At 43.5% G+C, this 57,269-nt stretch overlaps 3 protein-coding genes across 8 annotated transcripts in view; 2 read left to right on the top strand and 1 right to left on the bottom strand.

The window, feature by feature from the left end:
• The first annotated feature begins 4,320 nt into the window (after positions 1–4,320).
• On the top strand, positions 4,321–13,122 carry MMGT1 (membrane magnesium transporter 1). Its single transcript, XM_077308299.1, has 4 exons — positions 4,321–4,473; positions 8,019–8,071; positions 9,072–9,175; positions 10,156–13,122. The coding sequence occupies exons 1-4, from the start codon at positions 4,389–4,391 to the stop codon at positions 10,316–10,318; spliced, it is 405 nt and encodes a 134-aa protein (XP_077164414.1). The 5' UTR covers positions 4,321–4,388; the 3' UTR covers positions 10,319–13,122.
• A 3,949-nt stretch (positions 13,123–17,071) lies between these two features.
• LOC143822753 (integrator complex subunit 6-like) lies at positions 17,072–50,427 on the bottom strand. Of its 4 annotated transcripts, XR_013226250.1 has the most exons (19): positions 50,014–50,423; positions 49,826–49,903; positions 37,476–37,625; positions 36,945–37,034; positions 35,715–35,898; positions 33,530–33,658; positions 33,272–33,435; positions 32,632–32,784; positions 31,439–31,571; positions 28,369–28,463; positions 27,572–27,682; positions 23,945–24,160; positions 22,917–23,040; positions 22,044–22,186; positions 21,632–21,863; positions 20,858–21,238; positions 18,597–18,690; positions 17,813–18,209; positions 17,072–17,431 (listed from the first exon to the last, which is right to left on the bottom strand). XR_013226250.1 is itself a non-coding variant. In XM_077308298.1 (18 exons), the coding sequence occupies exons 1-18, from the start codon at positions 50,122–50,124 to the stop codon at positions 18,110–18,112; spliced, it is 2,688 nt and encodes an 895-aa protein (XP_077164413.1). In that variant the 5' UTR covers positions 50,125–50,423; the 3' UTR covers positions 17,072–18,109. The 4 variants fall into 4 exon arrangements, 1 of the variants encoding a protein (XP_077164413.1); XR_013226251.1 differs by lacking the exon at positions 27,572–27,682; XM_077308298.1 differs by having other exon boundaries at positions 17,072–18,209.
• A 2,736-nt stretch (positions 50,428–53,163) lies between these two features.
• MOSPD1 (motile sperm domain containing 1) overlaps positions 53,164–57,269 on the top strand; it is an 18,228-nt gene continuing 14,122 nt past the window's right edge. The window contains exon 1 of one of the 3 annotated variants that reach the window (XM_077308633.1): positions 53,164–53,291. The gene's annotated coding sequence lies outside the window, so the exon portion shown is untranslated. Of the gene's footprint in view, positions 53,292–56,748; positions 56,916–56,995 lie in introns of those variants that run through there. The other 2 variants (XM_077308632.1, XM_077308631.1) reach the window with 2 other exon arrangements.

Here is a 57,269-nt window from a genome sequence, read left to right as displayed (position 1 = left end):
GCAAAAGGAGGATGGGGTAGACGTATTTTGGGAAATGCAGCTGTTGATTGCTATGATTCTTATATGGCAGGAAGTGCTGCACAAGCCTAATAAATCAGTTAACATCCACCTTGATTGAACATTGCAGTCCTATACAGAGTTACTACCGTTTAAGCTCACTGACTTCTATTGATTTAGAAGGCAGTTATCCTTGTTTGGGATTTAAGAGATCTAAAGTTAATACACTGATTTGTGACAGAGTCATCTGTTGGAGCAAAAAAAGAATCCTGTGGTACTGTAAAGATAAAACAATTTTATTATAGTACAAGCCTTTCTTGGTCTTCATTAATGCATGTTAAATTACTCACTAAATCTAGTGAGGTTTTTTGGCAAATGTGCATGATTGCAACCTTAAATGCAAGCCTATTTAAATCAACAGTATTTAATCCCAGGAAAGCTTGATGGATCAGCCTGAAAGTATAGCCAAGTTAGTCTGCTGCAAAAACAAAAGCTGTACAGTACCATAAAGATGTTCATGACACATTTATTGAGGTAATCATGATAATGATCGTGGATTATTGTTAAGGTAAAGGTAAAGGTATCCCCTGTGCAAGCACCAAGTCATGTCTGACCCTGACGTCCTCTAGCATTTTCTTGGCAGACTCAATACGGGGTGGTTAGCCATTCCCTTCCCCAGTCATTACCGTTTTACCCCCCAGCAAGTTGGGTACTCATTTTACCAACCTCGGAAGGATGGAAGGCTGAGTCAACCTTGAGCCGGCTACTGGGACTGAACTCCCAGCCTCATGGTCAGAGCTTCAGACAGCATGTCAGCTGCCTTACCACCCTGCACCACAAGAGGCTCTGGATTATTGTTACTACGCCATTAAAGGGTTTTTTTTAATTTGAAATTTGATTATGATCATCACTTTACACCCCAATCCTATTTATTTGAAGTAGTCAAATACATTGAAACTGTAAGGCAGGAGACCAGTAGCATCTTAGAGACCAAGAGGAGTTTTGGGCTATAATTTTTCAGGAGTAAGAATTTAGATTTTATAAAGCAGGGGTTCCCAAACCTTTTCAGGCTATCACCCCTTTGGCTCCCATGCCACATCCGTAGTGCCTCCAAACTTAACTGAACACACCCTTTTTCTGGTGTTAGGTCTGCAAATTCAAAACGTACTATATTGCCTACACTTGTTGTTGTTGTGCAGCGGCCATATTTTAGTCTGGAAGTAAATATATGGGTTATTTGTAAAAGTTGTTTGTAAAAGCCATTTTGGGTCCTCATTGGGAGAAAGACAGATGGGGAAAGAAGAGAGAAGCAAGTGACTGAAAATCCCATAACCACAAGCAAGCAAGAGAAGGTTTTTCCACTCTTTCAAAGATGGAGACTTTTGGGGAAAGGTTGCCAACACTGGGTTAAGGAAATATTGGAGATCTGGGATGGAGCTTGGGAAGGACAGAGTCTGAGGAGGAATATGATCCCATCCAGCCCACCTCTGAAGCTATTGTTTTCTTCAGGAAGCTAAACAGGCATGGTCCTGATCAGTACTGGGATGGGAGACCAGAATCACTACCACTCAGAGGCCAGCAATGGCAAACCACCTTGGAATAACTCTTGTTAGGGAAATGCAGCTGTAGCAGGAAGAGTCACACTTCTACCCCTCTATTACCCCAGAATTCCTCACCGCTCCCCTAGATCCTTCTACTACCCCCAGGAAGGGCCTACCACCCACTTTGGGAACTCCCATTGTAAAGAATGCAAAAATACAATGCATATTGTAATCAGATATTTTATCTTTTGGATACATGGGAAAGAAGCCCTAGAGAACCCATGCAGACTTTTCATAAAGAAGAATCTCACATTCCAACCACACTGGATAAAGATGTTTTTGCTGAAACCACTGCCCACAGCATGAGAGAGGTCTGTGGCCTAACTCACCACCATGACCCAAAGCATGCCTCGAGGCCATCTACCAGGAAGAAGTTGAGGCCAGCGTCAGGCATTGATCCAGCGTCAGACATTGCCACACCCTCCTCCAGGGACCTGTTCCTCTCCTGTGTCCTCAACTGGGTGTGGAGGGGTAGTCCAGAAGTAAGCTGGACCTGGACTTTGGGCCCTTCAGCACCCAGCAGTTGGGGCTATCGGTACACAAGGCTGCCATCGTGTGGTGGTCTCCCCTTAAATTGCACCAGCAGGTTCTGGAAACCTTTCATGACAGCATTGTCCACATGAAGGCCCTGGCCTGGAGCTATGTGTGGTGGCCAGGCATTGATAAGGAGGTTGAGGCTTGGGTACATCAATGCCAGGCCTTTCAAGAGAGCTACCCAGAAATGTCCTAAATGCCTGTGCAGCCATGGGAGTCTGCCAAGAATCTATGGTCCTGGCTGCATATGGACTTTGCCAGCCCCTTCCAAGGCCACACATTCCAGATAATGGTGCACTCTTTATCCAAATGGCTGGAGTTGATTCACATGTCTGCCATGACTTCAGCCATGGTAATCTGAGCTCTGCAGCAGTTCCTTGCAATACATGGGCTGCCAGACATCATTGGATAATAGCACATAGTTAATTTCAGCAGAGTTCAAGAAGCTCCTGGTGGTCCACCTAATCAGGCACATCACATTGACGCCTTTTCACCTGTCCACCAATGGGCAAGTGGAGCACTAAGGTCACCTTCCCCCAGGTAACCCAAGGTAACTGCCATCACCTAGCAAACTTCCTTGCCCGGCAACACATCACCCTGACATCCACCTCCAGGAAGAGCCCTGCTGAACTGCTAATGAATCCACACTTGAACACATTGCTGGATGGGCTGCATCTCAATCATGATGCCACCCAACTTCTCAGCCAGGAAGAAACAACCACACCCTGTTCCTTCACACCGGATAACACGAGCTACATAAGGAACTACACAGATGGCCCTAACTGGATTCCAGCAATGGTCACCTAGGCTACCAAACCCATCCCCTACCAGGTCCAGTCACTGGGCAGCTGTATACCTTGTCACCATGTGTACCAGGTGTGGCAGTGCAACCCTTGACCGGTCAACTCAGAAGAACCAGTTAGCCTGGCTCAAGCATCTATTACCATCCCAGGGGATCTGCTGACTCCAGTGCCAGTACCAGCCCCACAGGAGCATCAGGTCACGGAGCTAGTGCTAAGCACATTGGCAGCTCAACTAGCATCCCAGGAAACTGCTGCACCTGCCCCCGTTCCAGAACTTCAGAGGTCAGGACTTGATCCACACACCTGTACCTCCAGGACTTTGTGGAGGTACTTGCTTAGTGAGTATCTTGGGGGGGGGGGTTGTGTATGGAGACCTGCCAAGGTCCTGAAGCTGACGTCTGAGGCAAGGTTGTAATCCTGCTATTGTGATTGGCCAATGTGTGGCTCAACCCCGACTGCCAGATCCAATTAGTTTGAACTGGAAATGACCAATAGCATGCACTTCTGGGAATCTGCTATAGTTCTAACCTGTATATAGTTGGCCTTTGGGGGCAGTTTCCTCAATTAAGTTTTGATTCTCTGTAACTTAGAGCTGGGAACAATAAAGAGCTGAAATTAACTCCTTTTGTCCTCTCTCTGAACCCACAGATTTAACAGACTCAGCCTATGGCCTTATTCCCTGAAATCCATCCCCTGCCCAAGTTCCATACTCCCGTCTCCACCCAAAACCTAGATATTTCCCAACCCACAGCTAGCTACCCTAATGTCCAGTGAAGACTCTGTTAATGTACCTATGCTGTTGTTGCCCCAATGTAATCAATCTGCATCCACTTAACAATGAATCTCACTTGCCATTTGTTATCCAACTTGCCTTTCACATTGCTCATCAGATCAGTTTTGAATAAAGTAGTTAAAGAGCACTAGTCTCAGTAAAGACCACCCTTGGAAATCCCACTGCATCTTCCCCTTATTTAAAACAATCGCACTTTTTGTTAAAAACTAAAATGAGACATCATAAAGACTCAGAGCTTTATTATGGCAGGCGTTTTGTATACGACCGATGGTGTCTGACTAAAAGTTTCCGTCAGAGTTACAGTGTGTGTCATTTAAGACAGGGGTAGTCAACCTGTGGTCCTCCAGATGTCCATGGACTACAATTCCCATGAGCCCCTGCCAGCTGGCAGGGGCTCATGGGAATTGTAGTCCATGGACATCTGGAGGACCACAGGTTGACTACCCCTGAAAGCTGTCACAAAAACGAGTTGGTTTTGTTGTAACCGCAATACCTCACTGTACAAGTCCGCATCGCCCCGCCCTCCCGCCCTCTCACCTTTATAGGGGGGAGGAGCCCTTCTGAAACGTCATCGCCGTGCGCCGGAAAAAAGGAGTGCGTGCGCGGCCTCACTTAGCCCGCCCGCGCGCGCCCCCGGCGGTGGCTGAGGGCGGAGGCTGGATGATGGCGGTGTCCTCGTTGTGGAAGGGGCTGGTTGGGGTCGGGCTCTTCGCCCTGGCGCACGCGGCCTTCTCCGCAGCGCAGCGTAAGTGATGCCCGCGTCCCGCTTGGGGGGAGGGGAGTCGGGGGGTCTCGGGCCTGGCGCCCTAACTGTCGCGGTGTGCGGGAGGAGGGCCGAGAGCGGGAAGTTGAGGCCGGGGAAGGGCTGAGGACCCAGATTGTTCACTGCTCAGGGAAGGCTCGGCTTGACCCGCTCCTTGGAGCAGCTGCCTGAGTTGCGGGCGACGCTTTAACCCGGGCGTGGAGCTCGACCTGACCCTTCCTAGGGTCTGTATGCCCACTGGTGTCTGAGGATTGTCAGCCCTTCGAGGAAGTGATTTTTGAAGGCGTAAGGAAAGGCGTGACCAGTGTTGGGTTTTGCGCAGAGATTGGGGTTCCTTGGGTGGTGGAGCCATTATGGATGAGGAGCACAGGCAACACTGGAAAGGAGGGGAAGGGTTAGGAAGTGCTACTGTAATCAAGGAGGGCGTGCATATTGTCAGGATTCTGGGGCCAGGATAATAAGCAGGGTATGCCCTTGCCACAGTGTCCTCAAGAACAACATTTTGCTTCTTTCTGTTTCTCATTTTTAATGCATTCTTCCTCAGGAGCTCAGAGTGAAATGATGGAGATCCAGTTATTTCTGTGCGTGCACCCAGGAGTGGAAACTCAACCTGCTTCTTGTCCCCTTGAATTCTTGCCCTTTGAGAATTGAGCCAGCCTATCTATCCAAATAAGAGGCTTGCGACACTTTAGACCAGGGGTAGTCAAACTGTGGCCCTCCAGATGTCCATGGACCACATTGTAGTCCATGGACATCTGGAGGGCCGCAGTTTGACTACCCCTGCTTTAGACTAACAAATGGATTGTGACAACTTACATAGTTGGCTCCTTGATCCTTAAGGAGCTGACTATACATAGTGATCTTTAGGTGATATCTAGAAAAAGGCATGGTGGTCCCAAGAGTTGTATAAAAGAGGCCAACCTTCAATACAATTCTTAGAAGCCTGGACCTGATGAATGATAGGATTGGTATCTATGGTTGGACTGAGGGTTGAGGTATTGGGAGTGTGAGGCCCCCAAAAGATGAAATGAAGGTTTTTTTACAGTACGATTGTACCTAGCCAGCAACTGGCATTTGATGGCACCTTGCCTCTGAACATGGATGTTCCCTTTAACTGGTAGGACAATTAGCTGTTGATTGATCCATCCTAAATTAATTAATCCAGTCCCCTTTCAAAGCCAGCTATCCAGACTTCTATAAATGCTGATTTAGTAGAATCGTGCTACTTTATGTAAAGCCTAGAAGCATTACCTAAGTTTGCAACAGTACTGAGCAACAATTACTAGCATAACATTGTGCTTGAACCATTTCCACATCTCTGATTTTCTTCTCAGATAAAGTGATAGAAGAAATGCAAAAGCAGTCTGGATTTCAGTATAGTTGAACTGATAATTTCATAGGATTGTCCTAGAGTAAGGTGACCAGATTGTCCCACTTTTGGAGGGACATCTGGGGGTACCTGGCAAATTGTACTTAGGTTGAAATTATAAAATATATATTACAATCCTATTTTTGTGTTCTATGCATTCTATGAAACTTTTTGTTGCTCCATATAGACCAAATTTTTAATCAGCCCCCCCCCCCCCCCGGTCAATGGTGTCCCGCTTTACCAATGTTAAAATCTTGTCACCTTATCCTAGAGGTCTCTTTCACAGTATGTTAGCATGTTAATGTGGCTTAAAAGGCAAGCACTTTCCCAAAAAATCTGTCCCTTGTAGTCTGTCCCCCCCATCCAGCAGCTTGTATTCGGTTTACTACCTGTAAACGGTGAATTTTGATGCTGTTACAGCTACTCACACATTTGTTAGCAGTAAAGTGTTTTATGATGATAAATACTTGTTTTGAATACTTGTATAAGCAACTTGGTTTATTAGGTAAGAAATAATTATCAATACACGTCTTCCCAACTCTGCCACCTTAACCTTGGAACTATGCTGCAAATTTGCATAAATTTACGTAAATATGTTTTTAGTGAGTTCTGAAAAGTATATATTAGGTTGTGTAGTGCTGAATCCCTGTTACCAAGACTGATTAGAAATTCAACAGAGTTGAATCTTTTGCAGCAAAATAGGCTACATGGTTGCAATTAGTAGTAAAGACTGCATGGTCTTGTCCTTATATTTGGAAATGAGTTAATCTCTTGCATTTTTTGGTCATACCTCCCAGACACGTTTCTCTTTCTGTTAAGGGGAACAAGGTAGATGCATTATTAATCAAAACAGATTTTGAATATTTGTTTATGCCATTTCAAGTCCACCTTTCTTCCTTGCACTCCAGGCAGATTACACAGATTGAGTCAATATAATTAACAAGATGGTATGTTCAGTAAAACAATTAAATAGGATTTGGGTTTGTAAAACCAACAAGTCTCAAACCCAGAACTGAAGCAAAGTATAAGGGTAGAGATGACCCATTAAATGATGCAAAAATACAATGAGATCCAACCCACAGCGAAGTAGTGACCCCAGCCTCCAGTAATTCATCCAAGTAACTTTGTGGAGCTTTTGTACAGTGCTACCCTATTGCCTGCCTCAAAAGGCCATCTTGAATAATTCAGTTTTGCATAGTTTGCAGGAAACCAGGAGAGTGGGTGCCTTTCTGTTTTCCTCAGGTAGGGCATTCCACAAGGGGGGGGGCACAGTGGTGAAGACATGTGTAGTTGTTTGTTTTGACTGTTTGCAAACTGACACCTGCAGAATGCCCTGCTTGGATGAGCGAAGCTGTTGAAGTGGGGGTCCAAGATCATGAAGGGTTTTGTATGTTGTAGCCAGTCCTTTAAATTGAGCCCAGTAACTGATGGGCAGCCAGTGAAGAGACTGGCGAATGGGAGTAATATGGATGCTCCATCTAATCTAGCTCCCAAGAATAGCTAAGTTGCAGTATTTTATATGAATTGGAGTTTCCAAGTTGATTTTGACAGGAAGCCAATGTACAGTGCCTTACTATAACATCTAGTCTCGATGTTACTCTGGCATGGATCCAGTTGGCCAGATCAGCTGTACCAAGATAAGGGGACCTTTTTTGAGCTGAGTTGGTAGATACCTTCTTTCTCCTGCAATAGTGCTGGGTTCAGTATAACCCTGAGGTTCTTAACTGGGTCAGCTAAACCCCATTAAAAGTGAGAATAGTGGCCTTCAAGACCTCTGCTTTCCCAAACAGCAGTAATTCTATCTTTCCAGGATTTAGTTTCAATTTGTTCACTCTTAGCCATTTAACCACAGAGGACCTCTGCTGCACCACCAGATTAATATAAGGATATGTGTACATAGTTGTGTATCATCTGCATATTATTATTACTATGAATTACTTTGCCAAATGGTTTTACCTAAAGATTGAAGAGCATTAGGGGATCAGATTGCACCATATGGGATGCCACAGGTTAGGTCCCACAAGGTCACATTAATACTGTCAGAGTGAGACTCTGCATTTCTGATGGAGCTGATAAGTCAGTAGTGGGGTCTTTTTGTATATGCTCTGCATATATTTGAATGACATCAGTCATTCACTGGTATGTCTTTGTGTTATAGATCGTTCTTATATGAGATTAACAGAGAAAGAAGATGAAACATTGCCGGTTGATGTAAGTTATGCTTTTTTTCTATTCTATTGATGAGATACAGCCTTGTAATTCTTAAATTGTGTTTCAGGAACACATTTTAAGTGGCTTGTGGAGAGTTCCCTGTATTGTTTGATGTATTACTTTTGTATACTTAGTTAACACAACTGAATTGGAATAATTTCTGATTCCGCTAGGTTAAAACTTCAAACTTCTGTTGTGGCTTCTGAACTGTGTCTTGAGCTTAAAACAGATTTTATTTTGGCACGTGTCTCCTCTCATACAAGCATCCCTTTAGGAATTCCCAGCTCTCTCCAGTCAGTAGAAAGCTACTCTACTCCCCATGCTCAACTGAGCAAACAAGTGGTCCCTCTGGCATTTAGTTGTTTGTTTGTGTAGAGTTGTATGTCCTCCCATTACCTGAATCTTCAACTAATCAACTCTTCCTCCTAATGTTAGTTCTGAGGGGGATGAATCTGTTTGCTTTGCCTTGTATGATCAAGCTGAATTCCAGGCGCTACTCTTGATGCTGGTGCTACAGAACTATAAGAATCAGCTTGGTGTAGTGGTTAGGAGCATGAACTTCTAATTTGGCGAGCCAGGTTTGATCCCGTGCTTCTTCCATAGTGGAGGACCTTGGGCTCACCACAGCACTGATCAAAGCTGTTCTGACCGAGCAGTAATGTCAGGGCTCTCTGAGCCTCACTTTCCTCACAGGGTGTCTGTTGTGGGGAGAGGAAAAGGAAGGTGATTGTAAGCTGCTTTAACTCCTGGTAGAGAAAAGCAGCAATCTGTTTATTCTCATGGTGTTCTCACGAGGATAGGTATGGCAGGAAAGTAGCTTTCAGCTGTTTTCATGGCTGAGCAGGGGTTAACCTGGAGGCCTCAGATTCCAAGCTGTGTTGTACTTCTCTGAAACTGCTGGTGACCCCTGCTTTAAAAGTGCCACACACTTGGCTACTGGAGACTAAACCAAATAGGTTAATTTCTGTAAGATATTGATGTGTTCTTAATTTCTTTACAGATAGTTCTTCAAACACTGCTGGCCTTTGCGGTTACCTGTTACGGAATAGTACATATTGCAGGGGAATTTAAAGACATGGATGCCACTTCAGAGCTAAAAAATAAGTATGGTTGATTGTTGCATATCTTTTACGTAGCTTGTTATTACAATTCTTTTACTGTTGACCCCCCCCCCCCTCCGTTGGTTTTGTTTGCCTGCCAGCCAGCCTTGAAGAACTTTCTAAATAGGAATCCACGCTCTTTGTAGCATACCTCTGGCTGTGGAGACCAGGGCACTATGGCAACTGCTCGTTGTTATTATGTAATGCCAGACGGATGATAAGCAGACACTCACAAGAGCTCCCACTTTTCCTTATCAAAAGTGCAAGATACCTGCCCCTGTTGCCCTGATTCACTGTGGGACCAACAGGGTGGCCGTGCTGAAGGTGGAGTTGAGATATTGCACCAATGGACAAGGCAGGACCTTGGGTTTGACTCTATCCTGCTTTTCTGCTGGCATAATCTTACTGGATTCCCTTCTTCACTGCAGACGTATCCTATGTAGCTATTTGGCTATATGAGTCCCATTAGCCCTGGCGCAGAGGCCAAAAGGAGCTCTTCCCTGTTGCAGTAGTGGAGAAGCTGGCAGAATCCAACCCCTGTTGTGAATGTTTCTGGCATCACCTGCACTTCCCCCCCTTCTGACCTCAGTTGTCTATCGTTATCTCTTTTTGGGGGGGGGGGGGAGTGGACACTATCTGTAAGCATTCAGATCTCATTCTGCATCACCTTTATGTGCCATTGCTGTGTGCTGCTGCTGCTGCTTACCTGAGGGTATCAGTTGAGTGGAGAGAATGAATCTCAAAATTCATTAAATAATGTACATCTGCTATGTTGATTAGGACAGTTTTTAAATATTTTGATTACAATTCTAAACATGCTATTACAGAAATAAGTTTCACAGAATTCAGTTAGACATGCTAATATGTGCCCAGGATTTCAGATTTGGCCCTCGTGTATTCCATTTTGATCTACACAGAACTATTGACAGTTAATTGTGGTGACTCAGCATTAATTTCAGTCTCTTTTTCTCTTTCTCTTTAAAGGACATTTGACACATTAAGGAACCATCCATCCTTTTATGTATTTAATCACCGGGGCAGAGTATTATTCCAGTCCCCAGATACTGTCCATTCTTCCTCCAATCAGGATGCTTTGTCCTCCAGTGCATCATTGAAGTTGCGAAAACTTGAACCTCTCCGCCGTTAAAAAGATTTTTACAGATGATTCTAAAAATAGAACAGGACACTGAGCTATAATATTGAAGTTGAGGATGTAAAACACTTTTTAAATTTCTGGAGCAGTATTTATATTGATCTTCCAGACTTTATAAAATATATATATTATAAATATATATAAATATTAAATAAGACCTCTCAACACTGTTAATGACTGAATTGTAAATTGGCAGAACAGTGTAAGCGGTTGCTAGAATTATGCTGTGAAAACATACCTTTTATCTTTCATCCATTAAATACTATTGTGACTAATTTCACCTAAAACAAATTCTGTTATTAAAAGACAGATGTTAGTTTTATGCAACAGAAAAGCACACAGAAGCCTTGTGGGTGGCTTGTTGTACGGTTATGTTGAATGCTGAGGAAAGGGATGTTCTGGGTTTAGTCTCTTCTCTTCTTTGCCCCCCCCCCCAAAAAAAAAGACAATGATTGTGTTACTTCCATGTCTTTGGTACTATGGGTTGTAATGTCCACAGCTTCACATGATCAATTTGGAAGGGAAGACCTGTTCAAATTGTCTGACATCAGGTGTAGTCATATAGCGGTGGCAGATTTTCTCACCCTGACTTGTTGCTAGTGATACGTTTCTTTTGTCTATTGGTCAGTGCCCTACAGCATCCTGGAAAGGCTTACAGCTTTTGAAATTGCAGTCATTCAGCAATTCTGGGGAGGTGTGTTAAATTATATTGCTTTGATCCTGTTTACCTCTTGTATCAAGTCTCACACCTACATGCTTTTATTGCCTATATATTGTGGGGACTGGAGCCAAAAGTATGGCGGAATTACACTGAATCCATCCTTGCTGTGAAAAGTAAGATGACAGCAGCTGTGTTTAGTTGAGGGAGTGATTGCTGAATGTTGTAGAATATGCATGGCACATTCAAATAGGTGGCTATGCTGAAGTTTCCCAAATTTGTGCTGCTAAGCAATGTATTTTGATTTGAGTGCATCCATTTACTTGCATACACCACTTAATGGAAAGGTATTAGGAAGTTTGGTTCATACTGTGGAGGAGGCACTGCATTCCTCATTGAATATGTTGAACTTGTTTTTTCACTGCTTTATTGCTCTTTTTTTACTTGCCGTGCTAAAGTTCTATAAGATTTTTTTTCTCATTCATCTGCCTTGGAGCAGAGTGGAATGTTCAGGTGGTGGCAATAGATTCCCTTCAACTTGTGCATGTGAATACCCACAGAATGTAACTGATTAGCATTGCTTACAGATTTTACCTGCCATTGAAGGCCAAGTCATGCGTATTCCCTGTTAAGATCCTGTTTACCTCTTGTATCAAGTCTCACACCTACATGCTTTTATTGCCTCTATTGTGTGCAATGGGGACTGGAGCCAAAAGTATGGCGGAATTACACTGAATCCATCCTTGCTGTGAAAAGTCAAAGGGCAGCAGCTAAGGACTGTATGTTTAGTATCTTATAGTAAGAATTCACCTACATTATCGCTTGAGAAGTGCAGTACCAGGACACAGGTTGCACATGTGTGCACATGAACTGCCTAGCTGGTGGCGAATGAACATCTATTTTGCTTTTAAGTCAATGCATATATCAATTTCTACATGGAAATAATCCTATTGCAGGAGAAAGTATGGGCAAGACTGCTGTACACTGAGAGCCATTTGTGGTTGGAGAAGGCTAGGAGTTAAGTGGGCTTTTTACCTTGACTGCTTTTTCACTTCCTACTGGTTACTGGTTATAAAAACTAGCATTGATGGTCATTTTTGATGCCGAGGTCTCGCCTAACCCAGATGATACTCTGCTCATCTCCCTTGAGGGGACAGACTAGCAGTGACTCTCCCAGTATATTGGAAAAATACCACCAGCTCCATTAAACTTTACCATCCAGTACTCAAAATCTAATTCATATTGGAGAACAGCTTCTGAGATTTTTTTCAGCCAGAGCTGTGAAGCTTGTGGCTTACTGATTTCATTTCAGTCGTCTCTTTAAAGCTCTTAATGGTCATCACTCTATCCTCTGAATACATGGTTGCTGTTTAAATTGGATAGTTTTGATTTTCTTATCCACCGTTTCAGAACTTCCACCCTGTAAGATCCAGTTGAATAGGCTGCATACAGGAGCCCCTCGTGGTCAAATTCTCCATAGATTTGAACAGGATCAGAGTAGTTGGGAGAAATATCTTAACCCATGTTTATAGCACAGTCAGGTTCATGCCTTGAAATAAATCCTCACCTCATCCAGTAGGATGAACTTCCTAGTGATTCTTTTCCAAATTACAACCACAGTAGCACGTAGGCTCTTTTATACAGAATGCTTTGGTGGGGTCCTCTGGAGGAAAATCACAGGTGTGACATGAACAGACTTTATAATTTCTAAATATGATGGTGATGGAAGAAATGGCCAGCTAGTGGTTGGGAAGAAATGCAAGAGTTCTAAAATGCCAAGTACTTTTTCTTGATGTTGAATTTATCCTTGGTAGCACTTTGTAGAAGTCTTATTAACCAGTTTATCTAATAACCTGGTGGGAACCTGTTCAGGCTGCATAAAAACTGTATCAGTGTTCCTGTTGCAGCAGGTATTAGTAGAAGATGGGAATCTTGCTTTAGGCCTGAAGGCTGTTCCCATTTCAACCCATTTGTGTTTACAAAGTTTGTAGGCTCTTCAAGCACCTTCTTGGCTGTCTAAAGTCACAAGAAGTAGTCACATTTACTCTTCCGCATTGATGGTTATATCACAAAGATGTGCAAGCTTTGTTTTCCCTTTTTGATCTTGCAATGTCCAATAAAGAACTAATATCATTACAAAGTATGTTGAGGTTGGTCTTTTTTTCAGGCTTCGCTTGTACAACAAACAGGTCTGGCTGTTTATCCTGAACAGAACAAGTGTGATATTTTAGTTCCAATATGAAGATAATTGATGTTATGTAACAGGTGAGGTGACAGAACTCTTTCTGTGGCATGCATTAGCCAGCTGGTAAAAGCTCATGATTCAGTTAAAACTGACAGGTCAGGCAGACTTTCCCTCTAAACTCCATGTCTTCTGAATAGAGGGCTTGGTTTTACATGGAATATTCAGTAAGTACCTACATCCCAGTCTGAGGAGGTACAGTTCAAAACGCATTTACTTCCTCAGCTGCTTGGGGTGGGTATTGAATATCTAACCAGGTATTGCATAAGACCAAAACATTCCAAAACCTCTCTGCAGTAAGGTTCAGTTGTGCTAACTGTTCCAATAGCAAGCCCCTCCTAGATTATACTGGGGTCTATGAGAACAAACGGGTGTGATATAAGAAGCTTGTTGAATTGGAAGTTGACAAATGCTGTAATCAGTTGAATCAGCCTTTCTCAACCTTTTTCCTGAGAGTGATGTCAGCAGACCACTCCTATAGTACAGAGACAGCACAAATACTTTCAGATGAACAGATCCATACCTGCACTGTGGGCTGGCTACCAGTTTATTCTTCATCACCAGAGGGAGCCTGCAGAAACAGGGCTGGGGCAGGCCTATGCCACGCACCCCTCCCAGAGTACTCACCTCTCTGGACCTGTCACTACCATGTGCAATGAGGCTCAGCGGGGTCCCTTCCCACCCCCTCGAGACCCATCATTGGCCATGGGGGAAGGGGGAGGTCGGCATGACTATATGGTCATATCACTGATAATTTTTTAAAACATACAAAACAATACCTCCCACCCATTTCACAAAACCAGAGTTAAATTAACAGAAGGCCTAGGAAGCAATTTATTTACACCTGTGTGCTGCAGAAGCACTTCAGCAGCACACAGGCAGGATGAAAGCACAAACAACTAAATGGAGAACCTGCTTAAACTGCCTTTGCAGACAATTTTTGGATTTTTATGATATCTTTCAAAGTTTGAGTATGGTTGAAATATCCAGAGAAACATTAGCAAAATACTTCTGGCAATTTCTAGGGGTTTCTAAATCCTTAAGGACATGTAGAAATAGAGCAGAGAGGATTCGAGAGCAGCTACAGCACTGAATTACAACATGGAAACTTAGTTCACTGGCATAATAAAGAATTCCAAGGGATGATTTATGTCCCTCTTAAAACTATGGTTCCTGTGACTCTGCAGAGCAGCAATATTTAGAGGCTCAGGAGCTGCATATGGCTGTTCTGGACCCCATTCCCCAAAGGGTCACTAACACCACCAGCCAGTAGGCCTAGTTTTGAAACTCCCACTCCTGGCAGGGCCAGACAAGTTGCAAGCCTCATGGCAGAGCTAGAAGCGCCCATCCTCTCCACCACCACCTTCATCTCTATACTTGACCATCCCAGCACTCAGGTGACTACAGGGATGAGTGAGCTGGCCAGAACAAAGTAAAACTGAAGGTGACACCTGTGAAAAAAGCAAGTGGGCCAGTGAGATTGATGAAGGTTTACTGTTCATTCCCAGCCAGCTTGCTGTCCTCCAGGCACACTGGCATTTTCACTCTTATCTGAACTACTCTGCCTTGTGCTGATGAGGTAGAGGGGGTACCCCCTTCCCTCACTGCATACAGTAGACATACGAATTATGGCAATAGTGAATGTGGCTCTGAGTCAACTGAAGCTCCACTGCAGTGTTGGGTCTAGTTTAAGTTGGTAAATCTGACGACATCTGGAGATACATCTGAACATGGCTGTATGCCTTGATATGCCAAAGCCAGTTTTGAGAAATATGTTGTGTATTAAGTCAAAACCCAACAGGGCTGGTTAAATGACACTAAGAGAGCCAGCTTGGTGTGGTTAGAAGTGCGGACTTCTAATCTGGCAAGCCGGGTTTGAATCTGTGCTCCCCCACATGCAACCATCTGGGTGACCTTGGGCTCGCCACTGCACTGATAAAACTGTTCTGACTGAGCAGGAATATCAGGGCTCTCTCAGCTTCACCTACCCGACAGGGAGTCTGTTGTGGGGAGAGGAAAGGGAATGCGACTGTAAGCTGCTTTGAGCCTCCTTCAGGGAGAGAAAAGCGGCAACCAGCCTTCCTCCCTGGTCACAAAACAGAACACTGAGCTGCATCAAGACCTTACCTGCTTAGGAATAATAACAAAAACAAGCCATCTTGAGTTGGCCAAGTATAGAGGTCATTCATTTTACCTGTCAGCTCTCAATGCCTGTAATCATAAACTAAATCTCCAGTTCCCCTCTCTGGAGATGCTATGGGCAGAGCACATCAACTACAAAGCACTTGCTCCCTTGTGCAAAAAAAGCTGCACACACAATTAAGGCTAGATTTATTTTTAGCATTTGGAAATACTGCTTTGCAGGCTTCTTCCACTGTATTTCTGGCTCAGTTCCTTGATTACAGGAAGAAACTGGAAATCATGACCATCTCTGCAAATTTTTATTTTAAATCAATATTAGCCCTCTTCTTACAGAGCTCAAGGTGGCTTACAATACTCTAAAATATTTTGTAATCATTAAGATATAATTGTTTCATCAGCCAGGCAATTGGCCGGTCTAACTCTGTTTTGTCTATTGCAGGGGCAGTCAAACTGTGGCCCTCCAGATGTCCATGGACTACGATTCCCATGGGCCCCTGCTAGCATTTGCTGGCAGCGGCTCATGGGAACTGTAGTCCATGGGAATCTGGAGGGCCGCAGTTTGACTACCCCTGGTCTATTGTGATGAGCAGTTGCTTTAGGGCACAGGAACAGAAGAACCTTTTGCAACTCTTGCTCCCTAAGATGCTTTAACGAAATTAACTTGGGACTTTTATGCATTTGGAGTTGGTGTACCACCATTGTGTCACAAACCCTCCCAATACACCCATGTGTGCTTCTAGATCTAGTCACCCAAGGTCACTCCCATTATAAGCATCTACTTCATGACAATGAAGTTGTAGGACCAGGCTTTGCTAAGGCAACTGTGACAGCAAAGCAAAAAGTGCTGACAACAAATTACCTTAGACTCAAGCCTTTTCTACAAGCTGCTGAGACTTTGTCACATTTGTACTCCTCGGGCCTTCCCCCTGTGGACAGTTATTTCAGACATCCCCATGCTAACAGCGTTTCAGTAATTATGGCAGGCTTTCTCAACCACGGTTACATGAAACCCTGGGATTTCAAGTCCTTGCTAATTCAAACAGGAAAAATTAAAAAAAACAACCAGTGAAATATATACAAGGTGATGATGCACAGCTAGAGTGGAATCATACACTTCAGCTTCAAGGGCATTCCCTTCGATTAACGGACGGTCAGACCAGCAATCCGAAGATATTCAACACAACTTTAGTTGTTCTCCCTTTGCATTAAGTTCCACTGCCAAAGCACTAACAGAACAGGTGATTTATGGCACAGCAGCAATGAGGCTGTCTTGTGCCAAGCAATGATTCTCTGTGATGAAAGAACGGTATAATCGCAAAAGAACTGATCAAGGACAATGGCCAGCCAAAAAGGGAGCAGTCCATGCCTCTTCTCTGTGACTGTAGCACAGTTCAGCTGTTCTCTTCAAGGGATCGTGTGCCAGTGACAGGAGACACTGCCTTCTCTCCCCTGAGTAAAACCAAAATCAGGCAACCCAGTTCTCAGCAACAAAGAAAAAGGAGATCGTTAGGAAGAAGTATAGACTGCAGGAACGTGAGCAGGCTGGCTGACAAAAGCACAAGTTAGTTCTGTCCTGTTCCTTAAGAGTGGGAGAGAGGAGGCAAAGAACATTAGTGAATAGGGTGTCTTCCAATTTCTTTTGAGTGTTTGCAGGCTACCAACTGGATGACCAGACACTCACCAGCACCCCAGTCAGATTAGGCACTTCTTAGAAAATCATAAAATGATTTTTATTATATACAAGTGCTCAAAAAAAATCTTTCATATATATATGTATATGTACATGTACGCACACACACAATCCAATATATCAAATTAAGGATCTGATAAACACTGTCCAAAATAATTTCATATGAATCTTTATAAAGTAAATACATATATATAGATTTTGGGGAAAGAAAAGGGTTGTGTTTTTCTTTTAAAAAACCCAAAACACAAAAAAACCCCAAAGTTTCCTTTAAGCGCTTCCAAAGCCAAGTCCACGTGAAGAGTCTCCGTCCTCCTCACAAGATGAAAGAGAACTGAAGTCTGGACCTGGGGAGCCTCGGGTGCGCTTTCATAATGTCTGCAGACAAAAGAGAAGAGAGGCTGAGGTAGGTTGCTTAGTGGCTCCCAGGGACAGTAGTCACAGGGCTCCTGTTAACTTTCCTCAACCCAGTCTAGCAGCTGCTTTACTCTCAAAGCCTACCCTGAAAACTCATGCCTGGCTTGGCTAGCGATTCTCAGGAAATTTTGCCTTCAGGTCTGTAGTGACAACATGCACTCCCAACCATGGAGGGAATCTCTCCCCTTTGCTTTGCTTTTAAAGGACAAAGGATCTCTCCAACATCATCATCAGTGAAGATAAAAGCATATGCCAATTTTCTGTTAAATGCCATCGACCTGCTGTCTAAAGCGGTGTTGCAATGTCTTAGAACAAAGGTTCAAATGAGAAAATTCTGATCACCTGCAGGAGAGGGCAGCACTGGGTATTTTCTTCAGCCCACTGAGCAGGTCAGGCCCTCCAAAGGGGGAGGAGAAGGGAAGCCACACCTTCCGCAGCAAATCCATCAGGGTCACAGCCCGGTTTTGGCGAGACAGGCTCTCAAACGTAAAAACTCCACCCCTTCTTCTCAGATTCCAACAGAAAAACCACCTGGCTGCCAAGATGACGGGGGCAGCAGCTGCCACGTCCTCTTCCACTCCTCTGCGGCACAGCAAACTCGTTCTCCCTGGTCCGTGCATTCGTCTGTCCGACTCACTATTATCTACTGTTGACATGATTAACTTTGTTGGGCGGGCTGCTGAACTCTATTTCCTCTAGTATTCTCTCTAAGTGCTGTATTAAGACCCGTTTTTTAAACCTAAGAAAGAAAGGGGGGAGCAATTTAATGTTCAATTTGCAACGAGTCTTCAATTTTCCCTTCGAAACACTGTGATTTTTTTGCATTACTACAGAACATGGAAGCAAGAACATGGAAGCCCAACTTCTGGCTTCTCTCCAAAATCAACTTTGTCACGCGATTTAGCATTAAGACCACCATCAGCCTGGCGAAGACCTAAATTTCGCTTAAAGGTCCTAGGCCATGATAAAATCTTCAAGGCCATCTGTAGTGAACATTTACTTTTAACATTCAAATAAGAGAATCAGCCATCTGATCAATATATGTAAGGGAGCAATTTTGAAAAACATTTGCAATGTATGAAATTAGTGGAAGGCAGTCTACAATGCAACTTGTCTTGATACAAACCTTGATGCTTCCTTGATAGCAAATTCAATGAAATATTTTTGAATTTCCACAGGGCCTTGTACTTCTTCAAGGAGAGAGAAGATTTTTTCATAATCTACGACAAAAAGCAAAACTAGTCAGAAGAAGAAATCTAAACTTCCCAAGGCCTTGCTTCCCAAGCTACTCTTAAGTGCAAGCCTCCCAACCCCCACCCTGTAACACAGCTCCAGCTAGCCCTTTTGTAGGTATTCATACCTGTCACTAAAACAAAGTTTGGTCTTTTAACTCAAAGGGCTGACAGCACATAATTGGAACTTGCTTGGCTGCCTCGTTTACTCCTGTAGTGGCAGAAGCCTTTCCTTCTATGACTGCCTTTCCCCACTTCCTCTTTTACAATAACACAAATCTAGATACAAGTCCTGTAGCACCTTACAGACCAACAAGATTTTCCGGGTGTGACTGGAAGATGAAAATGTACTCCCACTGTTTTTTTAGTGTTGTGGCTTTTAATGTCGGATTTATGTCTTTTGCATGGGGAACTTCTTGCCTGATGTAGAGAACGCAAGGCCACTGGAGATATTTCATGGCATATATAGCGCTGCAAGATGCAAAAGTGAATGAACCTGAGAAGGAATGGCTAGTGTTGTTAGGTGTGGTGATTGTTTTCTCAAAGTGAATATGGGGACGGAGTTGGCATCAGGTCCTGGTCCCAGAGTCCATGTCCATATTATGGAAGAGCACTGTTGTCAATGAGAGGTTATTTAACATTAAGAAGTTGTCTGTGGTAAAAAAAAATTATCCCAATATCTGTGAGAAGGAGTATCACTGACCAGCACAATTTGTAGATCACTAATGCTGTGCTGAATCAGTCTGAATTGGTGTTAAGTGACCACTAGTGGTGTTCCGTTGTTTTGTTTGGGCCTATCTTGTAGCAAGGTATCCCTTGGTATTATTCTGGCTTTGGGAAAGGCAGTGGTGCACCATCTATTTTGCATGCAGAAGATCCTAGGTTCAATCCCTGGCATCTCCAGTTTAAACTACCAGGTAGAAGGACTATCCAACAGAGCTTGCAAAGTAGCTGATCCTGTGGGGAGAGCTCACTGCTGGTTCTGCTGGAGCTCTCTTCAGTTCAGTCAAACAGCCCCAAAGAGCTCCAGCTGAGCCAATGGGAAGACTGCCCCCCTCCTGGCTCTTTTGCAGGCTTTCTTCTTCAGTCCTTTTAAATGCCCTCTTTTTTGAGGGACTGCAGAAGAAAGCCTCAAAACAGCTGAGCAGTGGGAGCAATCTGCTGGCCCTCAGCTGTTGTTCAGGGTTGTCATTAATTCCCAGGTCTCCCAAAAAAAATCCCAGATACATTTGGGATACTGAAATATACCCCAAAAATACCAATAAGGTCTTTTTCCAAGTATATTTTCAGTTCAGATAGCCCCAAATGCACACCCCAGCTGCAAAAAATGGTTTGTTATGCTTAGAATACTGACTGGAAGCATGTGTGCATGTTGGGTGACAGTAGGTTACTCTAGTATAAGGTGGTTTCTATGCCATCAGTATGAATTTGTAAAGTGATGTCTAGAAAACGTGAATTTTCTTGTATGGACTAGTTCATGGTCTTGTTGATAATGGGGTAGAAATTTTCTAAGGTGCTATTAACCTTGTCTATAATTGTTCTACTGCAGAGCAACATAGCTACCCACTTAAGCATGTATCTAGTATCTTTACTAAGAATTCTAGTATTCTCTCATAGCACTTCTTTACAGTTCAGCATCCACTAAAACATGCACCCATAGATGCATAAAGTGTTTTTCAAAAAGGTTTCACACCTCATCCCTAGAATGCATATCCTATCATTCCTGACCTTATCCAGAAAGTATTTACTGAATTATACTTTGAACGTTAAGTTATTAAGACTGTAAAATATTACTGGAGGCAGAAGGATTTCTGCCCCTGAAATGCTGCCTGGGGTGGGAGATGGAGGAGAAAGTCACCCTCCATGAGCTGAAATCCTTATATTCCCTAAAACATGCAGCTCGATCCAAGTCATGGACATGACAATCATCATGAAATGAATGGCTCTTGCTTCCAAAAAGCCTGTTTAGAAGCGGAACAATGGGAACATAACCAAGAGTTCCTTCAGCATAAAATCATTATTAATAAAGTATTTATTATAAAGTGTAACAACATTTTTTGCACTTTTTAAAAGTAACCCAGGCGGTTTAATAGTTGTTCTCTCTTTTCAAGGGGACCAAAGCTTGTCAACACTTTGATCCCCCTTTAATACTTACTTCTTCCAGGCTTGCGAACTTCCTTCATTACTTTGATTTTGATAACTTCGTTGTTCCCTTCAAACATACTGGGTGTGATTTTCACTGAATTTGGCACAGTTCCTGATGAAGACTCTGCTGTTAATTTTTGGTCCTCTGCTGGCATGCCATAATTTAAGGGTCCACGAACAAGGGAGTTGGTAACAGGTCTATGGTCCAACCCATCCTCTCCGATGCAATTCAAATCATTGGGCAGAGAATCTACATCATTAGGCAGATCATTATCCACAGAAGACGGTGGAACCTGGTTTGTCAACAGCCCATCCACCTGTTTGTCCAGCAGTTGGAAGTTTTCTACTTTCTTCTCATCAGTGCTTTCTTGGACCATATTGCTGTTGGCATCTGCAAAAAAAAAAAAAGTTTTGCACATAACTCTAACGAAGGTGTTTAAATTAGAAAGTTGAAAAGCTTGTCATAGGCCACTACCAAAGGTGCTCTAAACCAGCTCTGCCTCGTTCTCTAGCACTCTTCTTCCCCAATGTATTTTAAAAATTACCCTTTGTTTCCAATACATTTGGGCTTCATATGTGGGTGTGGCTCTGTCACTTTCAATAGCCGTTTTGATACCGGCTGCAGCTCCCTGCCACATGTATATACAGTGGCAAAAAAAGTTTGCAGTCACAGAATGTACTAGACAGCTTGCAGTGGTAAAGGCAGTTCAAGAATAGAAGCCACAAAGGCATCAAGAAAAATTAAATTGGTTAGCAATACAACTCAGCTGCAATTCTGAAATACCTTTGTAGCCTGGCAAAGCTTTGAGGCTGGGGGTGGATGGGGATCCTACAGCCAATGCAGGTCCCTTTCCACCCACATGATTGGCAATCACTGGCAGTGACTGGGGTCGTCTCAACAGCGGGGACATGCTGCGCCGCCTTTTCAGAGAGGCAGGAGTGTTGGGCTCTCCTGGACGCTTGATTTTGTTCTGAGGCCCAGCAACAAATTCATCTGCTTCATCAATCATCATTCCCTGGGGGGAAAAATCAATAGCACTACTATAAGACCGATAGTACATTTTTATTATTTTGACACCCCCCCACAGACCCCCGCACACCGTTGAGAGAAGCAATTCCACTTGCTGCACATCCCTGTAAATTGCGAATGAAGTGAAGTGCCAATGACAGTAGAAAACAAAGCTGACTGTGCCTACCTTCTTATCCTGCTTGAAAGGATTACCGAAAGTATGAAGCCTTTTGGGTTGGTCTGGGTCAATTTCCCGAAGCGGAGAAGGCATCATCTTCAGATATTCCTGGTAGTTCCCCATCTGAGCCACAGGAACACTGTGAAGGCAGTCTGCAACCATTGCAAAGAAAGGTGATGTCACAATAACAATTGATGGTGAAGTGTTTGAATGTGTTCAAAAATGCATTTTTCTTGGATGATTAGTGCTGGGTACGGAGACCATACTACATAAGAAAAGGTCCAAAAATTGTAAATGTATCTTTATGCCTTTTCTGTGTCTATCGATCACTTTAAAGGTAAAAAAGCATATTATAAGACAGATGTAACTGGAAAGAAATGTAGAGCCCTCTTGTGACTTGGCTCCGGAAATAAAAATGTGATTCTGGCAATTAAAAAAAAAACATTTATCTTTGATCACAAACTGATGAGTGGTGATTGCAGTATGGAAATCAAACATCGAATTGCTCTGGGTCAGTCAGCAATGATGAGCTTGAACTGAACATGGAAAAGCAAGGACATAAGTCTGACTACCAAATGTAGATTACGTAGTTAGATCTATCGTATTTCCAGTAGCCACTTATGGCTGTGAAAGTTGGGTGATGAAAAAAATCAGACAAGAGAAGAATCAACTAGTTTGAACTGTGCGTTCCATGGATAGTAAAAATCACAAACAAGGAAATACTACAGTGCATAAAGCTTAGAACACTTTAAATAGTTAAGGTATTACTTCATCACAGGATTTAGGACAAGATAACCCTTTCCTTCAGATTCCACCCAAAGAAACCCAAACCCATATTTAATTTCAATCATTCTAACACTGATACAGCAGGGAAGCACTAACCTTCATCCTGGCCCAGAATAAGTTTGTGCGTTTTCAGCAAATTAGTCCTCATTCTTGTCAACTGGTCTAAAAGATTGCGACGAGGAATATCGTAAGCATTCCGGTATGCCTGAGGCTTTAAATCCTATTTTTGGGCAAACAGAACAGGATTTAATTAATCCAGCCCTTCCATCCATCACCTGAAATATTTTTAGATTTTACAGCTGTTCAATAATCTGATTTTCTTTATGGGCCTCATGTTTTTGCCAGGCAGCTTCACATGGCTAATTGGTACAAGTGGTTTCAAAAAATGTATGGATTCATTGTGAATTCTATAGTGCCCCTTGAAAGACCTGAGTAACTGAACATCTACCCAAAAAACTCCAATAAAGTTCTAGCATGAGAGAATAAAACTGTGCTGCCATTCTTGCCCAAAAACCAGCTGTGAAGAGGTTAACTTGGAGCATGACAGCTGCACTTAGCTCAAAACTGATCTTCGCAAAGGAGGCACAAGTTGAACCCCATCTTGCCAGTCAAACTTAATTGTGTTTTTCTCTATTCCCCTTGTTAACGCAGAGATAAGTTACGTCCAGCACACCGTAGTTCAGATGCAACAAACCATTTTTTGTAATGGTGTGAACTAAAGTGGGGATCCACAAGCTCACATGTTCTATTCCTGCTCCCTCATGTTTGTTGATATAACTAAGGAACTTCCATTCTTTTGGCAAATCAGTTTAGCATGACATCTGAACTACAAACTATGCTTTTCTCTTTTCCTTACAGACCAGGATTAGAAATTGATATGGCTTGGAATTCTGGGCATGGAAGAGAACAAGTCATAGTTCGTGGCTCTGACAAAATGTCTTACTGCAAAAAGCAAAATTCTTTACATTATCATGTACAAGGGAAGAAAAACTCCAGGTTCATTTATAGAACAGGCCATGGTTTGTCATTGCATCTTAACCAAGAATTATGATATAAGCACAGAAAAATCCTTTCATTTCCAAGTTAAAAAAAATGAAATTATGAAAATACTATTGTGAAATTACCTTGTTTAAAAGTCCTATATGAAAGCCAGCAAATTCTTTAACATTCATTTCAGGCAGCCTCAGCGGAGATTCACCTGAGATACCTTGAAGCAGCTGTTTGAAATCCCGGCTTTGAATCAGGGAGAGGCCACTGGAGTGATTTTTCACTTTAATGCCCGTCTCTTGTGGCGCTTTCTTACCCACTGACCCTATTATTCGTTCCGATTCTATTTTTGTCTACAACAGAACAATACAGCATGTTAAGAGAAACAAATGTCTGTACATGGCTCTAAAGCACAATTCCAACTACATCCGAAGGCAGCTATGGCCTGCCTCCTCCCTACGTGGTGACATAGATCAGGGAACGTGTGTTATAAGCCTTGCTAAAGAGCCAAGGCAACAAACTAGAGAATCTCATATGACATAGCTAAGGTGCACATGCCTTCAAATTACACAGGAAGGTTTCACAAAGTGACCTTAAAACTCTAAAATGAGTCATAATGCAAAACTGTTAAGTTAGCAAGCTAATCCATGAAGCTTTCTCCATGTTGTTTAAAGGCACCAAAAATACAAAGCAGTGAGCTAGCATTTCTGAAAATGGCTACAGATCTCTTCATGGAAAAGACAATGCTCATCTAGAACAGGGGCAATCAGTAAACTTAAGCTTCACAAGATAATGCAATAGAGTCCCACCTTGCTGCCTGTCTAGTTGTGGTTAGTTATATTTGCATGCTATACTGGAAAAGATCTGTATAACAATGAACAAAAAATTGGACTACTGTGATGCATGTGGATTTGAACATCCCAACCAGAGACAAGATTCAAAGAATGGTGTAACACAAGCATTTCTGAAGCCTAGCAGTTTCAGTAGCAGACTATGATGTGGAATAGGACCTTAATGCCTGGAACAATGAAAGGGTCAAATTTTCCACTATAGCTCTGGCATTTTAAACTAATTTTTACTGGAACAAACTGCAAGTTGCTTACTTAACTAGAAGTGGTGCAATTTAGAATGCCTGTATTAACTGATATCCAATAATATATTACTCTACTAAGTTGGAAAGTCTAAAATGAAAATTAAAACTACAGCACTTGTTTACATGTAGCCTAGAACTTCTGTATCCTGATTCAATAAGAAATTTTGACATGGAACTTGGTATTTTTCATAAACCACTTCCATAAGAGCCATGTGAATGCCTTTGACACAAGTAGCATTAACATACATTGTAAACAGCAGCCATTATTATGATTAATAGAAGGCACTTGGATGGCTTGGTTCTGCATACAGCAAAACATATGAGGATACTGCCCAGAGAAACTTAAGGCGCTAAAGGCCACTGTAATCAATGAGCACTTAAGCCAAAACGACTTCAGCAGGACCTATAAATCTGTTTCTCTTTCTACGGACTGTGTCTTGGTTTAATATTTTTGCCATTCTGCTACTTGCAGACATCAGTATACTACTTGAAATTTCAAGGATTTTATTTGCAGAGGAAGGCTTTTTCTAAAATCCCACTACCATTCAGAGTTAGCAAAATAAGGGGGATACTGCCCCTTTGAAAGATAGCAGAACATGTATACTACTTCTAACAGTGTATAGCCAGAAGCTATGATGTTTATCCACTCTATGGATAATGTGCTAGTATTCTTAAAGAATTAACCACCACTGGACAGCGAATGTGGTACAATGGCTAGAGTGCTGGACTAGTATCTGGGAGCTTCCAGGTTCGAATCCTCACTCTATCATAGCCTTCTGGGTGGACTTTAGCCAGCAACATTATCTTAACCTAACCTACCACAACAACCAGGGTTATTGTGAGAATAAACTGGAGGAGAGAACACAATCTCAGGCCTCCCCCCATAAGGGATTAAGGTGGGGAGGAGAGAGACAATTTATATAATTCCTTTATAATTATTTCAGGTAGACCTATACTCTTCAACTACCAATGCCATAATTTAGTAGCTACCATTATTTCAGTTGCTGCCAAAACTTGACCCATTCCAATCTGTCTTCTGGCCTGGCCATGGGGTATAGACGACTCTGGTCGCCCTGACAGGCAGTCTCTAGAGAAAGCTGGACCTAGGTGGATAAGTGGTCCTCTTTGTATTAGATCTGACAACAGCGTTCAGTACAGTCATCCATGGGCTTTTCTCCACAGGCAGGGACAGAGGGAAGCACTGGGGGGAGCATCTCCCAACAACAGGCCTTAAATTATGGGATCCCAGAGAGCAATACTCTCCCCAATGTTATTTAACACCTACATGTAGCCCCTTGCCCAGCTGATCTGGAATCTGGGGCTGAGCTGTCACCAATATGTGGATGACACCCAGCTATCTTGGTTACTGGACTGCCATCCGTAAACACCTCCAGACAATTTGGTCAACTGCTTGGAGGCTGTGGTGACTGGCTCAAGCAGGGTTGGCTGAAGATGAATCCGGGCAAGACAGAGATCCTCTGTCTTGGGAATCCTCTGGGGTGGGATAGCACGCTGAGAGACAGATAGTAAAGGTCCTGACTCTTGACGGGGTCCAATTAACATCAATGACATCTTGTAGGAGCCTGGACGTGATTCTAGACTCCTCCCTGTCGATGGAGGCCCAGGTCACAAATGTTGTTTGTCTGGCATTCTTCAATCTATTCCAGGCTCAACAATTTGCACCCTATCTAGCCATAGCAACCATCAACTCCAGATTAGATTTCTGCAACTCACTCTGCATAGGGCATCCCTTGAGACTGATCTAGAGACTCTAACTGGACCAAAATGTGGCAGCACAAGTCCTCACAGGGACCCAGTGGAGGGCACATCTGACAACGGTGCTTGCCCAATTGCACTGGCTCTAGATTGGAGACTGGATTAAATATTTTGGTACTGACTTTCTGGGATTGGCACGTGTGCTGGGCTGCCTCTCCCATTATGACCCCCAAAGAGCGCTATGGTCGCCAGACCAAAATTTGCTCACATCCATAGCCCAAAGGGGTGAGATCGGCTTCAACTCAAACCAGGGCTTCTTTGTCCCTAGCTGTGGTCTAGTTGAATGCTCTACCTATCGAAAGCAGGGTCCCGTGGGACCTTAAATCAGTTCTACAGAGCCTGTAAGACAGAGCTATTCCATCCGACCTATGGTTGAGGCTGGGAATATAACACCCAATAGTATCAAATGGCTGGCTTCCCTGGGAATACACCTGAAAGAGCTGATCCATAAAGAGCTGATCCATCTACCCCCAAAAAGAAACTCTCCTCGGTGGCTACACCAATTGACAGAGGTATGGGATAGCTGCAACATGTTACTAACTGATTCAATCTAACATGTTTTAATGTTATTTATTATTGTATGTTACTGTTTATTATGATTATGATTATTATTATTATATTGCAATTTTGTAGACCACAGAATTCAAAACTACTGGTAAAACTAGTTGTATCAAACTAAAAACCCAGCAAGCAAGCAAGCAACAGGGAGCTGGATCTTTGCCCTTTGCCACTAATTGAACTGGGAACCCCGACACCACCAGAAATACACTTAAGACATTATCTGTCTCACAAAATAAAAGAGAGAAAAAAAGATGACATTCCTTACTCCACCCGAGTTATAAAACCAGAGCAACACACAATGTACTTCTAATGGCAAAGGTTTTGTCGATACTACCTGTTGGCTGAGTTTTTTAAGGTAAGAGATAACACTGTAACTAAGTCCACAATCTAAATTATCTGATATCAGATTTGGAGCTCCCATCATCCTTAGGGCTTTCTTTAATGGCTATAAGGAAAACAAAATACACAAGAGTAAGAAGAGAATCTTTTGTTTTTTGGTTTTTCTTTTTTTCAAAAAGAGGATTTTAAAAATAAAAATAAAAGAAGGGTCTCACAAATTAGCGTACATGAAGCTAGGGCAATAGCAGAGTTGATGCTCCAGCTTTCCACTTTTGGAAACAAGGATTCAGGTAATATATCAAACAGTTCAGCCAGTTTGCAGAGGGTACTGGATCACATAACCAGCATGGCACCATGCAATGGGGCACCGCCAGCTGTTTCTTCACAAAGGCTAGAGACCCTTGTTGCCGGGATGATGCAAGTCCATACTGTGGCATCTTGCCCAAATGATGCAGGTAATTTATACTGCTTCCACCCCCAGCACCTCCCCCAGTGCTGTCAATCCAGGAGTGCTAGGCAGTTGCCCATATTACTAGTAGTTAGCACAGAGATCTACAGTTACTTAGCCCAACCAGAAGGAGGGAGGGAAGCACCAGACTTGTGCTAGACAGCAACTCCAAGGAACTGTTAAGCAGGACCCAGCAAAGTCATTCCAAGCTGTAAGCAATAAGGGCTTCTGAATCCTGGCATGTGAATTATTTGATTGGGAACAGAGCGCACACAAAAAATGTTATGCCAAAGAATATCAATCGCCATCAATTTAAGGTTATCGGAACAAGAATAGATACATACCAGTAAATAGTAGGGAGGCATTGTTTTTAAGTAGTTGTCCAAAGCCTGCCGCCACTTCAGATTTGGCTTAAGTTTGTGAACCTTAAATAAGTCATCTGCAAAAAGGAAACACAAATAAAATCACAAAAAGGCACGTTGTTTAAGTTCAATAACCCACCTACATCTTGCTCCAAATCAACCAAGATCCAAAGAGGACTTGATTTCCAAGGGCAGCTGGCCCTTTGGACTTTCTTGGTTTCTTCCAGAGCCAATTTTCAAGGCTGCAAAAGCCATTTATGAACCCCAAATAAGAATAAACCTGAATCATTACCATAGCAGTCACAAATGAAGGGAAGCAGCATTATTTTTGCTTGCAACTTTAAAAGCACCGAATACCTGGACTCTTCTCATATTACATATCAGCTCCTTTGTTAGGAGCATAACAAGCCCAAGAAGGTGGGTTTTTTTAATTTCATTTATATCCTGCCATTCTCCCCAATGAGGACCCAAAGAAGCCAGAAGATCCAGTGAAAGGGGCAAAGAATGGGTGACCACATTTTATATCACGGCTGTTATTGAAAATTAATTTTTTAAAGATGCAAAATGCTTTATAGTCTCATAACAGCATAAAAGCTACCAAATGATTGAAGCTGGAATCAAACAAGGCACCTTCTGATATCTTTCAAACAGGGCAGACAAAAAGCTCCATATGATTTGCTGTAAAAAAAATCCAGATACCAAATAGCCCAGACTCTCTGCGAGGGGCCACACACATTTCACGCACTTCCACAATCAAACAGCAATAGGCTATCTGGATCAGGGTGCAGTGGATTGCACTGCCCTAAGTCAGGGGTAGTCAACCTGTGGTCCTCCAGATGTCCACGGACTACAATTCCCATGAGCCCCTGCCAGAATTTGCTGGCAGGGGCTCATGGGAATTGTAGTTCATGGACATCTGGAGGACCACAGGTTGACTACCCCTGCCCTAAGTCACAGTACAACAAGCTGTTACTATCCCCTCTGGTCAGCAAACTAACACTCATTATTTCATTACTACTTTTTCATAATATAGTAACCCCTACATGTCAGAATAGGCAAAACAATATACAGAGTGTAGAAATTACCTACAGGAAGCATGTGAATTCTGCAGCATGCTGACAAAGCAGGAGCTGATAAACAAGGAAGGCCTGAGCTTATAAACCCAGAACTTCTAATAATGCAAGGATTTGTTTTATGTAAGTTTATTATTATGATGAAGGGGCTTTTACCCCCTCCTTTCTGTGAAACGAGATTTGAGGCAGCTTTCTGTCTGTTAGTGAAGAAGATCCCAATGGCTTATAACTGGCCCACAAAAACAGAGCAAGTTCTCTTCAGTGCATCATGAACTACACTAAGAAAGCAGGAAATCTGAAGCAACACCATACAGAGAGATGAGGAGGGAGAGAGAGAACTCCTCTCTTGCTGTCAAAACCCAGAGTTAAAGAGCCATCATACGGCACTCGACAGAGCCAGAAGATGGCACACTAGGCAAGGCTTTTTCATGTACAGAACACATTGAAAAAATTCCCAAACTAAGTTTTCTCTAAGGAAGGAACTGAGTTGAGGGATTCACATATCATGAAGATGCCTCAAAATCCAGTGTGCCCCTCTGTGGGGCTGGATACTTCTTGTACATGACTCATGCAGTCTGGAATCTCCACCCTGCCACTTTAAACACCATTAATCAGCTCGACTGAAAAATGAACACCTGCAAAAACACACATGTGAAGAAGAACTTGAGATGCTGATGAGAAATATACCTCCCATTTTGTTTCTTGAAAGGAAGAGATGGCAGGAAAGGAGCTTACACAACACCACCAGCAGACCCTGGCAGTACTTCGAAATTACTTACAAGAACATTTGCACTTTTGAACTAGAAGGCATGGGTGCTAAGAAGTGTAGGAAACAGTGAATGTCTGACAAGGTACATAATAGTCATAGAATGGATTTCATGACCAAAGCCAGGATGATGAATTTCAGGTGGAAAACAGGAAAGTATAATTAGAGATCACTAAACGCAAGATGCAAGAGAAACTCTGTTTGAACAAGAACAACACTAAGCTGATCTGTTTCATTCTAGGAAACCCACAAGGCCTAGGGACAGCCCACTTTTAGCATAATGCTCAGTAAGCATGACTGAATATGAAATAAGCTACTGGTTGAGGTACTCCGCTTACCAAGCTTCTTATATACCACTTCTAGCAATCAAGTGGAGTTTTGTTTTGTTTTTAACAACCAAAAATGCATGTAACTTCAACAAAGCCTCCCTGTAACGGAAACCATTTATTTATTACTATATATTTATTAACCGCATACTCTCAGTCAACTGACTTGTGGCAGTGTATCAGGGATAGGGAACTGGAGCCAAAAGTGTACAATTTGCCCATGATCTAGTAATACTACAATTAAGTATGAATATTAACTCAGGCTTGCCCACTCATACATTGGACAGCACTAGCTCTTGGATCAGAGCTGTGGTATCCTAAGCCATCTTAGGGATTTTTCTAGATCAAAAGGCAGGGTTAAAAAAAAATCAGGCAACCACATCCACCATATTTAAGATGCTTATTTCTTACAAAAGGGGAGGGGGAAGTAGGTGGACCCTCCCCCCCCCACAGCTATGTCATAGCCCTGGTTTGTACAATTTCTTCTTCTCTGCACATCTCTTGAAACTCATCCCATGTTCTCAAAACTAAGCAAAAAACCCCCAAAACCAACAGGGGTTGCTGCAACAATACGCAGACACCACATCCTGAAAGAGGGAAAAGAATGGAGGTTGAACCTTACTCCAATTAAGGAAGAAGCTACGAGTCTAGGAGGTGAGCAGCATCAAACATGCACTGGCAGCAGGTGGCTCTCCTCCTCTGCTGCAGAGAAAAAAAGGGAGAGGGGGGTGTAAAAATCCTCTTCTCCCAACTTAGCAGGTTGCAACAGTCTAGCGTCTCCAAGTCTCTCATCCCGTTTTTTAAAAACGCTGGCTGATAAACATCACGGACAACACAGACAGACAGGCTACCTTCTAAATTGTGCTATAAGGCTAGACATGACTTACCTAACAGAGGAAGGAGAACAGGATAGTTGTAAGGCATCACAAAGAGATTGACACATGTTAGAGTGGTGCTGGCCTTTAAGTATCCAAATGGATGGCCGTGTTCACTGTATTTTGCACTGTTGCTGACAAATACCTAAAAAGAACAAGGAGAAGAAGCAATGTTGACATTGTTATCAGCAACCAGCCCAAAGTTACAAAATCAGCAATATAGATCTTGGCGATGTCATATATTATTAAAGTCACACAAATACTGTAAAAGCAACACATCCCTTCTCTTGCAGCCACAGAACTTGTGTCTGCTGATGCTTTGCCTCTTTACTGTCCATCAAAATACTTTCCTTCTGGCCACCAATGGAAAAGGACTGCTCTTTCATGGGCATTTTATCAATTAAGAACCTGTACAGATAGTGTGCTATTGGTAACAAAATGACCATTATTCTTGGATACCAAACGAAGCAATCTGCTCCATCTGCCATTTTAAGTTAGTCAACATTCACATTCATCAAAAGTTTATTTTTCCTGCAGGGTATCAAAATTCAGAAACTCAAACTATCCAGGATGCTGAATGTTCCAAGTAGTGCTATGCATGTGACCACTGTTAAGCAGTCAATCACTCTGGGATATGTCAGTGTTGTTGTTCTGTTGAAATACTGTTCTGGTTGACATGCTATGTTGTTATGATTGCTATTTGACAGATTGTTATAATGTTCTAAGTAACTATTTTTACAACGTTCAATGTAAACCACCCAGAACCATATGGAAGGGCAGTATAAAAATCAAAATAAATAATACTTATTATAATCACTGGTCATTTAGCTTACAAATGTTTTATAGAAACACTTAATGGGTGGATCAGCCTTCTTTGACTCCCTCCAACTTCTCTAAGGAGGTTGGAGCCATCTCTTTGAAAAGAACTCTACTTCATCATTAGCAGACAACATTCTTTACAGGTATCATAAAACCTCAGAGATCAGTAAGGCAGAGAGCTGTGGCTCAGTGACAGAACACCTGCTTTCAAGCAGGAAGCCCCAAGTTGTCCACATCTATCCAGAGAAAAGCCTCATAGCTTGAAAAGGATGCGGATTTTCCACATCCAAGCCAACATCTACTACTCTTTCACTGTTCTTTCCTCAGAGTTTACGATTCAACACAACATAGACTTGGGACCCCTAAAATGGGTATCTAGCAAATACCTGCCAGCACGCATGAGGCGATTTTCGTTCCAAGATGTACTGTGTCAGCGGTGATGGCTCTAGCTCATATTTGTCAAAAGGAAGCTTGTCAATAACCATAGGCTCACAATCCACACAGGAAAATCTCACCACAGGATGGGCTGTGCGGGGAGGCTTAAAATTGAGGAAAAAAGGAGAAAAAGTCAAAACACATTTAAAGGGGAGGAGGCATTATAATCTCTTTTGCACCAACCAGGTAACTATGAAACATTTTAAACTTAAGAACTATCAAGCCAGGTGTGTTATTTTCAAAGACTCCCAAGTCAAATAAGTTCATTTTCAGACACAAAGGAGTTTTAAGTACAGTGATTAAGGAATTTTTGAAATAATGTCTATAAAGCATTTTAAACACTTCATAACCATCAGACACTTTTCCTATAGCCCCTGCAGGACGTATGCAAGCTTTAGTCCCATAAGAGAAATGGAAGGCTAAGGAACAGTGGTATGCCCAGGGCCTCCAAGAGAACTGTTGGCTAGAATAAGCCTTGAGCCACAGACTTCCAAGCTCATACAAGGAGTTGATGTATCATAGTTAAGTGTGTGAGAAGTGGAAAGGCAGCTACATCAGAAGGATGTAACCACTTTTAGTCCTGTTACGTACCAATGTTGGTAAATTCTGATCAGGCCAAAAGGATTCTGGAATTGGCCAGTGCCCGACAGGAACTCCTGTTTTAGGATTAGGCCGCACATAGATAAGCTTATGACAGCTGTGCCAAGGCTGAGAACCAAAAGAACTGACGGGCCTCGTGGTATCAACAAGCCCATCTAAAATAAGTGGAAGAACAGAACAGTAAGTGATGTGGTACATCTGTTTCCATTATCAGAGCAGACTGTAGTAAGTATAAAGCATTCTCGGTACCTTCTCCAATGGGGGGTGGGTCTGGTCCTGATTTTTCAAAATTGATCACAACACCACTCTGAACTTTCTGAGCTAGCGACTCTAAACACTGATTCAGCATTCTTTGTGTCCGAACACAATACGAACGTCCTGTTGTAGATGTCAGGGAAACAAAAAGGAAATGAAGGCAAGCTTCAGCAACAGCTATTTTAAGAGAAACAGTCTGTAAGATTAAAACACATGCCAACATCAAAGGTAAGAACTTTGTAATGAAGTACAAGAGGTGTTCACTGAAATAGCAGCCCTTGCAGGTACTGCAATGGATTTAAGTTGGAAAAGCTTTTCCATCTCACCAGTTCAAGGAGAGAGCATGCTACAAGGCATAAGGCATTACTGTATAGGATTTATGCTTTCTCCATACCATTAATGGAAGTGGAAAATGTTGTCAAGTCACTGCTCACTTAAGGCAACCCCATGGGAGAGCCAGCTTGATGTGGTGGTTAGGAGCACGGGCATCTAATCTGGTAAGACGGGTTTGATACCCCGCTCCCCCACATGCAGCCAGCTGGGTGACCTTGGGCTTGCCACAGCACTGATAAAGTTATTTCTGACCGAGTAGCAATATCAGGGCTCTCTCAGCCTCACCCACCTCACAGGGTGCCTGTTGTGGGAAGAGAAGAAGGCGATTGTAATTTGCTTTGAGACTCCTTCAGGTAGAGAAAAGCAGCATATAAGAACCAACTCTTCTTCCTTTTTTAAGGTAATTTAAATCAAAGGCGATTTGCCACTGCCTGCCTCAACATCACAACTCGGGGATTTCACGGGAGGTATCCCATCTATTTACTAGGCAGGACCAATGCTGCTTAGCTTCTGAGATCTGACAAGATCAGGCCAGACTGGAGTATCCAAGTCAGGGCATATCATTTATGCTTGAAGATATATTCCTGCTCCAACTTAAATGAGGAATATTTTGTTTTAAAATACTAATTAATTTCAATGAATCACTAAATTTAATCCAGCCCTACCTCCAGGTTAAAAAACAGACACATTAAACATCACCAAACACCAATGCTACTACTAAATTAAAGCTAGGAGAAGGAAATGCCACACTTTTAGTAAAAAAGAGATGTACTTTAACCTCTGGTAGTTTTAACTTGGAAATATACAACATTGATTTGAGACCACCTCATTCAACCCTTCAATCTGGCTTCTCACAGGCCACATCATTTTGGCTTCACGCCCACATCAAGTTGTTACACTGTTCTTATGCTAGACTCTAAAGAGGCAGCTATTGATACAAAGGGAAAGAAGTGAAAACAAACCTTCTTTGCGGATTCTGCAGTATTTTTCACTTTAGAGTTGCTCCACCAAAAGTCCTAAGCAAGCTAGTAAGTACTAGTTATGAGAAAGGAAGGCATTGAATATACAGAATCATAGGTCATCTAGACTAGGGGTAGTCAACCTGGGGTTCTCCAGATGTCCATGGACTACAATTCCCATGAGCCCCTGCCAGCGTTTGCTGGCAGAGGCTCATGGGAATTGTAGTCCACAGACATCTGGAGGACCACAGGTTGACTACCCCTGATTTAGACCCCCCCCCTGCTCAAAGCAGGATCAGCCTAAGGCATCCATAAGTATCTGTTCAGCTGCTGAGTAAAGACCGTAGTTAGGGGGAGCTCACCACTTCCTTAGGCAGCTGATTCTATTCTGAACTACCCCTACTGTGAAAAAAACTTTCCTGATGTCTAGCCAGTAGCACTCTACACGTTTAAAGCCATTATTGCGGGTCTTATCCTGCCAACAGGAACTGCTTCTCCCTTTCTCCTCGAAGTGACAACCTTTCAGATATTTAAAGAGAACAATCGTATCCCCTGTCAGCCTCCTCTTCTATAGCCTGAACATTCCCAAATCCCTCAGCCTTTCCTCATAGGGCTTCCTTATTGTCATCTCTCTCCTCTGCAACCTCTCAATTTTGAAGTGAGGCCTCCAGAACTGCACACAGTACTCCAGATGCAGTCTTACCATACAAATGCACATGAAAAGGTGAGAGGTAGGTATGGATATACCAATCACTGTACATTATATATCAGAATAAGAATCTGTCAGAGTCATGCATTTAAGTGCACTGACCAATATTTATTATTTTTTTCCAAGACAGCCGATGCACGCACAGATTTGCACAATAAAAACTTCTGTAAATAACTACCTCCTGTGACTTCACACATCTGTGTGATAGCAGATTCGTCTGTCGGAACACTCCCTAGCTGTTCTGGTTCCACAGAAGAGGCTCCTGGCAAGCGCAGCACCAGGGCAAACAGCCGCTGATCCCATCTAAATGGCTCTTTGGTCAGTTCACTCCCAGGCAGGGGGGGATTCAAAGGAAGATGAAGCTAAAAAAGAAAATCCTTCTAAGAACTTCACTTAAATAGTAGACAAGTTTAATCAGAACTCATATAACAAAAAATGCATATATTGCCCAAATGTCTGTTATGCTTTAAAAATGGAATGATAATAACACATACAGACCTTAATTTCCTACAGTGGGCTCTGAGCAAAGAGCTTAATCAGTTACACTGGACATGGGAGCATTTCTACTCAGTTATACAATTTACAGGGTGAAAGCCTGTAAGGGAGTTTACTCAGAGAAAGGGAGAGAGACTAGTATCACTGAACCCTCTGGATGAAGGTGGTAAAGGTAAAGGTATCCCCTGTGCAAGGACTGGGTCATGTCTGACCCTTGGGGTGACGCCCTCTAGCGTTTTCATGGCAGACTCAATACGGGGTGGCCTTGCCCAGTCATTACCATTTTACCCCCCAGCAAGCTGGGTACTCATTTTACCGACCTCGGAAGGATGGAAGTCTGAGTCAACCTTGAGCTGGCTGCTGGGATCGAACTCCCCAGCCTCAAGGGCAATGCTTTCAGACTGCATGTCTGCTGCCTTACCACTCTGCGCCACAAGAGGCTCTGGATGAAGGTGGGGATGCAATAAACAGATCAGATAAAAGAGCTGCAATCTGAGAGCCACTTTGGTGTAGTGGTTAGGAGTGCGGACTTCTAATCTGGCATGCCGGGTTCGATTCTGCACTCCCCCACAATGCAACCAGCTGGGTGACCTTGGGCTCGCCATGGCACTGATAAAACTGTTCTGACCGGGCAGTGATATCAGGGCTCTCTCAGCCTCACCTACCCCACAGGGTGTCTGTTGTGGGGAGAGGAATGGGAAGGCGACTGTAAGCCGCTTTGAGCTTTCTTCGGGTAGGGAAAAACGGCATACCAACTCTTCTTCTGGAATCCTGAATTGTGCCAATAAGCTACAAAGCCACCAGTTTTAGAATTGTTTTTAGAGTTTGAAACTGTTAGGTCTCTGTTGAGGGTGTGCTTCCTTCTTCACTAGGGCTATTTTGCAACTTTAAAAAATTATTTTGGATCTCTTACCTCTTCTTGAACACCTGCTGTATTGGTCAGTTTGTTTCCATCTGTGATGGTAATCAAAATAGAGGGCTCTAAAAAGAAAGGGTTCCTCCCCTAGAGAGAGAAAAATACATCCACCATTTAAAGATAGAATAAAGGGTGATCTGTGCAGAAAAAAATATGCAAATATTATACAGAACACAGAGATTTGCTCTGCCCCTATACATAAGAAAACAGAAAGGGGCAGCAGAGCCTAAATCTTGGGGCATATGAATTTATACCTTGGCACCACTGTGCTCTACTCTGCTGTCTTCCCCCCAGCATCTTAACTCCCAACTGTCCCTGACGCAGCTGCACTCCCCCACCCCGAGGAATAACTCAAAGTGTAGCTTGAGGCTGAGCAGCATTTTCATTCCCAACTGATGAGGAGGGCTCCTTGTTCAACCTATCTTTTTTTTTTTTTTAAAGAAACGTCAGGAATTATGGTCTTCCCATTTATAAGACAGCTGTAAAAGACTTCTTCACAAAAAGCAATGACATGCCAGCCTTCATTACCTGACCATAGTTGTCTATTCCAGACACTAGTCTGTTGAGGTTTAAAAGATCAAACGACGATCGAAGAGCCTGGCCAAGCGTGGTCAATCCAGAGGCTTGCAGGTTCTTCAGTTCATTCATGAAAGTGGCATGATTTTCCTTCCATCCAGCCTGCAGAAGGGCAGAAGTCTAGCATTACCTCTACAACAGTCTGGACTAATGGGGTAAGTTACTGCTCTTTTGTTCAAGTAAATTGCCATTTGTCCACCTGATGCATCCAGGGATATTGGGGGGGGGGGGGACTTCACCCAGCCAAACAGAACCACCAATAAAAAGAATTCTATCCCCCTGGATATCCTGTTTCTCACTGCCACCCAACTGATGTCATTTTCAGAGTCTGTAAGTATGTGCATCATTTGTACCAATATCCTTGGTCTTTATTTTATATGATCCAACATATAAGAACTTTCCAATATTCCTACAAAGCTAGATCTTTTCCTAAATCTCCCCCATACGCCAGTTGTTTGTTTATTTGTTTACCGCCTCCCCCGAGGCTCAGGGCAGTTTACATAGAACATAGAACAATACAAGGAACTTAGTTTTTCCATAACGTATAGATAACCACCACAATGATATTAATATTAATAACTGAAACAAAGGTACTCATTTGAATCTAAAGGTAACTATAATAATGCAAACAGGTCCAGGGGCAGAACACATGAGTAGATTTCTGGGAGTGAGGGAGCAGGGGCCCTGTAGATGTTCCTGGTTTCACTCGGCCTCAACCGAATGCCTGGCGGAAGAGCTCCCTTTTGCAGGCCCTGCAGAACTATTTTATCTCTGCCTGGGCTCGGATCTCCTCCGGGAGCTCATTCCGCCAGGTGGGGGCCAGGACAGAGAAGGCTCTGGCCCTGGTTGAGGCCAGGTAGGCTTCTTTAGGGCCAGGGGTCATTAGCCGGTTGGTGATGGCAGAGCATAAAGCTCTTTGAGGGGCATGGGCCAGGAGGCGGTCCGTCAGGTACACTGGGCCCTGACCGTGTGTGGCCTTTACTGCATATGGTTTGTTCTCATTCCCAAGCTGTTAAGTTGCACGACTGGAAAGCTCTTCTGCCCACTCAGAGGCAGTTATCACTGAACCAGGTGTGGTTTCTTTGTACCCAGGCACATCCCACGCTAATAAAAACTATACATGGTACTTCAAAAAAGTTTGTGATGAGGGCCTTTTTGAACAACTCCCTAGCAGTCCTAAAATAAGAGGGTCGGTCACAGATTAATAGCTGGTTAAACAAGAAACTGAAGATAGCAATAAATGGGTAGTTCAGAGAATGGAGAATAAGCATGTGTTTAGGGTTCTGCGTATCTGCATTAGGATGCTAGCTATTTACATTGTATGGAATCAGGAATCAAAATTTATGTAAATAAATCTGAAAGTTTCTTAGAATGTGTGAAACACCATACAGACTGAAAAGCTCTAGCAGGATCTTGTCAGATTATCTGGATGGCAAAGAAAATAAAACATTTGATTCAACATAAATAATGCTCCTGTGTATTTTTTTGTACTACACTTCACATACGGACAGCAGCAAATTATTCTGTAAGCAGCATCATTTTCTTTAAAGGCCAATTCTGTGCTAAGGAGTATTAGCCACTGTCATTATACGAATTCTATGGCACAACTGCAGACAGAATGTTATGAAGAAGAAGAAGAAGAAGAAGAAGAAGAGTTGGTTCTTATATGCCGCTTTTCCCTACCCGAAGGAGGCTCAAAGCGGCTTACAGTCGCCTTCCCATTCCTCTCCCCACAACAGACACCCTGTGAGGTGGGTGAGGCTGAGAGAGCCCTGATATCACTGCCCGGTCAGAACAGTTTTATCAGTGCCGTGGCGAGCCCAAGGTCACCCAGCTGGTTGCATGTGGGGGAGCGCAGGATCGAACCTGGCATGCCAGATTAGAAGTCCGCACTCCTAACCACTACACCAAACTGGCTCTCTAATTAATGAAGTCTAATTACCTCACGTTTTAAAAGTTGTAAAGGATAAAGTGGACCCAAAACAATCAAGGGTTTTCATCATGCAGAAACAATAAAGAATTATGGATTTTTTTTTGGGGGGGGGAGGAAGTCAACTAAAGGGAGATAAAAGTTTACAAAATTATGCATGAGACAGAAAAGACGGAGAGAACTTTCCTGTAATTTCACATCTCCAGGGGTCATCTACTGAAGTGGATGGACAAGAGTTGCAAGAAAGACAAGAGTCTTTCTGTGCTTCTTCACACATAATTTGTATGATTCACTGATCAAGACATGTCAATTGCCGCTTGGATGGCTTCAAAAAGATTCATGGAAGGGTGGCTATTTACCAAGTTAGCTAAATATAAATTCCAGTACAGCACAGTATACCAGTTCTGAAAAGAAGCAGAGGAAGGCTGTTGCATAAACACCCTGAAGGAGGCGCTTCCCAAAAGTATCCAGCTGACGCAAAAAAACAGGATGGTGGACCACTTGATACCTTTGTCTTCATATCACAGAGAAGTTTTAACACCCACAAACAGAATTTGTCTAAAGCCAGAAAGACAGGAAGTAGTTTGGGAAGAGCTTCCAATGACCACCATGAAGTCAACATTTCTCCCCTACTTTATGGAACTGATCAACAATTCCCATGCCTGCCAGTGTCTGAAGAGCCACCACCTGATTTCCAATTAGGACCAGGGCCTGCTATCGAGCCAGCTGTTATAGATCAACAGAGAGGGGCCTTTGAATGTGCAGCAGGAGAAAACAGCACAAGTCAGCCAGGCTCTTCCCAAGAGGCATCTTTGGAAAAGCCACAAATGCACTCCAGTCCAGACAGCTTGCCTGAAAGACGCAGAAGGAGCAGAAGAGCATTTTTCACTGAACACCGAAGGAGCCAAAGACTGCAGGCACACTTTCTAAGTACATGGGGTCCAGCTGGGACAGCTCCTGGGGAGGGTGAGTGAGTCCTCCCCCAGGTGTAGCCAATTAGCTAAGATGCTTTTAGGCAATGCAGCGGCAGCAGCAGCAGCTCCTCCTCGGCATGGGTGCAATCTATGCAGAAACCCTCCCGCCTGGCTCGGATTCCTTTGACTCTGCGAATCGGCTTCCCTGACTTCTGGCAAACGTCTTTTGACTACGCACTTGGTAACTGGACTGGCTTTGTTGACTACCTGGCTTTCCCTCGACTACTCTTCGCCTCGCCCCTAACTCTACTTGCTTCGATACCTAATAACCCGGACTGGACATTGACCTTGCTCTGGTGTGGACTCTGACTAGGCTTCGCAGCCTAGGAATGGGAGGAATGGGATTTATGCTTGGTCTTTCTCGCCTTTTTGGTAGTAGGCTCTGAAGACTGCACCAGAGTGGCTGGAATCGTAATGCCCTCCGAGGTAGCGGGAGCCAGGGATAGTGTAGACGGAACCGCTGGAACCGCTTTATGCTTCTCCGCCCATGTTAGAACCACGGTCAGAATGGACCTGGTGGAACGGACCGATGTGGATCTGGGATTAGGGGTGGGAGTAGAGGAAGCCAGTTTGGAAGGGGTTGGAGATAGTGGACCTTGAAGGGCTTTCTCCCACAACGCTGCCTTAAGTCTGGCAGAACGATCTGACCTGGCTGGCAGATCTTACATGGCTGGCAGATCTTATATGCCCCGACATTGTGAGCCTCACCAAGGAAAAGAAGACAAAGATCATGATCATCGGTCTGCGGGATTTTCACCCCACAGCGAGAACACTTCTTGAAAATAGCCTTAGACGCCATTCTCAAAGGAGCAAGAACTACTGGCACGCGCAACAGTTCTTAGAGGTAGCAAAATAGGAACTGAGGGAAGAGGGGGCGCTCTCCCAGATCATGTATGCATTCCTGCGGGAAACCGCACGCATGTGCACCGTGATGGAATAGTAGCGCCCCATGTAGGGCTAAAGCTGGGAAAACGACTTCCGCAGAAGGCCTGCACTTGCACAGACCCGATGTGGGGCTACTCATCAATACACAATGAACTAAAGGTGCCAATGAGAAACAAATAGCAATAGGCTCTTAGACCAGGAAGATTCTCTTTTGATCCTATAGCATTACTATTACCATTAAGGTATAAAAGTACATTAGGTATCCAACTTTAAAAATGTCAATTTTCAACAACCTGTCTGAAATACTATGTTAGTATACATCTATTTGCCCATCTGAACATCTCACCTATTGGCAATAAGGAACAACAGAGACAATCATGCTTCCCAGTTTTCCTTCGGGTGGCTTCATGGTACAAGCATATCCAAATGTCCATAGACGCACAAAACACTTGCACTTGCTAGCAATGGACCAATTCATACGTTTCAACCTTTCTTGCCTAGGATTAATAATCCTAGTGCTCCTACAAAATTAACACCAAAGATTGGGCTAAATAACCAAGGAATATCTGTGTTAGAACCAGAGTTAGCCATTGCAGGCCTTTGTCCCAGTACACAATAATTCCCATGGCTTAAAAACACCTGGAAGCTGTATCATGTGGAGTGACGTTAAGACCAGCCTTCCATAGCAAATGGCCATAAACAGCTATCAAAAAACTACAAACCTGGTAATTTACATGGAAAAGTGGGCTTCTAATGAAATTTATAAGTAGGGCACAACAGGCAGTGCTGCACTATTTATTGGATGCCTCATCTTGTTGAAGGCTTTCTCAACCAGGGTTTCACAGAACCCTGAGGTATCTTCATAGCCCTGGAAGGGTTTCCTGAATGGGTGGGAACTGATTTTTATATATTTTTTTAATGTGTTAAATATTTATCAGGTGACATACATGGTCATGTTGACCCACTCACCACTTCCTCAACGGCCAATGGAAGGGGATGGGCAGTTGTGTAGGTATGTACACAACTATTCCTCCCAACCATATTCTGCATAATCTGGGGTTTCTCGAACCCTGAAGAATGTTTCAGGGGTTTCTCAATGGTAAAAAAGTTGAGAAAGGCTGATCTGGAGGCTCAGTGAGAAAGGCAGACTATAAACCAGGGGTAGTCAAACTGCAAACGCTGGCGGGGTTCATGGGAATTGTAGTCCATGGACATCTGGAAGGCCGCAGTTTGACTACCCCTGCTATAAACAATATAAATGTGCCTGCTGTATTCCTTAGTTAACCAGCATGACAACAGAGCAGCTCAACATCACAAGGATACACCCATTTCAAATTAAAATCCAAATTGCCAACATTTCTAAATACAGGAAAGGAACGTCACATCACTTACAGCACATATTAAATATACAGCATCTAGACAGAAGAGCTTTGCAGAGTCATGTATTTACTTCAGTAAATTTGTTCTCTGAATGAAGAGTTGGTTGCATTATAATGAACTGAAGGAGATCTGTCCTGTACCAATACTGCAACAGTACTTTTCCTTGCTTCCAGGGCATTTATTCAAAGGAATATAAACCTTTAAAACAGCAAATAGCAACTACGTATTCTGAACATTTGGAGCCATTCAATACATATACAAAGCCCTTTTTTTAATTGCAAAATGAATTACCAGGCTCACAGTTCTTTAATAGATGTTAATGGCCAATGAACGGATCCCCTGGATAGCATATCCAGAACACAAGCACTTTCTTAACATTGAGGTTGGCCCAGTCACCTATGCCACAACTAGTTTGATACAGAAGGCTGTTTTAGTTCCCAAAGAGTTAAAGAATCAAGTTCCACTTTCAGTAGACACTTACATAAGGAATGTCCACTTCACTTCTAAGCCGAAAATGCAAGCAGTTTTTAAAAAGAAGAAGAGTCATCCTGACGGGGGGGAGGGGGCACAGCTCCAGAGAAACTAAATCAGAACAAGCCTGCCAGCAAGCCGGACACTTTACAAAGGCCAAAGCAGCAAAGGATGCAGCAAAGGCAGGAAGGTAGAAACAAAAAACATCTTGGAGCTCCAGTCATACGAGCTTATAAAAATTGACTTTGTCGAGCGGACCACTGGTCTCAAATTCAGTTTTCACATCTGTTAATTCATCATCTGAATGCCAATTTGCTGCTATTTACATGTCTCATCAAATGTACTAATCTTAGCCATATTTATTGCTCAATTACATGCATCTTTACTCTAATTAACCCTTTCTAGCAACTAACCCCCCACTATCACCTATATGTAACATTTAGGGAAGTTTCATAGCAACTGGGCATCTGCATAGGCTAAACTTCTCAGTTCCTGTTTGTACCCAGAATTGACATTCGTTGGTCTTGGACCACTGGATTCAAAGTTCATTCTGCATCTGTTAACTCTTGTATCTGTATGCTGATTTATTGCCGTTCACAGATCTTGGCAATTGACTTAATCCAATCCAATCTCAGCTAAAATTCCCCAGTTACTCATGAATCTTGTCTCTAACTAGCCTTCCTGGCAATTAATCCCCCCAATATATAATGGTTGAGGAAATTCTGTTTCACAGTATCTGAACGAAGCATACACATGAAAGCTTATACCTTGAATAAAACTTTGTTGGTCTTAAAGGTGCCACTGGACTTAAACTTTATTATTTAGTATAAGTATGTCAGTCTCAGTGCCTTCCAAATGAAAGTTTGTTTTAAAATTGCATCCCATGTGATCCTCCATGCTTAATGTATAGTTAATAGCTACTGAAGATCCCTAACATATAGACAACTCCAGAATACAGACTGCTTTAGTTTGCACCATGTATATTTCCATTATTGTAGACCACAGATCACAACAGAATGCCAAGAGTCCTGAAGCATTCTGAGCCTTGTAAAATTCAAAGTACTTGAATATTTAGAGAGAACAGTTTGAAAGTATATAAATCTAAATAAATAAATAAAAATAAATAAAATAAAATAAAGAGACATGGACAATCTTTGCAAAGACTGAAATTCAGACAGCCTGAACTCCCTGCTGGGCTGCCATATATCCATCTGGCTTTGAAGGACCTTCCTTAGAATGTCCTCACATCTTAACTATTAAATGTCATGTTTGTAAGATATATGCACTGTGAACCTCACAATATCAAAAATTATCAAATGGGTTGGAGATTTAATCCTATAAAAAGGTGGCACTGTAAATTATTTACTTACTTCATTTAGATTTTGCCTCTTTCCCCACTGGAAACCCAAAAACAACAGGTTGAACACTATAGATTCAGGAAACTTTAAGCAATAAGAGGCATTTCAGATATAGTATCTGGAATATGTATTAAATGTCTATTTCCGTTACTTGTGGGTTCTAGTAACTTCCAGGAATTAAGCTTGCATTTACTTTATTTCAACATCTGATCTCCCTGGTTACTTGTAATTTACCCAAGTGGCACAGCTGAATACTTCAGGAAGGGCAATGTAGAGATGGGGGGGGGGGCTTGGAAGATTCTGTGGTTGGCTGCGTCCCATAAATGCAAACAGCCAAAATGAACAAAAGAAGTGTGGGGGAGTTTTCTACTTAGAACAGACCAGGTATCTCATCAATGTCACATGCTTATGCCCAGTTGAATTCTAAAACACTTGTCTTCAATAATCATCTTCATTAGGAACAAGATTTATTGAAACTGGTGAGAGTTTTAAAAGGTTGCAGAGCAGAAAATAAGCAGAGAAGCTCAGATCAGGGAGTGGAAACATCCTCTTTGTGAGAGGTTGGTTATATATTTTCCAGATTTTTTGAGGAGTAAAAAAATGTATTATATTATAGAATCAATCATTTTGTGATAATAGAAATTGCTCTCTTAAGACCCTGTAACTTGGGCTCATTCAATTAAACCTAAACCTTCACACGATGTCTGTCTGACTGGAATCATTTACACAATACAGTGGTAACTAGATTAACTGTTTTAGAAAAGCATTAGACAAACCCATAAAGGAGAAATCTATCAATGGTCAAGAACAGAACTTCTTCAAGGCAGAGAGGATCTATAGCAATTAGCAGACTAGGAGTACAAATTCAAAGCTGCCCAAATGAACCTGAACCAGTTATAACTGTGAGCCCAACTTACTGCATAGGATTGTTTTAAGAATAAAATGTAAACAGAAGGAGCCTATGTGCCTGTACTCCCTGGAGATGGGATTTGGAAAAAAATCCACACAGTAGCAGGCAACGCCTGGGATGACCACTTTCATCACACTGTATTGTGATTTTCACAGAGGCACACAGCTGACCAATGTTTGTTATGTACAATACAACCCTGTTTTGTGTTCACTCCCAATAAGCTCTATAGAAGAAAGAGAATCCTGGCAGCAAGCAGTCACCATTCAGTGCTGCTTGTTCATCTATTTATCCCCTCCTTGAAGTTCCCATATTGAACTGCAGTCTCTCAAGGAGTTTCTACCACCATCCCACTACTTTCCTTCAGCATAAATTACGAGCAGTTGAAATCAAAGGCTTACACTGCCCGTGTAATTTCAACAGAGCTGCCTTTGCTTTGCCACCATATATTATTTATTAAACAGCTGCTTGAGATTATGGGAGTAGCTTTTCCTCCAAGACTTTTGTTTACAACCAGCACTCAGGACCATCTATCAAGAGTGTCTATTCCAATTAACTACTCTTCATTTGGAAACCAAGATGTTAACTCAGCTTTTCTTTAGGCACAAGGGATAAGGGATATGCACTGAATTCTTTAGAGCAGTCCAACTGATGACTTCAGGTAAGATTAACCAATTTTATCACAGTTAACTGCAAGACTCACTAACAAATGTGGATAGCAAAGTGAAGTCTTGCAGAGAACTTGCAGGTATCTGAGAGGAGGTAGCCATATCTTATTTGTTTAGTCAACATCCTGTATCTGCCAACAATGCAGCCTCCTCATTTGCTCAAGTGGCTCAGCAAAGTAAGTATATGGAGGACTGAAGTATTTGCCATTTAGCTTCATGACCTCACTTACCATGATCTAGCATATGTATTTTGTGTTCATATCTGAAATCAGCTAAGCTTTGAATTCTCTCAAGATACAGCTTCAGAAAAGCTTCTAAGTGGATTACAATTTGTTTTTAGTTCTGTAACAGTTTTGAGGTGTGGAGTATCTAATTACTGAATTGGTAAAAAATACACTGAAATGTCTTTGGTAGTGCACTGTCAAATAGTGATGAACTGCAAGGCCCTTAACAATCTCAAGTTAATTTCATTTAATCAGAAAGATCAATATGAAAGAGGAACTGTGTCATGGAAATTCACAACAATTTGGATGACCTCTTGGGGACATAGATGGAGTAAAAGGACACTAATGTTCTAAGTGTTTTCACTGTTTCAAAAGAGCTGACTGTACATTTCAACTGTGTAACTGGTTGTTGGAAAATCCAGCATCACGCTCCTGGGCCTCAATCAGGACAAGAAAAAAACTATAGTCTTGTATTTAGACCCACGTTCACATTCAACCATGGACTCACTGGGTGGCCTTCAGCAGCCACTATATCATACCCAGTTCTTCTGGAAATAGAGGTTGCTGTAAAAACAACAAAGCAAGAGATTGTGAAACACTTTGAAAACTACAGCATGTACACAAATTGGGGAGGGTGTGGAGATCATTGCTAACTCAGAAGCAGCCACCAAATTTTAGGACTGTTTGCAGAGCAGCCAACAAATAGTTTGTCAGACTGTCCCCATACAGTTGCTTAAATTGCCCTATGGTCTATTATAAATCAGTATCAAAGCAAGATAAAGGAGCCACCTTTTTAAAGAGTGTGAGGAATTTAAAATGATGAGGAAGAGTTTAGCTCTATATATCAAACAAGCTATTGCAGCACTCCAGGGATTCATTTCTAGTATGCTCAGCTTAACAATGACAGCAAAGTAGTACACAGAACACTGTAAGTCAAGCAATGACAGCAGGAATTACTTTAGGCAAGTGTGACTAACAAAAGCTGTGCGAAAGAAAGGCAGAACAGGAGAGCAACTGTGTTGTTAAAGGTTGCAAAATGGAGGCACAATACCAGCCATCACTGGCCTATTTTCTGCACGTGAAAGATAAGAAGTAGATTCTGGAATGCTGCCTCACTCATTCCTATTATCTCTGCTAAAGACAAACAGTCCTTTCTGTCACCATTCAGTTACTACATGACCATATTCGGGGATGGAAAAAGCTAGAGGAACATGCTTTTCCATCTAGCTGTTTTTAAGGACATATCAAATAAGGGGGGAAATGTTGAGCCTTAACTTTAGCCTCAACAGAGAACACTTTTAAGTACATGTCTAAATGAGTGACATGTACAAATCCATCATGGCAATGTGCCCCTTTCCTGACAAAATAGTATGTTACAGTTAATCAGCTGAATATCTTTGAGCGGGAGGAAATATTAGAGAAAGAACCTTCACTGACAGATGGACACAGGACTATAAATTATCTAGGAAAAGCTGTCCTGCTTTTGCTGGGGACGAGGCAAGCAAAGAGAAAACATGAAGAGAAGCTAGCCCCCTGAGAAGAGAAATTTCCAGGGGCCAGGAATAAAGGATGAGGGAAGGCAATATGAAGGGTAACCACTCCCCCAATAATCTGAGATGCTACTTGGGGCTTAACTAGACTGAACAAATAAATACTGGGCTGCTGACAGAAGTGACTCAAAGTCAAGTCTTAACACTACTTCCTCAAAACATGTTCTATTCACAATACTTGACAAAATGTTTACTTTCTTATTATATGTGATATCATATTACACATTCCTGTCAGTAAATATTACTGGGAGAAAATTATATCTTAAAACTGAATTATGGTGGGTTTTTTCATGTTTAGTTTTACCCTATGCAACCAGAATCTGGCTGAAAGGGGAACCAGGGATGTGGAAACACAAGATGACAGAATGAACCTAGCAATTCCTATAGACAGTGGTGCTAGAGCTTGAAGGCAGGCACAAAACTGGAATGCACATGTGATGATTGGGAGTTTACCCTGCTCAAAAGAGACACAAAACAAAATGTACACAGAGTACAGGACAAAGAAATAACCTCCTTGACTACCACAATAATAATAATTTAACAAGGAAGCCCCACCCTGGAATAACAATTAAAAACAGTATCTTAGAAGGGTGTGGGAAAGGATGACAAAATTCACCTCTGTCCATGTAGCCACATGCTTTGACCATATTCCAAATTTTTGTGTGCAAGTGATATCTGAGATCCAACTGAAGTTGTGCAAGTGATACAGCACTTAAGAGTGCTGGACTAAGTCTAGGATGACTAGTTACCTTAAGGATAGATTCAAATGGGTAACCGTGTTGGCCTGAAACAGCACAATAAAATCAGAATCCAGTAGCACCTTTAAGACCAACAAAGATTTATTCAAGGTGTGAGCTTTTGAGAGCAAGCACTGAAGAAGAGTGCTTCCACTCGAAAGCTCACGCCTTGAATAAATCTTTGTTGGTCTTAAAGGTGCTACTGGACTCTGATTTTATTTAGTTACCTTAAGCTAACGCTTGCAGAGTTGCTGTGAAGTTACAATGGGGACAGTTAGGAAAAATCCTCACACGATGCAAATGAACTGATTTCTCCCTGATTGGTCAGTCTTTAAAACTGGTCTGTTTGTAGTGTGTCTCCAGGCCTGCCCTTATGTCACCTGTCACTTTGCTCCTCTCTCTCTCACCTTACTTATGATTTCTGGCTCTCAAGAGCTTACACTAAATTAACCTTCAACATTTGTGCGTGGCCGTGTTGGTCCGAAGTAGCAGGACAAATTCAGAGTCCAGCGGCAAGCTCATATACCTTTATTAGTCCTAAAAATGCCGCTGGACTCCAAATTTCTCCTAATCTTCAATGTGTCACTAGAATCCTGATTAATAATGCGGGGCCATTTATTCTCTCCCTGAAGGGAAGGTGAGGATAAAAAATGTGATAGGCGGGGGCGTGTACATTGCGGTGCTTGTTTTAAACACAAGGGAAGAAGACCCTTCTACCTTCCCCAGCAAGCAGAGGAAAGGGCCGGGGTGAGGAGAAGCCCAGTCAGCCTCAGCTCAGCAGAACGCAAGAGACAGACCGGTCCGGCCGCCCCTCCCCACGTCGGCGTCGGGAGGCGGGCGACGGCGTGAGGGGAGGCGCCGCGTGCGCGGCGGGCGGGTCGGCCCGCTGGCTGCTCCCTCCCTCCCTCCCTCCGCCCGCCCGCCTCTCGCGCTCTCTCCCTCCTTCCTCCCTCCTCCATCTCAGCAGCGCCCTCAGCCTCTCGCTCGCCTCCATACAAAAGCAAAATGTCCGCCATCTTCGCAGGCTGCGCCCCCGGGGCTGCGCCTGGCCAGGCCAAAGCCTGGCCGGAGTAGAAGGCGGAAAGGAGAGGGAGAGGGAATGAGGCATGAACGGGAGGAGGGACGGGAAGAGGACGGGAAGGAAAGAGGGGGAGGGGGGGAGAGAGGAGAAAAGGGACACGGAAATGGGAACGCGGGAGGGCGCCGTCCCCCCCTTACCTTAATGCAATAAGGTGCCTCGTCGAAGGTGACCAGCATGTACCTGTCCCCGCGGCTGGCCGGATCCCTGGCCCGCAGCTGCAGAGTTTGAAATAAAAACGTTATCGTTATTTTTTTCTCTTTTTTTCGGTAAAAGCGAAAGGGACACGTCAGTACGGGGGGGGAGCAGCCTCAGCAGCGGGCCCCACCTTCATGAAGAGCTCGACGGCGCCCTTGGCGATATCCAGATAGCTGGTGCCCAGATACGCCCGCTGGTTCATGGAAGCGGACGTGTCTATGAGAAAAAGGAGGATCGGCATGGTCCGGGCAAGCCTTGCGGCAGGGTGCGGCGGCGGCGGTGGCGGCACAGCCCGCCTAGCCTAGTCTCGCCTGCCTCCTTTCCCTTCGCCCTGTCTCCCCACAGGGTACGTGCTGCCCGGCCGGGCCGGCCGGCCGCCTGTCTGCCTGTCTGCCCGCCCACCCCCGTATGCCCACTCTCCCGCGCGGCCGGCCGTAAAGGTGGGTGGGTGGGCTCGTCAGTTCCCCCAGCTCCCACCACTGCTGCCCGCCGCCGCTGCGTGCGTGTGCGACTCTTTTGCTCGAACTGCCTGTATTCACTGAGAGACTCTCAACTTCTCTTCCCTGAGCCTCCTCCACCAGGGGTGGTACCATGTGACCAGAACACGCCCGCCATTGGCTGCCGATTATAACTTCTATTTGCATAAGCATAAGGGCGGAGCAGGGAGGAGGCGGGGACAACAGGAAACGGGAGGCGGGAGGAAGAGGCGGTCGATGGCTCTTTTCCTTTCTGGGGGATGATTGACAGGGGAGGGAAAGGTGCCAAGTGCACATTCGTAGTGCAACAGTTTTTTTGGGGAGGGGGAAAAGTACGAGATGGTTCGTGATCCGTTGCGTGTTTGCATGGAAGAGCTTCAGACGTCTTGGAAGCTCGTCAAGGATTACACACAGCGCCTTCCCGGGCATGCGTTACTCGGGAGTAAGCCCACAATGGCATCAGGCTAACGTTCGAGTAGATGTGCTTAGCTAATAAAGGCAGAGTTGAGCATGCCTTTAAGTCCGCCACTGAGCTCCGTGAGGTGTTACGGCCTGAACCTATGTATGCATAGTTCCCCAGAATGTCCTGCCCTGTCTCCAGTGCTCATAAGATTCAGGCCTAAGGCGGGGCTTGAACCATGACGAACAGTTGAATTCAAGTAAGTCTTACTTCCAAGTAAACAGACTCCGACAGCACCTACGTGAAGGCCCGTTTTGCCTGTCTTTATGGCTATGAGTCAGAAGGCGGGCAGAAATCACAGGCCAGGTGACTTTTCCAAGTGCCATATGTTACGTTCTCGCCCAGCCTCACTTGCTTCCTGTATTTCCCAGCAGTCTAGGAAGAGATAGCATATTCTCTGAAACTACTAAACTATTCCGTCAAGTGTCATGGAACACTTTTTACCATTGCATATTAACTAAGTTGACCAGATTTTAACATTGGTAAAGCGGGACACCATTGAGTGAGTGGGGGTTTTGATTACAAATTTGGTCTATATGGAGCAACAAAAAGTTTCATAGAACGCAAAAAATTAGATTTTTTAGTGGCCAGAACTTCCCTGCAAATTTGGACAAAATGGTCTTTTTATTATCAGATACCAACCCCCTAATTAGTTATAATGTTTCACTATTTGCATTAGCAGCAAGGAGAATTCGAGCCAAATTTATGCCACCAAAGGGCTAGAAACCTGAATTCTTATTGTCTTTTATTTTCTATGCACTACCGCATCTATTGCTCCAATTCTTTTACTGTTTTTATATCAACTGATATGATATTGATTGTACTGTAATGGCCTATGGCTGGAAACAATAAAGTCTTATACTATTACTAGAACGCAAAAATAATATTGTAATATATATTCTTAATCTCAACATATGTACAATTTACCAGGTACCCCCAGATGTCCCTCCAAAAGTGGGACAATCTGGTCACCTTAATATTAACAGCAACCTGGAAGAGCTAAGATATTAACTGGGGGGCACAAGAAGAGTGCTACTTCTCATAACAGCCCAACATAAAAACTATTGTAAACCAACATATTTAGTGCCCCAATTGTTATGCCAGACAGTTGTTATATACCTAACCAGTAGATGTATAATCAGTCTGAATAATTAGAACAACAACCATGTGCTTCTCCCCCCCCCCTGCCCCCATTCCAAAGAAGCAAGAGTTGTATGCTTTCAACGAACAGGCCTTGAGTAAAGAGCCTTCATGGCAGAACCAGTTGTTGCCCAGAATTTGGTGTAAAACTCTGTATTGTCTGGATCAGGGACAACACTGATACCAGTTTTGTTGGGCAACTCTTTATCTCTTATAAGTTTAGCAGTTTACATTCAGTTGTGTACCAGACACACCTGCAGCACCAAACCCCTGTACTGTGTTCATTAACCAAAAGAACTATTGGTTCCTGCAGCAGCAGCTGTTATTAACATATAATATGTATTATTTTTTAATTATTATTATTATACTAGTTGCAAAGCCTGTTCATTAGAACAGGCTTTGAAAGGGCCCCCTCCCCAGGGCCGTCGTGGCCTCCTACGCTTCCCAGGGCCCGGGATCGTAAAGGAACACACAGGCGTCAAAAGAACCTTTCAGTGTGCTTCTGCATAAGGTGCAAGTGTGTCTTTAACCTTTTGCCCCAACTTTCCCCCAAATTATTCTGGGGGCAAATGCCCTATCTTTTAGCCTTAGTCACCTCCCTTCCCTGTTTCTAAGGCCAGCCTTGGGTGCAAGCAAGTTTGCAAGATGCGGGTTGGCAGATCCACCCCTTTGATGGAGCCATTGGGTCTCACCGGCTGGCCCTTGCCAGGGAGGCCATGCATGGTGCATTAGGTAGAGACTTCACAGAATCATAGAGTTGGAAGGGGCCATTCAGGCCATCTAGTCCAACCCCCTGCTCAACTTCACCTGCCAAACAATAGAGCCTTCAGCTGTCCTGGAAAGCCGGCTTCCCACCCAGGTTCTGCATTATCCCTGCTGGAAGCTTTCCTGGACACCCCCACCCCACCGCCGGTCTGCCTCGTGGACGATTTTGTCCCGGGTGTGTGTGTGGGGAGAGGGCAACAGGGAGGGCGAAGGAGCCGGCAAGCGCGGCTCCTTTAAACCCCAGCAGCGTGGCTGGGAAATAGCCCCTCTGATGGCGAGGCGTCCTTTCACTTCCTGGCTCCGGCGGGCAGGAGAAGACCGGATCGCCCCGCCGACTCACTGGGGGAAGGAGAGAAAGGAGGAGGCAGGCAGCGGGCGGGAGTCCAGCGAGCTCTGCCTTCGACTCCGGCTCCTCCCGTGGCAGGCAGTGGGCGGGGAGAGGTGCCTGGATCCGAGTCCTCCTGAAGCCGATTTCCACTTGCCGAAGGGGTGCCAGCCAGGCAGTCAGCCGGCCGGCCGGCGCGGATGTCTTTCTGTCTCCCGCCCGGCTTCTAGGATGGCAGACAGGTAAGGCGCATCCCACCCACCCACCCCGCCTTCCTCTGCGCGGGGAGGATCAAGCCCAGACTGCTTTCTTCCATCGAAGGACTCCTGAAGTCTTCCTATTTGCCACATCTCTGTCATCTGTAACCTATCCAAAGCTTTTTTTAAAAATTAGAATTAACAGCATAATAAAAAATCATAGGGCCAATCTATTTTAAATTAAAAGCACTTAAGCTATGAACTCCTCATATCCAAGGGTGTACACTCTTAATATTTGTAAAGACAAATAATTGCCAAGAGAACAGGTCTATAGTTGAAGATATTGAGATCTCATTATCTAAGCAGAAATTAGGAATGCAGTTTCCTAAACAATAATCACAGCATTATCTTTCACAAAGAAGCTATGAATTACTACTATCTAGATACCAGGATGATGGGACAAAACACCAGGAATATTTTTTTTCCTTACCAAAACGATGTAAGATTAAAAATTTAGAAAACAATTCTCTATAAGAGTAAATGTACAAAAAAGCCACCATGAATTTTAATGTTTAAAAAGGGGAAATACTAGCTATTTCAAGTTCATTTATTTGTGTGATTTATATTCCATTTAGACTAGCATCAGTAAACATCTCGGGATAGTAGCTGTTTATCATCTACAAGTAATTCTTATCACATCAGAGTGGTGAGTGTACAGTTTTGTGGGCAGTGCTGACTTTAGGCTTCAAAACATGGAGGGTCTTATTTGGGCTTCAGAATTTTGCCTCTTTCCTGTGTCTGCTTTTATTTGTTCACTTGCCCTTTTCCCCCCTCAATATTAGAAGGCAACTTAACACTCTGGAGAGCTGTGGTGTTAATTCAGTCTCTGCAGGGGTTTCTCAAAGGTAAATGTTAGATCTTTTCCCTTACTTTATGGTTCCTTGCATTCATAGAGTTGGAAGGGATCTCATGGGTCATCTAGTCCAACCCCCTGCACTATACAGGACACTATATCGCTCATCCACTGTAACCTGCCCCTCCTTAAACCTTCACAGAATCAGCCTGTCAGATGGCTATCCAGCCTCTGTTTAAAGATCTCCAAAGATGGAGAACCCACCACCTCTCAAGGACGCCTGTTCCACTGAGAAACCGTTCTAACTGTCAGGAACTTCTTCCAGATGTTTAGACGGAATTTCTTTTGCATTTATTTCATCCCATTGATTCTGGGGCAAGAGAGAACAATGCTGCTTCATCCTCTATATGGCACCCTTTTAAATATTTGAAGATGGTTATCAGATCCCCTCTAATTCGTCTCCACTCCAGGCTAAACAGACGAAGCTCCCCCAACCATTCCTTATGCATCTTGGTCTCCAAACCCCTCACCATCTTTGTTGCCCTCCTCTGGACGTGCTCCAGTTTGTCTACATCCCTCTTCAACTGTGGTGCCCAAAACTGAACACAGTACTCCAAGTGAGGCCGAACCAGAGCAAAGTGGTACCATCATCTCCTGTGATCTGGATACGATACTCCGTTTGATACAGTCCAAAATCCCATTTACCTTTTTAACTACGGAGTCATATTGCTCACTCATGCTCAATGTATGGTCTACTAAGACTCTTGGATCTTTTTTTTCACATATTACTGCCAAAAAAAAGTCTCCCCCATCCTATATTGTTGTATATGGTTTTTCCTACCTAACTTCACATTTGTCTCTATTGAATTTCATTTTATTCAGTTTAGACCACTCCTCAAGCCTATGAAGATCATCCTGTATTCTGATTCTGTCTTGTGTTTGCTACCCCTCCCAGTTTAGTATTGTCTACAAATTTAATAAGTACCCCCCTCTAATCCCTCATCCAAATAATTTATAAATGATTTATAAATGCATTTCCTTGCATTTATCATATAGTAATTTTATATCCACTATAAATTTCACAGAATAGCAACAGCTATGTAAGCTACCATAAAGACTATATCAGAATGGAAATTAACATGTTAGGAAGGAAAATTTTACAGATGTCATTATGTAACAGCTCTAATTTCTTATTTATTAAAGTTCTGTATGTAGCATCAGAAGTAGCTGTGCCCATGTTTTAGTCACAGTGGCTTAAAGTAGGACAATGGTGGTTTGTATTAGAGACCAGTCATGGAAATGACATTTGTTTTTCTTGCAGAGGAGAGTCACAAATGGGGGCTAATTCATGGTCACAGTATGCCAAGAACTACAGATTTTGCACAGCAATAGGAACAGCTTTTATAAGCAATATAAGGCTTATTATCTAGATTTGCTGTTCCTGGAACCGAATATACTGGTGAAGATAACAAATTATGATATGTTATAACAGATAAAAACAGATTCTGGTTCATATAATAGCCAGTGCTGTGCACGTTTATTCCTACATAAATTACACTGCAGCTCAAGAAACTAGAGATTTGGGGATGATTCCCAAGAGCCAGAGTTTGGGGAAAAAAGACAATTCAGCAGGAAAGTTGATACAATAGAACCAGGTTTGAGTCCAGTGGCACCTTTAAGACTAACCAAGTTTTATTCCAGATACAAGCATTTGTGTTCATGCACACTTCATCAGATACTATCAAAGTGTGCATTCATATACCTTGAATAAAACCTGGTTGATGCCACTGGACTACAATTTTTTTCCACTACCAACAGAGTTACCCACCTTAACCTGATACCATAGAATTTGCCTTCCAAAACTACCATTACCCGTGGAGTAGTTGATTTCTTTAGACGGGTGATAAATTGTAATCCCAGAAGAACTCCAAGCCCCACTGGGAAGCTGGCTAAATTGCAGTAGCTTGATTTATATACATGATGTTGGGCATGCACCTGTGTCTGTGAGAGGTGGACTCTTATTCAAAGTAGGCTCCCTCTGCTACAGGCCTCACCAAATTCCTGTCTGTTGTGGATTTGGTTGACTCGTAAAGCTAGCCATGAAGAATGCTACCCGAGATGCTGACTTCGTTCATCCCTCTGCCTCAATAGCTTCGAGGGAGAGAGGCCCAAGCTTGGTTTTCTGTTACCTGGTATTGGTAGCAAGGTTGCCACAGCCAGGCCAAACAATCACCTCAAACTGTCTCAACTTGTTGGGTCTGTAGGAAGCCACCAAAGGAGCATAACTGTCAACGTACATATTTTTGTACACAAGGACCCTTCGCGCCCGTGTGTGTGTGTTTGCTTCAGGGCCTTAAATGCCCGTCCCTAGCTATCGGAACTGCAGTTCTTCCGACAGATCAGCCTGATGAGGAAAACGCGCATGCGCCACAACAAAACACAGAGTCCAGTGGCATGCACAAGATGGTCAAACCTGCCGCCACTACTTCTACGAGCAGCGCCAGTAAAGCCACCATTCTGACTCCCGAGATCTCGTTTTCCAGTACTACGCAGGCGCAGACTCATCCCTGCCGGCCCCGAAAGAGTGACGTCAAGGACAGGCGACGCGCCCTTGCTGACTTTCTCGCCGGTAAAGGAAAAGGCCGTCTCGTTCCCGGCAGCCATAGCGACCAGTGACGACAGGAGCCGGCCCGATAGGCTGCGATAGGGGCGGGGGTAGGAGCGAGCGGAGCCCCTGGGAGGCGGAGCTTGTGCGGGTGCTTTTTTATTCTCGCGGCTGACAAAAGAGCCCAGAGTCGGCAGGCCTGGCCGGTCGGGTGAGTGAGGGAGGGGGGCGATGGGGGGGGGGTGAATATTGGCTCGTCGGACCTGCCATGAGGTGAGGCGGGTGAGAGATGATCAGCCTCCCTGTTATTCATGTGGTGGGAGCAACGCTAAATCTCCCCCTAGGTCGTCCTACCCTCCAAACAAGGGACCCATTTCGCGAAGGGGGCTGTCGAGGCGACATCAGGCATCTTTGTGGGCGGAAGCGGGTAGTTGTCATTGAGGGGGACAAGGGTACTGGAGCCTGGGTTTGGGGTGTGCACGCCCCCCCTAGTCATTTTGGGGAGGCTGTATGTTCCCTAGAAGGTCAGAGTTAGCCAATACCTTAAGATGGAGATGGAATAGGA

The sequence above is a fragment of the Paroedura picta genome, chromosome 13, assembly GCF_049243985.1.
Source record: "Paroedura picta isolate Pp20150507F chromosome 13, Ppicta_v3.0, whole genome shotgun sequence".
Classification (NCBI taxonomy): domain Eukaryota; kingdom Metazoa; phylum Chordata; class Lepidosauria; order Squamata; family Gekkonidae; genus Paroedura; species Paroedura picta.
Note: the sequence above shows the minus strand (reverse complement) of the source record. Positions and strands in the feature narration are given on the sequence as shown.

What these genes read in the sequence shown, in the direction of transcription:
- MMGT1 (XM_077308299.1), top strand. Translation starts at nt 4,389, where the DNA reads ATGATGGCGGTGTCCTCGTTGTGGAAGGGGCTGGTTGGGGTCGGGCTC. An exon ending in GGCCTTCTCCGCAGCGCAGC is followed by an intron (nt 4,474 to 8,018) that starts GTAAGTGATGCC and finishes TTTGTGTTATAG; the next exon opens with ATCGTTCTTATATGAGATTA. An exon ending in ACTTCAGAGCTAAAAAATAA is followed by an intron (nt 9,176 to 10,155) that starts GTATGGTTGATT and finishes TTCTCTTTAAAG; the next exon opens with GACATTTGACACATTAAGGA.
- LOC143822753 (XM_077308298.1), bottom strand. Translation starts at nt 50,124, where the DNA reads ATGCCGATCCTCCTTTTTCTCATAGACACGTCCGCTTCCATGAACCAG. An exon ending in TGTTCTCCTTCCTCTGTTAG is followed by an intron (nt 28,464 to 31,438) that starts GTAAGTCATGTC and finishes TCCTTTTTGCAG; the next exon opens with ATGACTTATTTAAGGTTCAC. An exon ending in TATTCTGGGCCAGGATGAAG is followed by an intron (nt 22,187 to 22,916) that starts GTTAGTGCTTCC and finishes CAATGGTTGCAG; the next exon opens with ACTGCCTTCACAGTGTTCCT.